General features: G+C 43.7%; 1 protein-coding gene across 3 annotated transcripts; it reads right to left on the bottom strand.

Moving 5' to 3' along the window:
- Window positions 1–43093: 43093 nt before the first annotated feature.
- On the bottom strand, window positions 43094–71032 carry ets1 (v-ets avian erythroblastosis virus E26 oncogene homolog 1). Of its 3 annotated transcripts, none has more exons than XM_071917402.2 (8): window positions 70688–71032; window positions 57655–57774; window positions 56385–56585; window positions 55891–55965; window positions 54970–55215; window positions 52917–53177; window positions 46966–47084; window positions 43094–46534 (listed from the first exon to the last, which is right to left on the bottom strand). In XM_071917402.2, exons 1-8 carry the CDS (start codon window positions 70752–70754, stop codon window positions 46319–46321), a joined length of 1305 nt encoding a protein of 434 aa, XP_071773503.1. In that variant the 5' UTR covers window positions 70755–71032; the 3' UTR covers window positions 43094–46318. The 3 variants fall into 3 exon arrangements, with proteins under 3 accessions (XP_071773503.1, XP_071773502.1, XP_071773504.1); XM_071917401.2 differs by having other exon boundaries at window positions 55891–55968; window positions 70688–71029; XM_071917403.2 differs by lacking the exon at window positions 55891–55965.
- Window positions 71033–72089: the final 1057 nt, after the last annotated feature.

Genomic DNA, 72089 nt, shown 5'->3' with positions numbered 1-72089 from the left:
TTCTTAGGCACAAATTAAGTGTTAATGATCAAATCAAAGCCAAAGCTGTGATAAGAACTTAATCCTGATATCAAAATCTGCGGTTTGAAGTTTAATTTAAATGTGCATTAACATTCTGTAATGCTCTGTGTGAAATCAAACCCTGAAAGCAATTTATGTCATTACTCAAGGCATGCATGCCAGAGATATGAATTTAATTTGCTCTTTATCATAGTCTCCAAATGGTACAAAATCCAGGAAAACGTTTGTCTTCGAATATGCAGGGCCAAAACAGCGGATTTCTGCAGACGAATAATGAATTGAGGGAGAGTCTCCTCTTATCGACCGACCTGGTTCGACTGTGGTTGTCAGAGGTTCTGTTCTCAGATAAAAAGCATCAATCAAATTTTGACAAAACAATGTTTCCTTATCAGGCAGGATGGATTGGAGATCAGATAGTAGTTGGTGTAGAAGGGGGTCACTGCTGCCTCTCTCTCTCTCTCTCTCTTTCTGTGTCTGATCCGTCCTTCCTTCCTTCCATCCTTCCTTCCTTCCTTCCTTCCTTTCACACTCTCTCTCACCCCTCCGCTCTCCCTCAGTGGGACCTCGTGCAAACTCTGCCCAAACACTGCTCTCTTGTTTAGGGCTGGGCGAGCTCTCTGCCTGACCACTCCCTGGGCCTAATCGCCGCAGAGTTCTTTCCAAATTGCAATTTCTGATAAACACAATTGGCTGATGGGGACAAGTGATTGCGGAGGCCATGGCGGGCAATATCTGGCATCAGCCTAATTGTCACAAACAATCTGCCTCATTTCTTTGCCCTCACTACTACAGAGTGATTGCGCCGAGCACACTTGAGGGGCAAACCATTTGTGAGCATGCTCATTTGGGACCACTTTGAAGTGTGCTCCAGCATTTCTCAACCGATTTTTCCTGTCTTCATCAGTCTGCGTTTTGGGATTGTCTCTAAACAGTTGTTTTAGTCTGACTCTGGCGATAAACAGCCCCCATTTAGAGTTGTTTTGATTTGTCATCAGAGAGGGAGGGAAAGAATATTCTGTATGTATGGCACACAAAATGTAATGTTTGATGTTATTCTCCCAGGATGCTGTGAACAAATTCTTCTTTCGATTTTTGATGCCTCCCCATCTACTTTCTGTGTTTTTCTAGCAACCATCATTTGTACAACATTTTCTACATCTAAGGAAGATTTTAGCAACACACTGCTCCGCATTCTGCCAAGAAACCACAGCCTTCTGCTCTTGGCCACTGAGGATCAGTTAAGTGCCTTGCTCAATGGCACATTAACAGTAGCTGTTGACAGAGGTGAGAGGAAAGGTTGGCATTACTCAGGCATTCTTCCCAGCCATATTCTCCCAGGCGAAACCAGCAACCTTCCTGTCACAGGCCCGCATCTCAACCCTTCATACCGCCAGCCCCTATTTAGAGTTATATGAGTCCCACAGTTTCACAAGGCTTCATTCTGCCCAGATGTGAAGGTAGGGAAATATGCTACATGGGACATATATGTGGTTTTCCAAGTCATGTCACTACTGGTACACAGATGCTTGGGCTGACGAGGAGAAAGAAAAAAAAACACAGCGGTTTGTTCTTTTTTCCGTATGTGAAGTGAAAGGGAGAGGGACCGATGTATGTGTGTGTCTGTGTGTCTGAGTGTGTGGGTGGGGTTGTATTGTAATGAAAGAGAGAATGAGAAAGGGAGAGAGAGAGAGAGAGAGAGAGAGAGAGAGAGAGAGAGGTAGGTTGAAGGTGATGAGAGGGAGGAAATCATGGCCTAGTCCGCTCCTCATCCCCGCTTTTCTTCAGCCTCAGAGAAGCCTAAGCTCTTGCCCCTCCTAAAGCAGAAGGAAAGAGGAAATGACCCAACTCAAACAGGAAGTGCTGCAAGGTGACCAGTAGCGGTCAATTAGGGAGGGAAGGGGGGAGGGTGTATGCACGTATGGATATGTGCCTGTGTGTGTGTGTGTGTGTGTGTGTGAGTTTGTGCACGTGTGTGTGCAGGAGCGAGGGTTTGGTTTATGTTGGCCTAGCCCTGGCCCTGCTGCACCACTGTTTCAGCAGTTTGGGGCAGGAAACAGCTGTGGAGAGGGAGGCAGGGGCAGGAGTCTGCAGACAGCCGTTGAGGGTTACAACAGTTCGCTGCTAGCCAATATCAATCAAGTCGAATGAAGCTGAGCTTTTACTGTGCTAGAAAACCACACCATGTTAGCACATTCTCACAGGCACGGGCTCCAACACACTGTCAGTCTCCCTGGAAAATACGTGGCCACCCCGATGAAGGTGAAACTCATGGAATTTCTAGTAGAATCAATCATGGAGTCTCAAGGTATTTTCTCAAGTCTGTTTTTACTTCCCAACTCAATATGTGTGAGAGTTTGGCAACTTTGCAAGTTTGCAAAATGACTGTTTTATGAATTGATTTATGTCTGTTTTCAAGTTGAAAGTAGCCCGGACAGTAGTGCGACCAAAATATCAAGCAGATGAGGAGTTAAAGAGAAGATGAATGGAGATGGATGAAGCTAATGTGAACTGAGGATAGAGTCATTGGAGTCCTTGTGAGCTTTACAGCTGGTCGTGAGGACGTGTCACTTTCTGAGTGTATCAGCCACACCCCTCACCCAGCCGGCCACATCACCACAGCCGGGCCCCGTGGCTGGGTGGCTTCTCTGTGGCTTTTTAACATGTCCTCCACTAATGAAAACCATAGCCCTGCAAACTGATGGATTACAATGTGTGAGACTGTGTGTGTGTGTGTGTGTGTGTGTGTGCGTGTGTGTGTGTGTGTGTGCGTGCGTTCATCTGTATGCTGGCAGCACTGATATTTATAAAGAAAATAGACACAACCTCTGTCATTCATTCCTAAAGCGCAGCCTGAAGCGAATCTCATTACTATTCCCATGTTCTCAGCGCCATTCTACCTGTAGCTTGTTCCTGCCAAATCAGTGGCATTTTGGGTGTGCGAGTCCCAAGAGCCTGTTGTCAGCTCTGCCAGTCAGAAGTAATGTGACACTTGTGTCAAGCCTGTAGGCAGCTCCAGTATTCAGAGGTGATGTATTAACAAAAGAATCAATCCTGGCTCATGGTGGCTTGGTCCAAGATGGCAGCGCATCAGGGAAAAAACAGTGAATCATGGTCCACTGCCTATATTGAGACATTAGATAATTTACTTCAGACAAAATAAAAAGACATAAAACCCCAAATAGGAGTAAATCTACTATTAGACCCAATTTTTAAATATCCTAACCAAGGTGATTAACTGTCTTTTTTCACTTAATTTGCACTTCATTTGGTATTATATTTACATCAATGTATGTTGGGTCTGGATACACAATATATATTTTTCCTCTTTGATTCAAAGACACATTCCTTTCCTGGGCCCGCTGGTTGGAAAGGAGAGGCGTTCGTATACTTGTTTGCATGTTAAGTGTTCAGGATCCCTGCGCCTGATGTGTGAAGGTAAGAAAGATGGACAGAAAGTGTGAGAGCAAGAGCAGAAAAGGTGAAATTCCAAACCTCTCCATGTTATGTTGAACCCCTGGTGTGGGGGGGGGGGGCTGCTGGTCCAGAGGGGAGGCTGGGAGACTGGGAGGCGTTAGCAGGTAACAGGAGAAGGCCCTCTGGGACGACGAGAGGGAGCCAATGGGTAGACCAGTGAAAGATGCTGTCAGCTCCCACATCCATGACCTCAGCATATTATTCCTTGTAAAACTCCACATAAACTAACGCAACAAGAAAGACTCCACAAAAACAAAAGCCGTGTCCCGGGGGAGCCCATCGAGTCGGCCGGGCAAAATACCTCATAATCCATTTCTTGTCGGATCGGTTTAAAGCGCTCATACGTTACCTCAGACCTTTCTTTGTCACCCCGTGCCCCCCGGCTCTCGCTGTTAATGACTCAGGTTTGTCCAGAGAAAGGTTAGTGATTACTCAACGGCCGATAAGAAACGGTTAATCTGTGGCACTTTTTAATAATCATCTGATATTAACTGGAAGCAGCTGGTAGCGGTATTTATAGAATGATCTGAAATTTCATTGTATCTGTTATCCAGCTGCCGAGAGCGCATCTGGCAAGCAGCCTGCTATACCTTGGAAGCAGCGCCATTTCTCCCTCTCTCTCTCTCTCTCTCTCTCTCTCTCTTTCTCTTTCTCGCTTGCTCTCTTCATCTCTCACTGACTTTTGTTGTTAAAAAAAAAAAAGAAATGATTGAACATAAAATGGCAAGGTTCCACCACTTGGCTTTCCAGGAAACAAGGTGAGGTTTGGCAAGGATTGCACCGGTTGTTGCTGCAATTTTTGTTCTGCACTTGTAAACCTGGATAAAGTGGCTTAATGGAAATTAACAGTAGTACAATTTGACAATACTTCAACCACTACAGCAAGGAATTTAACTACTGTCATACTACTACAGTACTACCACTACTTTACATATTGCACTAGATTCTTCAATGTAACTACTGATGTTGTTGCTGTGTATCTGTTGCAATCACATGTAAATACAAATGTAAACCTTCTAGATGTGAATGTTATTCTGTTAAGCGTCTCACAGGCCGTAATTTTCTCCAGGAACAACATGTTACATACATTCAGATCCTCGTCTATGTCCTGTCATAACAGCAGACACCCTAAAGAACTATTTATGTCCCAGCTGTAAATTCTACTGCCAGTTCCAGGGTTTACTTGGAGGCTCTCTCATGGCTCTCTGTCACAGTTTTATAGGATAGACTACCTTAAAGCGAAAATCCATGCAAAAACAGAATTCACACGTGTTATAGCTATGGTGGGCAGTTCAGCCTGGGACAGTAAACATGAAAAGGTCTCTCTCAGACCTAGAGACAAAATAGCTGAGACTCTTATCTATTTTCTTGTTATGAACTGTAAGCACCAGCTTAAAATGTGGTTTATTTGGGTGTAAAAGCTCAAACAAACATGCAGTGTCTATGGATTCAGTCTCTATTGTTGATCACACAGTTTATTGAAGACATCACAGACTGCAGTCTAGACTCTCTGGTTTCTCTTTCTTTGGGAGAAAGTTTTTATATGGATTGGACGGTCCAGGATCGTGGATTTAACTCTGTGAATTCTGGGTTAGGGTGGATTTTCCCAGAGCTTTGATTGAACTTGATTTCCCAGAGGCTATAAACAAGGAGGATGTAAGACAAACATAAAAGCTTTCTAGGGGGTTGTGTATCTTACACACATGTATCTGACACACACACACACACACACACACACCTACACACACACACACACCTACACACACACACAATTTAGTTTGGAGTCCACAAATGTAAATAACTGAACCTGTTTCGCATAATGTCACTTTTCCCAGTCATGTGCTATTCTCTCCAACAGACACCCACTCACACACGCACACACACGTACACACACAAGGATGCAAACACGCCATACTGAAATGGGTCTAATATTTACAGACTGTCTGTCTGGTGAATCTGGCCAAGGAGATTTGTTTGAATCCCCCCAGAGTCACGCTACGCCCAGATCTGTGGGATGCCACTCCCTTCTCTGTTATGTCTCTGCCTGGATGAGGCTATTAGAGATGACCTGACCATACCGAATACAGAGACACATAAAGTAGCAGCACTCTCAGAAACATTTGTGCCTTAGTGGTGCAGATTAGTTCTAAAGGTACAAATGACATGAATGTACCTGTAAAGTCCATCAGAGGTCATTAAGGTACTAATATGTAGCTTTTTAGTAGAGACAACACAGTACAAATAAGCATACCTTTATAGAGTACTGCCCCAGTGACAAAAGATAAAAACTTTTGCACTACATATGCATATCTAATATGCATTTTTCATTTCTCTGTAGTTTGACTGTATGATTTGCTGCCAACTGTACCTCATACACTTACAGATACATTGGCTGCCCAATTGCAAATTGCCCAGTTGATGAAAAACTATTAGCAAATACTAATCTTGATTTGTTTCACAGTATTTATGAGTGATTTGGGTGGGATTTGCCATCTAGGAAAATACAATGAGTGTCAGAAATGAATGTCAGTAATTTAGCATACTTTTCTGTGACTGACAATTTACCTGAAGCTATTTGAATTGAAGTCCCATCTATCTGGCCATGTGGGTTGAAACAAAGAGTTATTAGTCAATACCGTTTTTTGTATCTATGCACATATCTGACATGTAGAATTCTATTAAAAATATTTATGTGTATATGTTGTTGGATATGCTCTGGATATTTCAATATACTGTAGATTCACTCAACAACAATCCTCTTTTGTGTGGTTCTTTGATTCAGTGTGCTTTCTTATAGCAAAGAATGGCTTAAAAATATTTGCTATCATAATGAATTGTCAAAATATTTGTGTTAATTCAAAAAGTGTTTTGTCCTACAGCCATGATTCACTGTAGATTCATCTGCAGAGGGCTGTGACAGAGCTTCTGAAGAATGTGTGTTAAGTTTCGGAACACGTGGCCCTGTCTGACTTGGTTTGGTGTCACTGAGGCACGTTCCACTGAGGTGCACGTTAGGACCTGGCTGGAGCACAGTCTGTTTCTGTTGGAGCGCTGGGCCACATATTTGAGCCACATGTGTGTTTGAGACAGAGGGCCCAAATGAAACACACATTGGGACAGAGAAGTGCTGCGTCTGCAGCTGCATTCCTGGAAGCAGACTCACAGGCTGACAAAGGAGGCTTGACTGTCACGCTTGACCGTGAAATGGTATTCCGGGAATTATTTGGTGCACATCTCATCGTTATATTAGAGTTTTATTTCTTTTGGAATGATTTGGAAGCTTAGCTACTGTGTCTGTCTTTCAAGTCTCGCTGCAGTGACTGTAATTCTTTGACAGAGGGCAGCAGTAAGCTGCTAAAAAAGGGGAACGTGCTCAGTTTTGGTCTCAAACCAGAGCCACATGCCAAAGACAAGCCATGAACTTGAGTTGATCACACTCTTCCTAATTTGTCCAATTTAGGCTTGTTTGATTCATCGGTTTAAGAGCATCTCTCACAGAGGAGCCAAACCACCATTTGCTCCATCTCCAAGCATATTTGACTGTCTGCCAGCCATATTTGGGGTTGCATGCACATGACTGTAATGAAACAATATGTCAGTTTGGAACACAACTTAATTTGAGCAATAAGCAAATATGTTGGATAAGCCATCTCAATATTGTGCAACAGCCCCGATGTTGACAAGGGGAGTAGCAGGGGTTAAAAGATACAATCAATCTTTTTATTTTATTTTTTTTTTCATAACATTTTTGTCCTCAGAAATCGTTAGGATTGTTGTGTTGGCCTCTCGAGGCCTTTTTTTATTACCACAGCCTTCCATATAACAGAGACTTACAGTCTTTATGCGTCCACAGAGCCACCTGTAGAGTTTACATCACCCCATAGACACGAGCTGTGAAAGGTGATCCTCTCTATGACAGGTAGTAAAGACCGAGTCGTTCACAGTGCTCCGTTTTTATATCATTGTCCTTAGCCTGGAGCACCAGAATATTGAACGCAGCTCGAGCTGAACTTCAATTCACTAGTGGTGTAGATTCAAGACACTATAGTATTGCTGCTGTCAGTTGAAAACCTGGCTACTACAACTTGACTAATTTTCACCTTTTTACTAGAAATGGAGGCTTACACTGACATGTGATGGCTTGTACATGAAACATATCTGAACCCCGTTGGATATTGTCATGCATGGGTGTCAATTGTTTTGATTTTCTGAATTCCTGAGAAGCTGACTTGTTGAAGATACAAGGTTTTAGAGGCCTTATACACTGACACATAACTGTAGCACTCTTATATTTGTACCTTAGTATTGCAATTTAGATATAAAGGTAAAAGTTATACATCTATCGTACAGTATGACTATACAGTATGTGTATGTCCATCGTATCATATCTGTTAAGGACTGTCCATACCAGTGTAAAACAACTACTTCAAGCAAATTATTTAGCGGTAACAATAGACAATGGGACCCCACCATGATATGTGCCATGACATCTCTGCTGTATCCATCATTTTTTATAGAGCTTCATGGAAAAACTGTCATCTATCAACATAGCTATTTGAGCGATCCACGGCCATCACTAGCATCCCCTCTGACCTGGTATGTAGGTCATTATGGTTCTGGCCAAGTTTTTTGAGAAGGCCTTGCCTCCTTTATCCTCACCTCCCTTCTGTGACAGGGAGCGGGGGGCTTCTTAACAGAGTAAGATGGATGCTGTGGTGCCTGTATACCAAAATGGGTAGGAGAGGAGAGAGGGAGGGCAGGACATTAAAATAGTCAGGGAACTGTCTGTTCTCGTTGGCGTCCCCCAAGGCTCTGTAGAGGGCCCACTCGTACTTGTCCTCATAAACAGAGGTTACTTGGGTGCAAAGGGGGGTTCATTCCAGCAAGGGTTCATGTACTTGAGCTTGGCATTTTTCATATTTACATTGCCTGATAGTCTCAGTAGATCTGTTTATGATATTTTCCCCCTCGCTGTTTGTTTGTAGTTCTTTCTTCTCAACTAATGCTTTCTCTCCCCCCTCTCTCCCTCTCTCAGTCTCTCTCTCTCTCTCTCTCTCTCTCCCAGTCTCTCTCTCCCTCTCTCTCTCTCTCTCTCTCTCTCTCTCTACATCTCATTGAAGAGAGAGAGAGCTCTCTCTTCAATGAGATGTACTGCACTCAATCTCAAAAAGACAACAGAAACACTCATTTATTTTTGTTGATTTTCCTTTCCTGTTGAATTGTATCGCATCCAATATGTGCTTCTACATTTCTGTGATTGCAATTAAATATGATGATGGGCCACTTGTTTTGACAGCACTTCAAACATTTGACAAAAACATAGCTGGCTGTTCTGACTGTGCAGTGAACAGAGACAGAAACCAGACTGTGTGAGATTGCAGCAGCAAATCTGTTCCCCTGGCAAACCTGTAAAAAAGAAGAAAAAAAAAGAAAAAAGAAAAAATAGGCCACGTAATTTAGAAGCAGATCCATTTCCACTGCACTCAGTTTACTTTTAACTGTTTCAGCCCGTCTGCCCCACACCTGGTCGTTGAGCGTGGCACTGAACAGAGCACGCTCTGTTCTGCGCCCAGACAAATCTGCCGAGCCATACGGAAAATAAATCAGCTCCACATTCATTAAACAAAAAAGCTGTGGGCAGATTTATTTCATTATTGGGTCTCTCTCATTTTTAGTGTCCACTTAGCTTTTTGCCTCTACCTTCTACTTTTTCCTCACGTACAGTAAGTTCACTCTAATCTTCCATCTCGCTCCCGTCGGCTCCCTGCGGAGTCGAAGGGCCTCAGCCATGCTTCTCCGGTGGATCCTCTTCAAAGGGGAGCAGTGTATTGGTTTTGTGTCTCCACCTCTATGCTATCTCTTGTGCTGCGGTTTCTGAGGTGCTGTGAAACTTGCTGGCCCAGCCACCCAAATTGCTGCATAATGACCCTGTGAAATGTCCCCTACCAGGAGCGCCTGGGCCCTCTGAAACAACACAGACAAACCTGCACAAATATGCCTCTCTGTTTATGGAGAAGCAAAGCCCTCATGGAAATAATCGGCCTATTAAGGTCAGATATTTCAAAGTGCGCTATCTGTTTTTCCTCTTTACCCTCATTTATCGTCTTTGATACAGTTCCCATACTCTCTAGTCCCCCAGTGGCTGTGATTCTGTATGATAAAACACATCCCTCACTAATTCTCTCTCTCAGTTTCTCTCTCTCTCTCTCTCTCTGGTACTTGGTGCAATGATAAAAGTGTTGATTTGTTATCGCCCTGACTTAGTGATGCTGGTGCAGAGCTGAGGTCACAGAGCAGAGCAACTGTGAAACCACATCGCTCGGATCTGACATCGTTGTGAAAATAAACATGGAGGCATGCCAGTTTCATTAAAAATCTTGAGAGGTTGTTTCGATTCTGATTTTCACTCTCGTTCCTGTTTAAAACTGTATTCCAGAACATTCAGATAATGGTAATAAGTCATGAACAGACCTAAATAAACGGTGGTAATAGTGTTGTTTATTATTGTTACTGGCACATGACAAAGGGCTTCTAAAAGTCTCACCCGCGCAATACAAATCCCACACACAACACGGAGTTACGGCCTTGTGTGTCGCATCTACCTCCCCAGCTGCTGTCAGCTACAACTTAACTCCGAGCCGCTATCAGCTCCATCCTCCTAGCATCCTCTTAGGAAGGAAGCGGGGCAGGCTGCATTAGTGCCCCGCAAGCTTTACACCGCCATCTCCTGCAGGGACAGCGGTTATTTTTGGAGCGAGGGCGGATCGCGTTACGACTACGAGAAGACCCCTCAGACAGGAAATCACCCAGCGCGCCACCCAGCAGCTCCGGCGTTCTTGGCCCTCGGCCTGACTGACTGACTGACTGATCGCCGGTTGGTGATTCAGCCCCCATGCAGGCTCCGATCAGAGAGAGGAAAGCCCAGCAGAACAAGGGAGCCATCTTCGTTTCAACTCCGGATGACCTCTTCCCCCTCCACTGTAATCTCCACACTCAAACCCACAGCCCTGTGTGACATGAGCACATGACCACACCCCTGAGCTCAGGCACACTGTACGATACGATGTGTGTATGCTGGAGTAGAGATCGGTGTTGATCGGAATCAGAATCAGGCTTTATTGGCCAAGTATGCAACTTATACAAGGAATACATGTTTCTTACATTCATACACACCTACCCCATACATATACTTCCATACCATGCTAAGACATACATACATTCATATACAGTATATGCACATACAACAATGACAATCATACATACATTTGGCTAGATGAGCATAAGGCCTCTTGATGCCCCACTGTATGCTCTACAATCACAAACTGTGATTTTTATGTACACTAAGTAAAGCCTTTTCTTTAGCCAATTTTGTTAAAAGTGCTCTGAATATTACATTTAGTTTGACTCTTAGGTACTCACAGAGAGAAAGGAGCTAAGTAGGAAAAAAACATGACATTGTGGTACATATTTTCCCCTGCTCATAGATTCCTATCCGAACCATGTATTTTTAAATCTGTGAATCAAATCTATTTTAGATTTCTGTTTTCTATGTTGTATTTTCGCTAGACTGTTTGGCTCACCACACATACAGAGACAGGTGGAAATAGTAGCTATGCATAACCCCACAATGTCTGGCTAGGCCACATGCATACATCTGACTCTATAACATACAGGACTCTATAACATAAGCTTATTTTACAGTTTCTCCTTATGAGACCTTATGACTTATGGCCTAACGCTTGTACAAACTATGGTTCCACTCTGCAACGGTCTAAGGAGTTGAAATTAAGATTAAATCAAGCCTCTAGATGACTGAGATATTTCCTGGATCATTACAGTACGGCGGCAAGACACTGCATAATACAGTCACGTGTTGTGCTATTTGTTTGGTATGAACATTCCTGGGGTTAGCTTGAAAACCACATAGTTACTATGTGGGAAATATCAAAGGCTGAGCGGCCACCAGGGCTGAAGTGGAGAGCGTGGGAGGTTTGTGACAAACCCCCAATTCCTCTCCATCTGCCCACCGAAAACATGCATCTGTGTGTGTGTGTGTGCACGGGCATGTCGCTTGTGTGCATGTCGTGGCTGAGAGAGGGGAGCCATTCTGCCCCTAAGGGGGTGGTTTAGTTGTTTTGCAGTGGACTTCCACCTAGTTTCAGTGACGCATCATCACACCCCAGCTAGACACTTCCCAGAGGAAATCCTCAGCCTGGCCCGACGAAACACGCACAGTACAGTAATAATCAAAATGTGCAATATGTCCCTGCTGTTTTTGCACTATTTAAAAAAAAAAAAAAAAAACCTGACACCTCCTCTTGAAACATGATTGATAGCACAAAATGAAAACAAATTCTGGCAATGAGGATAGTGGGTAAGACTGTGAAAAAATCACACCAGATATGAATATAAATCTTGTAAATTAGAGATATTATAGAATGAACTTCAGGTATTCCCTCCCCCCCCCCCCCCCCCAAAAAAAAAATGGTTAAATAGTAAACAGTGTTTTGGAGATTAACTCATCAGACAGATTGATTTTTAGGGGTTTTGATCATAGGAAGTGTGCTTTTGTTTGTCTGTGCCTCTGTGTGTGTGAGAACACGCATGTGTGCCAGTGCTGCTGCAGGCCTGGTTTATTGGCGTTCACATCAGTCTGACCTCGGGGTGTAAAAGGGCTGTTTCTCCACCGTTACTTCACCAGCTCGGGTTACATCAACACCCGTCCCCCCTCAGAGAGAGCAGGACGGAGGCGGCCGGCGTGTGGAACAGTCCTGCAAATAAAGAAATACTCCAAATCTCCACAACACAATGCAGCATTTGGCATCCATCATGGATTGTTATGTATAAGCACATAAAAATGTATATCAATCCCAACCGCACTGTTCACCCAAGACACCCCTACTCCCAACCCCCTCCACACACACACACACTCAAAATTGAAACCCCCCAGGGCCAAAATGGCAGCTAGATGTCACTATACAGGGGCCATTTGGGTAGGGTGAGGTGACACTCAGGATCAGCTGGCTTTTTGAAATGTATAATGGGAGAATAATACACACGGTGACCTTAGAGACAGAGATCTGGAACTGATCTTCTAACAACTGCTAACATCGACGCCTCACCATTGACTCCTGCCTAAGTGGACTTGAAAACACAATAAGACTGTTTATGAAAATACATCTTTTTTGTGTTAAGATCAAATGTCACCACTTATTGGTTAAGACGGAGGGATACTTGACGCTATAATAAATGCCATAAATGTGTATGTCCTTGTGAGTGTGTGTGCAGCCCCAAAAAAGCCCAGAGTTCAGTTGTCAGAAAGGTATCCTGTGGTGTGGGGTTTCAGCTCAACAATGAAAACTCTTTTTCAAGGTCTGTGAATGTTACTGACACCTATATTACTTAGTATTTATAGGCCTGGCTTGTGACCCTCGCTATGACACACTTCTTCTCCCCTAAAGATTCACACAGGCCATTCAGGTGCATGGGACACAGCTCACTCATTAGCAATACTACCAGCTAGATGGGAGTCTGTGTGCAGAGGATAAGTGTTTACCCCGATAGTGTTGCTTTTTGCTGCTTTTCCTCACTTAGCCCTGCATCTCTGTTTCTGTCTCTAGTTATGTATGATCTTATATATGATATCCTGTTCAAAGGACAGCAATTGGGGAAACTGGATAACAGTACAGAAGCTACACTGCAAAAAATGGAAAGCTGTCGAGCGTTTTTATCTTGTTTCCAGACCTATCAAGCTTGTTGTGTGATATTTTTAGTCAAATGATCTCACTGCACTGGCAACTTTCACTTGACACATGCCAGTGTGACCTCTTTCAAGAAATCATCATAAAACAATGAAGAAATCTTGAAACAAGGAACTTTCTCCAACACAATTTAACTTTTTAGCAAGTAAATATCCTGAAAAAAGTTATTATCTGCCAGTCCATTAAGATGATTACACACAAAAAAAAATCCTAAAATCAGCTTAGTAATACAAGATAAAATAATTGAACAATTTTGTCATTTTTTGCAGTGTAGGAAAATAAATGGATTAAAGGTGAACGTATCGCCCATGGAAGCGTAGGTACAATCACTGGTTGGAAGGTAGAGAGTGAGGAAGAGGGAGTCAACCCTCTCCTCACCCCTTTCATCATTTCCCCACCCTCGCCCCACTGCTGCCCCAGAACCCACCTTCATTAAAACTCACCAGAGGGTTATGAATGGGCCTGTCTGGCCCGCTGCACGGCCTTGAAAGCCCAGCTGGTTCCTATTACAGACTCTCAGCGTGTGTGTGTGTGTGTGTGTGTGTGTGTGTGAGTAAGAGAGAGAGAGAGTCTGGGTATGTGTGAGTGTATATGTGTGTGGGTGTAAAAGAGAGAGAGAGAGAGAGAGAGAGAGAGCAAGTTCAGTCATCTGACGCTGAGAGGGAACAGGTCCTGGTTAATCCCATGGCAGGTAGTTCTGATGAGACCCAGAATTCAGGTGCTGCCAGGGAGGGAACGAGGGACGACGGGATGGAAGGACAGAAGAGAGATGCAACCCTCATTTCCGGCCCTTTAGGGTGTCCATCTCAACCTCCAAGACCTCCGTCTCCCTCTCTCTCCTCCTCCTCCTCCTTGTCCTCCACCTCCCTCTCCTCATTCTCATCTTCCTCCTGCTTCCACTCCACCCAGCCGTTCTCCTCCTCCTCCCCCCCCCCCCCCCCCCCCCCCCTCAATTCACATCACTCACCTCTTTCATTGCCTTTCCGCTCTTCTTCTTTCACCTGCCTGGCCTTTTCGTAATTTATAGTAATAAATGAAAAGTGTTGTCTTTTCTTGGTAGACATTATTTTCCTGGCGAAGGTCCAAACACGAAGATGGGAAATTGGGCCCCAAGCCAGACATTTTGGGCCCATTTTTATGAAAGTGTATAAATCTGAGCGAGCCACAGAGGGGAGGTATATATGCTAAGTCCCGTGGCCTTTTGTTCTCATGTTGGTCCCTTATTGCTCCGGCGGGGGGGGTTGAGAACTGAAATAAAACTGTTAGAAATGAAGAGCCCATTGTACAGTAGCCTCATGTATCATCCAAATAAGGAAGGATAGACCGATTTCATGCATGTCTGAGTCTTAGCGGTAGATTTGTTAGGGAGAATAATAGGAGTTACAAGATTACTATCATTATGAAACATAATTACAGCATAAATCCATGTTATCCCATCATCTTTGAATTATATTCCTTCACAGCCTTTAATACTGTACATGAAGAGAGCCATAAATGTACATTGCCACCAATAACTTAAATGAAAACCATGGCGGCCACTAAAAAAAAAAAAAAAAAGGAAAACACAAAAAACATGACTGGTGAAGAGGCCATTATAGGCCATGTTCGGGCCATCTGTGTGTGTTTACGAGTGTCAGGCTGCTGACTGACGGACGCTGGATAGCAGTACATCACTGTGGTCATGGTGAAGGGAGAGAGAGAGGGAGAGGGAGAGCGAGAGAGACAGATCATGTCTTTATTTATGGTCTGATGTTAGCGTATTGTTTATTGGACAATATGGTTTCCATTGAGTCCACTCACACACGCCATCCCCCTCCCGCATTCCCAGGGCCGAGTAAATCGCTTGACTTACGTAGAGGTTTACGTTCTCATGCCCTCCCAGCCACCAGACCCCCCCAACCCCCAACCCCCCACCCCTCACCCCCACTACCCCACCTCGCGCCCCCCACCCCGACAGATTTTTTTTTCCTCTCTTCTCTTTCTTTCTCTCATCACTAACACCCTCATTCACAATAGCAACCTCCACCCCCCCCCCCACGCACACTCCCACCCCACCCCCCCCACCCAAACTGCTGCACAGTGCAACACATGTGCTTCCAATTAGGTTTTCATTTGTGAAGACGTGAGGCTCCTCCGACCACCGCCTCCTTCTTCTGCGTTCACACACCCCCACGTTAGTTCACATGCACACAGTGTGTGTACAAAACATTACGAACACCTTCCTAATATTGAGTTGTGTCTCCTTTGACACACTTCACGTCTCAATTGTCTCAAGGCATAAATATCCTCTTAATGTTGGAAGTGGATTTAATGGATGAAATTAATGAGCAATCATAGCGTTTGTGTGGAATTACCTTGTCAGTCTATTTCATGGAAAAAGCTAATGTCCCTAATTTGTATCAGTGTAAAATCATATTTGACATATGCTCACATACAAATGTAGATGAGGAAATGCAGAAGTGTACGACGCCACACACACACACACACACACACACACACACACACAGGCAATTACCTTCTTGCTTAACGTATGCACACCAGTGACCCATCCATATGAACTCTGTTGCTCATAAACAAAGTTGTGTCTTTTAACATCTTTAACTGTATAAGCTGCTTTCCTTGTAATTACAGGTGTCATCTTTATGAATTCATTATATGTATAATTGTTTTTTGATTTCAGATTCTTTCATTTGGATGCTGTGATTGAACAGCAGCCCACTTAGAGGTATAGTTTTGAGAGCCTCACTAACTTTATGCAGTTCCGATTGTGGCCACTAGAGGAGCCCCTACCTCACCAGAAGACCGCAGCCTGTTCGATGACAGACAGAAACACAGACGCACAGGGCATAGGAAACAGAAGTCTAGCAGGGAGCCTTTTCATTTGTCACATTTCCACTTCAGTGAAATCCTTGCAATCAACTTTGCAATCATCTCCCACCCACTAATGGTTAATGTGGTCTGTGCCCTCTAACCCTCAAACAACCAGGGAGTAAAAACTTTTGCTTAACTGCCTTGGAGGTCTTCCATCACACTTTATTTTCAGTATTAGATTGTAAATCAACTTTCATAAAGGAGGAGAATATAAGCATGCACACACACACACACACACACACACACACGTTAGTTTATTGTTTACTGGTGACTCACATAGCAGTATTGCTTAAGTGGAGTCGTTTTCTAGGCCGCGGATGCGACTGGTGATTGAAATTACTGTTGCCAGGGAAACGTTCTAATTTGGCTTCATAGTAGACATTGTGGTTTGAGCAACAGGTGCCTGTTATTTTTGGTTGCTTTGTTGCAAGGTGCTGTGTGTTTAAGTACATTTGTGTGTATGTGTGTGTGTGTGTGTGTGTGTGTGTGTGTGTGTGTGTGTGCATGCATGCGTGCACGCATGCAAAGGTGTATGCACACAAGTCTGTGTGCTGGTGTGTGTCCTACCGTGCTACCTTTGCATCTTCAGAGGGACAGAAATACACACCCGCAAGCTGAGACAAGAAGGAGCAAATAAGGCTCTGCGGTTCGCCGAGCTCCGCACCCAAGGGATCCACAGCATTTGTTTACCAGCTCCCCTTGAAGGTGTGAGATTTAAAAAAAAAAAAATGTTCTTAAAACCTCTCTTCAGCTCACACGAGCACATCAAGCACGAAAAAAACCCAGGTTACCAATGTTGTTATGTGCTGTGAATCAACCGCCACTCAACTTGACCTTTCAATGTTTCCATTGCTCTGTTTAACTAACTTCATGCATGGGAGTATGTCTAGAGAGCTAGGTATGGCATTAGAATTCACACATATAACCATTCAGCTGTGAAATGAAATTTAGTGCACTCTTTGTTTAAAGTTTAAAACACATTACAGACCTTAAAATACATAATTGAGAAATTAACCTCTTGCTGTGAAATAACACAATCATTTGGCCTTGAACTTGTGGTCTACTAATATATATGTTTGCTGCTGCAGACTGTATTTACACACAGCTTGCAGACATAATTTTCATCAACTGGGTCAGCTGGCAAGACTTGAGAGTAGGTGTGCTGATGATTCTGTTGCAGAAATAGCTGCAGTTCATCAGTTTTCCAGTGAATCAACCACTGATAACAGGTTATTCAGAGACCATTACAATCCAGAGACTAAATGTATATTGTGGATAGGCCCAGTCTAAAGCTAACATTTACAGTTCATGTTCCCTGCTCTGAACACTCTGTTGCGATGCCGATGTGTGACACTCTGTTGCATGTTGTTTTTCAGACTTTCAGCATAGAATAATGCCACAGCCAAACTTCTGCTTAGAGCTGCTAACTAAAAAAGAGATACCTAGTGGACAGCAGGTATGAGGGAGCATCTTGGGTATGAGACCCATCAATATTTAGCCTACTGTGTGCTGCTCTGCCTATGAGACCATGTGTGTCGTCCACCTTTTAACCCCTGGTGTCCTCCTCAAGGCTTGACATGATCTTGGGGCTGTAGCTCTCATAGACGTAGACATAGACGCAAACACACTCTCACACACATGCAGATACACCTCACTGTTGCCGGTCCCCTCGCACATTCAAGACATCCACTGATAAATGTCTCGCACGCAGGGAACTCCTTTGACCCTAGCCACCGCGTCCACCCACCACACACCCCAGGGAGCCCACCTCCCCATGACCTCCTCCCTGGCTCATCTATGCTTTAGAGAGAGAGAGAGAGAGAGAGAGAGAGAGAGAGAGAGGGAGAGGGAGAAAGGGAAAACTGCTCTCTTCCCTGTGACCTCTCCCCAGGCCGGGCAGGGAGCAGGGTTGGGTCCGCTCCACATGAGGCTCCGCTGGTGATTCCCTGCTCTGTTATTCCAACTCTCTGGTTACGGTCCTAAACCCAAGGGGGTCTTTAATGGGGGCCTTGGGATCACGACCCCGACTGTTAACAGCTCCAAGGTGAAAGGCCTCGGACGCTGCCCTAAGCCCTCCATGTTACAGACTCACTCCTCTGGCTTAGTCAACTCCTTGGAGATCTAGACTGGTCCTTTGGGTTCTCTTCTTGGTGCGTATTGTCTAGTTTGTACTTCAGCGCAATCCATGGTGTTAGTGTTGTAGGGGAATAACGCCATCCCATTCTACAGTCCCCTTGGTATCATTCTACTGTCTGGGTAACTCTGCACACCATAAGACAAGACATCTACCAGTTTTTTTTACAAGATACTTGGCACACGCATTTTTGGACACATTTAAAAACACTAAGCACAACAATGTCAGCCGTACACTAAAGCTTTTGCAGTAATTTAGGTTTGCTGCTGAGCATTCATGGGAGATTCTGATATTGCATTTTGGAAGGCGAGGATAATTCCAAATCATTATGTTAGTAGTGATTAGCATTGTCCTTTACTCTGAGGGAAGTGTTTACTTGATTTTGACCATACCCTGTAAAAAAAAAACATACTCTGATTTTGATCATACCCCAATATGGTTTCCCCTCAAAAGATGATGGATTACAGAAGAGAAAGTGAACATTTAATCATTCAAATGTATGCATGGTTGTCAACTAAATATTCAGCTTTTGTTTCAACCCCTTTCCTGACCTGACCATTTATCTTTTTGACAGTGCGCCAGTGTTCAACTCAGTGAAATTTTCCATTATCTCTCAAACCATTATCTTCTTATGTACCATATTTAAACTTGTCAGAGTCAATTGAAATGTGATAATTGATGCGTGATCCGTCGCAGGCCTAAAGACCTTCTGCTCTTTTTGTCAAAATTACACCTGTCATTTCCTATCTGAGGACATGCCTCTCAAGATAATAACTGTGTTTTTTCCACAGGTGTGTTTTGTCTTTCCTGTCATTTCCATATGACTCTTGAGTTCCTCTCTCTCTCTCTGTTAATCACAGGAGTTTTTACAATGTAAGCCATATATTCAGAAAATCTCTGGTTGGAGAACTACTAGTTTTTAAGATTTAAAACAATGGAAATACATAATATCATGAATCAAGACAGATCACTAAGTGAAGCTCCTCTGTGAAAATCCCCTGTTCATTGAACAATATCAAAACTGCTCAAGTCTGCTCTACTGCTAAAACAAAAATGAGCTTGAACCTTGTAAATGCATCTGAGTGGAATCAGACTGACCATGTTTACACATAAAGCAAGTCAAGAAACCAGTCACTGTGACCATGGTCACCTTGGCTTGTCAGCGACGAAAAGTTGGCCAGAGCTAAATTTTTGGGTGACGATGCCTGTAATCAGCGAATCCCACACTTGTGCTGTTTCATGTCACCATTTAGGTCACCATTGCTGCTACAACTAACAATAAGCTTGCTGGAATCAGCTGACAGATAGTAGCACAGTGATGTGGTTAGTAGTACTCTGTATGCAGAGTAACAGCGGCTCTTGATCAGCAACTTATAAATGCACACATACACACATGCGCAAAAGCATAAACACATACATTCCTTTTGTTTTCAAAATGCACTCCCTTAATGCACTGTCTCAATGTGTGTAAATCAGTGATGGTAGGTGGTACATTGTGATTAAAACTACAGTGTATAATATGTTGTGTCTGGCCCGGCTGAGGATTTCCTCTGGGAAGTGTCTGGCTGGGGTTGTGATGATGCTTCACTGAAACTGGGCGGAGGTCCACTGCTAAACGTCTAAACAGGCCCCTTAGGTGAAGAGCAGTATCACCCCACACACACACAGACACACAGGTGGGCGTGCACACACACACACACACACACACACACACACACACACACACACACACACACACATATACACAGAGCAAGGAGACAGTTGGATGATTGATGCCTCACGTGTGCAACTTCTCTCTAACATACAGACACATATAATGCGCATTTAATGTGGACACTTTAACCGTTTTTCTAACTTGTCTTATTGATTTCAGGGCTAAACTCTTCATTGTGATCAATCTGCTCTGTAACTCAAATTATATTTTTTCATATATGATAAGGCCTATTTGCCACTGATTGTGATTAAAAAACAGGCACATTCCTCCTAATACAACAGTGTTTTGTTGAGTTATTTGATAAAGCATTTTGCTCTGAACAAACCTTTTTCACAGTCACTCTCCTTATCGAGTGTTTGTTCCCTACATGTAAAAAGGCACTCCTGCATCATCATGCGCTTCACTCTTGTCGTATGATTCCTTGCCTGTGTCTCCCATGACCCTTGGCGTTCTACTATCTCTCTCACGCAGACGCATCACGCCAACACAGGCCAGCCAGCGGCCTTGCTCCCCTATTGTCTCCCGTCCCTCCAGCCGTGACCCCGCACACCGCACTGCGGGGGTCTGTTCCTATTTATAATGGGGGGTTTCCTCCTCTTGTATTGTCACCGCTCTCCTCTCTCCACGTCCAGCGCTTCCTCTCGTCATTCATTGTCCTTTTCTCTACTTCCTGTTTGCGTGGCGGGCCGGTGGTCATCTCAGGGGTAGTTTGGTCAAACCTCTTAATTATCCAGGGTAAAATGAGGGTGTGGTTGAGGCGGCACGGAGTGAAGGAAGACTGAGTCATGTCTGGATCCACTGCAGTGCGTCCCAGCGTGGACACACATCTTCCTGTTGGAGCAAACTGAAGTAGTAAGATAAGAATAGAACATGATGGGCACTGGGTGCTTTATGCCATCATAGCAATAACAGAGTCAATTTCACGTTTGACGGCATCGTTATTTAAGAATGCTGCTGAAAACATTGATTGTTTTTGAGAAGTTGCCAACGTTGTTTGTGGAACAAGTAGGTGGAACTATTCTAACTAGTGTGAAGTTAGAAGTTACATGACAAATTCATCATCTGTCACCCTCTCGGATGATAGAGTCAGATAAATATAGTAATCGCAGTTACTTATGGTAAATAGTATAATTGTGTGTGGGGTTTTTTTTTGCGGGATTTTTTTTTAAATGACATTGTTTGGACCATCCATATGGCTATATATCTATTTACATTCTTACTCTTCAGAAGCATGTTCAAAATAAAACTTAATAACTTTTCTGTAACTTTTCCATGCCACCGAGGGCCCATTATTTATCAATTTATGAAGATTCGGGCTAGCGGTGTGTAGTCGTCTCTGATTACAGAACAATCTGTGAGTTCCACTTCAGATCTCATGTCCCAAGAGAGACCTTTTTATAGTTTAACAGGAACCAACCCTCCCCTGTGGGTTCTATCTCATCTGTGCGGATGACATAGTTTTTCTTCATAATTCATCTCTGTTATTTTCTCCACTGTTTCAAGCTCCTCATGCGAAGTAATCAGCAGTCATATGGGAGAAATGAGGAAATATTTTGTTGTGGCGATGGGGAGGCGAAGGGTTAAGAAGTGGAATTGCTTTAACTCCAAATTACGGTCACAAGCAAACAGGGGATGCCAGTCTTGTGTTTTTCACAAACTATGGTCACAAGTGTTTAGATGACCAATTGAAAATAAACAATGCAAAGTTGACACTGCAATTCAATACCAAACAGCCTCCAACACAACAATGAGTTGAATAATGGGCAATATGCGTGAATGGCTGACCATTGATGCATACTTCACTTTGTTGCCCTGCCGACGCTAAAACTATAGCAGGAAATGATGTAAATGGTGACCTGGAGAGGCAAAAACATTGTATTAAAGGAGTCTCATGAGAGTCTGGCTGACAATGGATCAAAATCAGACCAGGGACAATGGAAACACAAGTTATTGACAACATTCACAGCCTCGACCAGATGCTAGTGTGAGAAAAAAATATGCGTGGTTTGATTATTTGGACCTTTGAGCTGTTGGAGCCAAGGCTACAGCCCACCTGGATGTTAAAAAAGCCCCATCACACAGTGATGGGAGGCTGAACTCTAACTCTGGGCTCTTATCTCATTCCGACATCTGTTTGCGCCGGGTCTCCCAGATGTTTCCTGCTTGGCTTCTGCTAATTCCTAGCTGGGCCCAGAGCCTGCACACTTGCCTGTCCTCCCAGCCCAGTGCGAGCGCTAGACCTTTGGGTCCCATCAAATGTGTTTACCTAAGGCCCCACGCTGATAGTAACTTGGCGACATGGCTAAATAAAATTCCAAATGTCATCATCTGTTAGTGGGAGAGGCAAGTTATTTTTGATACAGGGCAAGCGTTAAGGCCTCCAAGAGGTGCAAACAGGAGGAGCACCATTTTTCACTGGGATGCTTTCTTATCCAAAGGACATTATGTAATTGTACTCTTTGTATCTGCTATACTAGGGTTCAATCAAATGTGATAATCTGGCAAGTGCAGCCCAGCCATGAAAGCCTACGTGACTCCATACACTGTTCATTACTTAATAATGCCTTTTGTTTTGTTTTAGAGATATATATTGGATGACAGCCAAAGTCACCTTTCTACTAAGTACATTACCAGCCTGAAATATGAATAATAACTCTATCATTACCTGTATATCTGATACAAACTAAGACTAACATTCTTGTGTCTGGTTTATTATACAGAGTCTAGACACGTACACGGCCTCATGAGCATGAGTCATTGGAGAATCATGTCTTTTGGTAGCTAACGTGAGGCGAGATGTGTGTGGACAGAAGCCTGTGGACAGAAACCCATTCATTTAAGAGCAGCAAGCAGCAGGTCATCTTGTGAGTAGCAGGTTAGGGGTTCAATTCCCACATGGGCCCCCATATGAAAAATGTAAGCACACATCGTACTGATAAAAGCATCCACCGAATCGTATGTTATGTTGCCATGCAGTAAGACAGTATTTACTTCAAGTTCTAGCTTCATGGGGATTTCCTGGTGGCTCAGTTGGCTAGAAAACATAGCCTGCCACAGTGACATCCTGGGTTCGAATCCAGCCTCTTTCTCACATCTTTCACATATCTTCCCTATTTCTCTCTACTGTGCATTATCTAATAAATCAGAAATGCCATAAACTAAAGGTCTAGTTTAATAATATTTGTACTGTTAGGAGACCAGCATAACTTTAACCCCTACATCTACATTCACTCATCATTAGTTCCTCTGGTATTACATAACAAGTTTCTTGTGTCATCACTCTTCATGTGAATTCTCAATCACCATTGATGGTAAACCAGTTAATGCGTCGTGAGTACACATGGATTGGCCATGGCTTTGAACTCCTGGGGCTGCCTCTGAACAGGGAAGGGATCAGTGTTTTACTGCAGTTTGATGATAGCGGCAGACAGGCTCTTAGGAGACGCCGAGTCACTCTATCATCTCTGACAGCGGTGGAGCCTGCTCGCCTATCTCCTGTCTCGTCCTCCTTCTCCTGCTATTCCTCTTCTCCCGACTCTCCTCCTTGCTGTATCACCCTCCGCCTCCTCCTCACCCTCTTCCTCCTGTTCCTACTTCTTCCTTTCATCCCTCCGCTCTTTCTCTTCACCCGCATTCTCATCCTCCTCCTGCTCTTAGCTCGGCTGAGCCTGCAGTGGGGCGGTGGGGGCTGGGGCGGGACCGTCTGTAATGGGACCATGCCTCTTTATTCTCTCATGGCTAGAACTATACAGTATCATGTCTTACACAGAGAGACATAAATATACACATGCAAGCACACACACAAACATACAGTACATTCATACTGCACAAGTAAACACCCTACTTACTCTGGCTGACTCAAATTGGCTGCCCACCAGGCTAGTTGCACCATCATGAGGACGATTTACTGATGAAATGGAGCGCCACAGTTTGCATACTCTATAAACACAAACAGCCTTTTAGTACAGTTTAGTTGGGTTGCCCCATAGAACAAACCCATATTGCTCCCTTTGCTAATTTCTACAGCCATGCCACGTTTGTTTGCATGTAAAACACCATGCACTTAGCTTGTTCTAGGATTGGAAAATAACATCTGGTGGAATGCACAGCACAAGGTGGCTGTCACGCTAGGCTGCAGCGCTGCAAGGCAAGGCAAAGTCTGAAGACACGGAGCCATAACACACATCACATCGTGAAATGGGTCTCTGAAGCCTGCAAACAGATAGCAGAGACATTGTTTGATGGTTTGGTGAATGTGCAAGCACCACTTCTCCTCGCCCACACACACAACAACAAACCCAGAGCTCCACACACCCCAAAGAGACAGTGGTTCGTGGTGATTTTTTTTCCCTTCTGTAGATCAGAGCAACTTTTAGAAGAGTGACTGTTATGAGTGTGACAAGGAGGTTGTTGCCCTAATACAACATTGGCAGGTATCCATGATAGGCAGAGATGTGGTTGTTCACTCTAAATGTTTAAGTGCTATAATTTTCCCATGGGGTTAAGGTTTTGCAATGCTTTGCTGTATGTGGTTTTTCATAATTTTTTTTGTGTCACTGTAGAGCTTCAATTACATCATTTGTCCTGTTTTTCTTTTCTTTTTTTTTCTTCATTTGAAAACATTTCCTGGTAAAAGATGATTATAACAACAAAGCTGTATCACATGGAAATGTACTGACAAATACCGTACGCTGCCGACCTACATGAGTGGTTGACAGTGCGGTGACTGATTTGCGACAAAGATGCGAGTGAATGCTTTGAGTTGTCGATCACAAGTTTCTCTTGGCCAGTCACGCCGTATAGTTTTCCCTTGTGGCAAAGGAAATAGTGGTCCTTCTAAAGAACCTCCATATAAATCTGTGATGGATTTTGAGTTATTTCTAGTAAGCGTCTATTCCTGGTGAGTTACTGTACTTACACCACTGGCACTGATATGCATTGGCTTTCAGGCAATGGGATCTATTTAATATCCTCCTACGTTTCATTTGAATTATAAGGATCAGAGCATATTTATAGGCTGTACCGCCAAGATGTGTGATTCTTTCCAGACCGTTTGGCACAAGGCTTTGCAGAGTGCCCTGCAGATGGTTCTTTTATTCACCTTATCTGTCTTTTTTTCTCATTTTTCTTTCATAAAATGCTTCAGCTCAGTCTTTTTTGGAGAGGGAAAGAGGAAATCCATCAGATCTGCAGTGGTACACCGTACCTCTGGGCTCATAAATTGTAGATGCCTCAAAGTAGCAGGAAGCACAGGCCTAATAGGGTGTATCCTCCAGGTTTCCTGTTAGGCTAACCCAGTGGGCCTGGGGTATTCTACCCTGCCGTTGGATCATAAGACATGACCCTCCTAGCCCCGACACTTACACTGAATGGGCCCATACTGCGGTGAAGCTGCAAAGTCACCACTGAACAGGTCTCAAAGGTTGTAGCTGTTGTATTTTGCTTTTTCCAGTAATGCAAGCCACCAAAACTTCAGCTATTTTAATCCTGTGATCAGTACTGCTGCTAGTGCTTGAGAAGAGTCGACCTGTGAGGTGGATCTGATTCCAGGTGGGTCACGGTGTCACTGTTAATGTCTTGTGTTGCGCGTTAAAGAAGGATTGAGAAAAGGCACCGGTCAGACACTTATTGGATTTCCATATCATAAAAGGAATCACACACACTCAGATAGACAGACACTTCTCTTCTTCCACTCCTTGATTCAATTCCCGCCACTTTCCTCAGTCCCCAGGGGCTGCGGTGTGGCCGGCAGTGAAAGGGTTATGTCTGAAAGCAGGAGGCTCCACCCCCGAGCAGAGCAGAGCAGAGAAAGAGAGGGGTGATCAGGTGCCCCATCTGGATCCAATCCCACCTGGGCCCAGATAAAAATAGAGGCAGGGTGATGGGCCGTAGCTAAGGCACACCAGCCCTTCTTCTTCAAAGCCCCCCAGAGGGAGGAGGATGAGGCCGGAGGGTGGTGGGGAGCTTGGGTTGCAGGAGGTCGGGGGGTGGAGTGGTGTGTGTGTCCACGGTTGTCCTTGCTGCTGACCCACACTTTCCTCTATATTTTAGATAGAGAAATAAAGGGGGGTGGGACTGTTTTACCTCCGTACCTCCCTGCATCGCTTCCCATGCCCTTCTCTTCCTGCTTGTGTAGGATGAGCTGCAGGAGAGAGGAGTGTTGCACCACACTTCCACACTCATCCCAGCTGTGGTGGCTGGTGAGGAGTCTGCCACGGTCTCATCACTGAATTGAGTTGGGGCCTTTGAACCACGGGGGTCACCCCCCTCGTGCCCCTTTCACAGATAAAATGCTCAGATAGGACATGTTGAAAGGATATGTTTCCAATTTGACTCGTGCCACCCTTATCCCCCCCCTCAAACCCCCCCCCCCCCATCATCTTTCTTCCTATCTCCCTCCCTCTGTCTGCCTCCCTGTCTGCCTGGGTGCATGTGTCAGACAGCTGATTAATTCCCCAGAGGAGAGGGAGAGAGAGAGGGAATGAGGGAGAGCGGGGAAGACAAGAGGCGCAACGATAAATCATCTCTTTATTCATCCACAGGTAAATAAAAAAACATGGCCGTGCTTAAAAATACATGGATCTACCGCCTGACACCCCACAGATGCTCCGCATTAATGTCTTCCTGGCCTCGGAGTAGCACTGTAATTTATAAACTGCTTCTACATGCAGACCCCAGGGATGGGCCTTATCTCTACTGCACTCTTTGTGTATGTGTGTGCGTGCGTCTGTTTAGATGTGGGTGTACTGTATGTGTGCGTGTGTGTGTGTGTGTGTGTGTGTGTGTGTGTGTCTGTTTGTGTGTGTGTGGACCAGTCATTTGTGTTAGAATATCATCTAACTCAGACCCGCTATTATAGATAATGGGATTTTAAACAGTTCGGTGAATGAAATAATTGTATACAAACTGCTGGCAATAAAGAGCTCCAGCCAGACCTGGGTCAAATAGTATTTGGAAAAAAACAACCAACGTAGGAGACCAGAAAGGTAGAGTTTACCAGATCAGACAATTTGCAAATCACAGAGGAGTATATTCAATTGTCTTTCAAATGCATACCTAAAAAACTGTGGAAAAAAAAAAAAAAGTGTCTGCAGTAACTGTTGTATTAGCTTAAAGCCCACATGTCTGGCATCTAAGTGTGATTAAAAACAAACTGTTAAAAATATTTGCTATGTCTCACAGGTCTGGGTCCAGCTGTACAACTTGTTTAGAGCATCGCACCCTGTGTCTTCTCTCCTCGACACCAAATCCCCTATTTTAACTGCTATCAACGTAGTGATTATTATTCATCACTCTTTTGTAAACATTAACTCTCGGCAGTAATGAATGCATTTACGTGCGGATTTCTTCCTGTAAAGCTTGTCCTAATTATATTTAACAAGGTACGAAATATGCAGCAATGTGAGAACTGTGTTATGTCAGTTCATTGGAAAGCCCAAGCGGGTTTTGAATTTTTCTTCAGAGCAATGTTCACTTTTTATTCCCACCACCTGCGCTCTCTCTCTCTCTCTCTCTCTCTCTCTCTCTCTCTCTCTCACACACACACACACACAGAGACACACACACATACTCTCATATAGGCAATTTCACCTAAGCAGGGCATACTGGCCTGACAGAACGAGCTGGTGTTTTAGCCGTGTCTACAATCATAATGAAAGTCATCAGTAACAGTAAGTTAATGAATGCACTCTGTAGTGTCACTGCAGCTCCTTAAGCTCAAGAGCTTGCTTTCAAAGCAGCTGCCATTATTACCGTTGAGGGACCCGTTGCTATAAACCAACCTCTTTTGGGAGGGAAGGGAAGATTGGGTAGGGACATCGTGTTTACAGAAGCAGTGTACCATGCTATTGAACTTGCAGCTAATGAATATGCAGCTGTTTGGATTTTTAGAATGTGGAGAAAGAATTATTTTGAAAGCCTAATTCATGCAGAGAAGGATACCATCGCTTCTTCAGTTAAAGATCGGACCAACACCAAATTGTCCCAAAATGAAAGTCAAAAAAAATAAAAAATGCTCCCTGCTTTTTCAAAGGATTGCTGACGCCTATATGGGGTTTTGAAATGAACCACTCCATTTGTTCAGTCATAAAACTATTAGTGATAGTGAGTTTGTTAGTAGTCACATGAGGTTCAGTCAAATGAAAAGTTGTGTTTTTCTGCTGAACAAGTGTTGAGAGGAGCATTGTGGGACAAGTCCCACACAGCGCTGCTGTTTTAGTTCAAACTGCTTGATAGCGCTCAGCTTTGCGGGTGCAGCAAAAAATGACTTCTGGGGTAGAGTTCCTGATAAAGGTGGTTTCCTGTATTTGCTCTACTTGTGAGTGAGAGTGTGCGTGAGAGAGAGGGAGAGAGAGAGAGAGAGAGAGAGAGAGAGATTGGGGGGAGCAATCACAGCTAAAACGGAAAGTGCAGAGGATTGTCAAATCAGCAGAGTATATCCTCTTGGTCATCCCCGTGTCTGAATGTGTGTGTGTATGTGTGTGTGTGTGTGTGTGTGTGTGTGTGTGTGCCATGCGTCCCTGAATGTATGTGCCTGTGCCTGTGCCTGTGCCTGTGCCTGTGCCTGTGCCTGTGCGTGTGCGTGTGTGTGTGTGTGTGTGTGTGTGTGTATGTGCGAGCGTGTGTGTGTGTGGGTGTGTGTGTGTGTGCGAGCGTGTGTGTGTGTGGGTGTGTGCGTGTGACCACTCCACTCCTAATGCACTGTGTTTACAACTCTAAAGTAAGTTGCTAATGGTTGCCTGGTCAATGACCCCAAAAGCAGAGCCAGCCCTCCTCCCCTCCCATCTCCTCCTGCTCACCCGGGCCTTATCTCTGCTGCCACTGCCGCCCACTCGCTCTCATCTGCAGAGAGGGAGGGGTGACGGAGTGTGCAGAATTGGAAAAGTAAATAGCTAACACTGCTTTAGTTACTGCACTTATGTCGATTTTTAGTGCAAGGATTTCTAGAGTGACTCTGTACTTCTACTTACTGTACTTACTTACTGAGTTTTTTTACCACTTCTTTTCCCCGGGTTTTAGTTTTAGCCCTGAGAAGTGAATATAATGGAATCTGGCAGTTAGAGTAGGACCGTTGTAGTGGTGCTGATACCATTGTTTGTTGATTTGAGTTTAAGGGAATCTATTGCCAAACTATGGGCTGAAAATGACCCATAAAATTATATGCAAGGTTCACGCCAAAATGGGTTTTGGGGGGGTGATTTTGAAACACACACACCCAGTCTTGTTTTTCACACCAAAGTGCTTAAGTATTTTTCCAGTGAGATACTGGAATAACTTTCCAGACAAGTACGCTTGCTCTGACTTGAGCAAGACTAACGGACTCTTTCTGCATCTGTGAAAATGGGAATACTTTATATTTTAGGTATTTAGTGGGCGCTCTTATCCAAAATTCATGGATGTCACAAGCACAGCACTGCATGCAGCCAATAATGAGGACTGTAAGGGTGAAAAAACAGCACCCACACAGTAGAATAAGTTAAACAATCAAATGCTGTCATACATTCTTAAAAAATCACTTGGCATTGGACACAGAAAGCAAGGATGGCATGCAGAATGTAAGCATGATGTAGAGCTAACAAACAGCATGTGTAGGCACAGGCATGCTGTTTGTTAACTGTTCGCTCTTTTCTGTTTTGCAGTTGTCTGATGATTTATTTGAAAGTGATTACTACAGTTTCGCTTTGGGGATGGGAATAAACACATAGGTTATACAACACATGAATGAATTTAATTTAGTTGCTATCTCTCCAAGCTCATGAGAAACCAAATTCAAGTCCGCTGACAGTTACCAATCACTCAGCTCTGCTTTGTATCCATCCATTATCATCTGACACTGAGTCCCCTCACATCATGCATCAGCTCTGACTCAATACACAGGACACTGAGCGCTGAGCCCTAACCACACATCTGCCTTGGGTATCTCTCTCTCTCTCTCTCCTCTCTCTCTCTCTCTCTCTCTCTCTCTCTCTCACTCTCTCTCTCTCTCTCCACTGGGTTAGTAACTACAGGGGGAGATGGTGAGAACAGTGGGCCCTAGCCTTTCCCAGCCGCAGCCCAGAAGATTGCTGCGGAGCACGGAGCCCACCTCTCTCTTGCCTCAGCCCCCGGCCCCCCAATGATGTGGGAAAAGCCTGGGAGGGTGTCCCACTGAGCGCGCTCAGGCAGCCGTCCCAGCCTCAAAACCTATATCACTACACCCCCGGTCGCAGCCCCAATCAGCCCAGGCCGGGCTTGTTAAAGATAGCTTGCCTCATGAGTGTTTTCTTTGCCGTGTTGTTTCGCCTTGCCTCAGACCAAACACAAAGTGCCACACAAGTTGCAGCGAGAGTCACCGAGGTTGAATCGCGCCAGTGAGTCGTGACCTCTTTGTTACCACTTAAAAAGATCTGTGTAAACATCTGTTTGGGTTGTGCCAGAAACGGTCAGGAGAGGGCTATTGATTGACATCGCTTAGACGGTTGCTTTCCAGCCTCGACTCTTTGGTTTCTGCTTTTTGTCTTTTTTCGACCTGTCACCATTGTTTCTTTTTGCCTCTTAATAACCCCTACAGCTTTTACAACAAACAACTGTCAGAATTATTACTTCCATGACAATCCACTTTTACAGTGTTATGATTCTTATCCAACTGCTTGGCTATAGTAAGTAAGCATTATGGATTACACAACCGTTGTGTGAAAGGAGAGGGACTGTGTGGTGGCTTGGTGAGTAATCTCTGGCTAAGTCCCCCCGTGTTACACTGATAAAAAGCAGGAGGATCTGCATAGTGTCAGACCTTATAACAAGCCACATACACACACATGCACACACACACCCACACACAAATGCTTGCGCACAACTACACAGGAACAAGCGCACAAACATGTACACACCTCCCTCCTTTGCACCCTTGGGAGAACGACAGTAACTTGGGTGCCAAACTATGAGGAAAGAGAGCGAGAGAGAGAGAGAGAGAGAGAGAGAGAGACAGAGAGAGAGAGAGAGAGAGAGAGAGAGATGGAGAAAGACAGAAAGAGACAGAGAAATAAAGAGAGATCATTGACCTTCATCTAGGCTTAGGGAGTATTTATTATAACTTTTAGATCCTCGCATGTCTCCAGCAGAACTCCTCACCATGGGAATTGGGATTGTTCCATAGCTTACACCTCCTCTGTCACAAAGCTGCCATGCAAAGAAGAGCTCAACTCTAAGTAGAGCAAAACCGCTCTGGAGTGCCAAGTACAATGCACACACACACACATAAACCACGAATGCTCGCGTATTCACACGCACAAGTCCGCCCTTCTCCGAACTGAGAGTTTAATACTCTTCCAGCCAGTGTATGACACTAAGTCAATGTCCATATGCGAGGGAGCGGATCTTTGTATGGGAAACTCTGTGACCTGAGGTGAGCTGGTCTCCTACGCAGCGTGTGAACATCCACTCTCCGCCCTCCCTTTCCCCACGCTCCCCCCCTCGACCACTTCTGACGCTAAACGTGGCGTTGTATTTTTCTCGTCATCTTTAGGTTTCATTGACTCAGTGAGGTGGTGCCCAACTGGCACCAGACCACCCTGTATCTGCTTTATATTAGCTCTGAGTCACCAGGAGAGCCCTGTTTATACTGCCTAAGACAAGCATGCTTGGGAAGACAGCCAGGAGAAACTCGTTCTCCTTTTTTATTTTTTTTTCCGAGTTTCTTTTCGGATCTTGTGAGATACACGCTATGTTAGTGTCTGGGGGGAGGCAGCGTAAGCACAAGGATTGCCACAGTTGGGTCATGAGTGTGTGTGTGTGTGTGTGTGTGTGGGGGTGGTTAATGTGAGCAAGTCCTTCTTGGCATATCATCATATGACTTTATTCTTTCTCACACGGTGAGAGCGAGGCGATGTGAACATGTAGAGAATTTTTTATTGTGGAAAAATATTACTGTGGCAGAGTCACAGTAAACATGATTACATAGCAACCACAGCGAATTTTTTTGGGGGGAGTTTATGTAAATATAGGTGAGGTGCCATTGACTTGGGGTTTGTAGGATAGTTGCCGTTCATTTAAAAATAAAGTGATGATTTTGTAGTGCGGTTATGATTTAGGGAAACATATTCTGCTGATGTGCTAGATGAGGGTCAGAGAAGGCAGAAGAATCCATTCATTACATATCCTTAGGTTTGTAGGAACTTCTTTTCCAAAATTAGACTACTGACCTTTGCACTTAGAAGCCAGCGAGTTTCACTGATTCTGTCAAACCAAAACCAATTTTCCGTTACCTCCCACCCACACATTCACATTATCAAATAGATAATCAGAAGACATAAGGAATGTTAAAGTAAACATACAGACAGATTGGTCCTTCAGAGCTTCCTTACACAAGCTCTAGCACTTAGCAGGACATTCTTGGTGCCTGCCTGTCATGATGCATAATTATGTGAGGCCAAACCTGTTAAGGACCACACAGGCAACTTCCATACCAACCCGGCCTCATAAAGTTTCATGAAATGAGCACAAACTCTAAAACCCAGATTACGTGTTGTGGACACAAATTATGTGAACATTATGTTCCTCCACCACAAATTGAATCATGTTACAATAACACTATTATGTGACTTTGTTTTGCTTGTTTTTCATGTGAAAATGTTCGCTAACGGTTGAGTTTATGCAACTTAAACAACTTTGGGTTAGGGTTAGGCAACTAAAACTCTTTGGTCATGGCTAAATAAGAAACACTTAAGACTTAATTCAGTAGAAAACTCTGCATGAGTTGGGAATTGAAACTGGGTATTCAAAGTTGAAGGTACATGTACTCGCCCATCCACCACTGTGCCATTACTTCCATTCCACCACACTAGTTCAATGTCAGCCTACTACCTATTTCTATACGAATGTCTCTGTCACATAATCCTTTTGTGGTGGCAAAATGTATTAATAATCTATTGGTAAGGCATTGTGCTCATTATGAAATTTCAGGAGACAAGGTTGTTGATTCAATGAAATTTACAGGCTCTTTATTGCCGGCATACTTAACGATAACAACCAAACAAAAATGTTCTTGCAGTCCAAGTCCAACAGAAATATTCAACCTTTTCCACATAAAAATAAATTCACCTCAAGAAACTCAAAATCTTTTCCTGCCCGGGGAGCTTGATTGCCAGGGGCGGCCTACTTTTTATAGAGTCACAGGCTGTCTACTTTTTGCTCCAGGCCTCTTTGGTCCCCCTCACCTGTCAAACCCAAAGTCTCCGAGACACAATTCAGGAAAAAAAACAAAGGAGGAATCCACCTTGTCCCTCTTCAGCCTCCTGGCTTGAAGGGTTGGGGCTGATGATGCTGATGCAGCTCAGGCACTCAGGTAGTGTGACTCTGGATTACTAGTAGTTGGGTCTGGTGTGCATGGTGGGATGGAGCAGAGCGGAGCTGGCCATGGTGCTGGACAGGTGAGCCTGGTGCTGAAGCCACACAGCCCTCTTATCCACATAAAGGTGGCCACACTTGGGTCTCTCGGCACCACACTGTTCCATCCTACAGCGTGGCTCCTAGCTAGAAGTGGATACAGTATTTAAATATTTTACTCAAGCAGAAGTCTCAAACTCACTGTCACAGCATTTGTCTGGAAAAAGTATTCAATTAAAAACTCCTCGAGGAGTCCTCAAGAAATTCTTAAGTGCTTCTCAAGTTATGTTTGAGAGAAAATGATCATGATTTTTTGATTGTTCCAAATCCTCCCCTGAAAACTGAAAAGGTAATTTGCTGCACCTGCTTTGGCATGGTACTTGCAAATAATTTGATGGGGCCATTATCAGCTTGCAGAAAGTTTTCTTTTTTTTTTCAGCTCACACCAACAAAGTCCAGAACAACTTAAATATCTCTGTTCTCATTAATATAACTACACTTATGTCTATAAAAAAAAGCTTACCCTAGAAAAAGTAGGAGACAATTACCTGAAGTACACTCAACAAACTCAAAAATGTTGTTTTACTCTTAACCTCTACTCAAGTACAGTAACTAGAGCAGATGTAACAACTTACTTTACTACTCACCTCTGCTGGTAGTCGTCTGTCAAGCTGCCCTCTTCTGACTTGGCCACTTCTCTGAGGACCGCTCCGGTCACAGTGGCCTTCTCCCTGAGTGCCAGGGGAGCTGCCCTTCTCACTGGCAAGGCCAGCAGCCACCAGGCCGATAGTAGGGGAATGTTTACTTCTAGTTTGTGCTGTTATGGCTCATGGCTCAAGGTTGACGGAGGATATTTACTGTGTTATTGCAAAATGAGTTCATTCATGTCGTATACATGTGCATTCACACAAACCCTGGGTGTTTCTGTCCTTTCCCACAAAACTTTAACCTCTGAAATGCCAAAGGTTGTAACAGCTCACTTCACTCACAGCGGTCTTTGGAGAAGGGGACGGGCTTAAATTCCTCATGGGGACAAAATATTTGGTAGCTCTCTAGTGTTTCTAATCAGAAGGAGCTTCGTTGGACTTTTTTTCTAGACCACTCAAGGACTTTTGACTCTCACCCAAATTGTTATTCCTGTATATCTGGCCTTTCATGAGAAACTCCATGCCTTACGTACAACGATGTATACCATGTCCCTGTACATTGTAAACAACACACAATAAAAACCAAAGTCTCAAGTTGAGCTAATCTGTATGGAGTGCTTGCTAAGTCATCTGCTATACAAGGTAAGAGAGGGAAAAAAAGAGTCAAGAGTGTGCAACATGTCATGAAGCAAACCACCCATTCCCAGTGACTCACTGCAAACAGTGGGACAGCAGGTGCTGAGCTCTTGTTTTTCACAGCCTCCTCCTCAGTCAACCATATTTGCACTGACCATTATTTTATGTTTTTTCTGTGCTTTGTTTGCTGTGCAGGGCCCAGTGACATATCACAGAGAAGTAACAGAGGTATATAGGTTTAAGCAAGTCATACTAGTGCAAAGCAGTGGACAGCCAGCCTACAGCAAACTGCACTACCCACAGACTGCTGATGTGAGTGGTGGGGAAAGCAGTGGTAAGAGTACCAAAATATCCTACTCAAGTAGAGGTTATCTTACACTGTTGAATTTTTACTTAAGTAAGTGGAAGTAAAATTACTGGTGTAAAATCTACTCAAGTAAAAGTATAAAGGGAGCTCATATAAAATGTTCTCAGTGTAAAAGATACTTGGTTACTCAAAAAAAAAAAAAAAAAAAAAAAACAGTCATTGTTACATATGATCTTTCCCATGCAATGCAAAAAGGACAACGGGCAGAGCTAAAAATTTTAATTAAAAAAAATCGAAACAGGTTAAGGCCATGGGTGAGGACTGGGCCACAGATTTGGATTTGATGACATTCACTGACTTTCCCAAGCCCATTCATCTTTTCCCTCACTCACCATCTCCCTGTTTCCTTTACCCGTTTGTACTTTTCCATTCACTTTCCCTCCCTCATCAACCCCCTCAATCTTTCCTCATTCACTCAAAAAAGGTTGGCGTGGGCAAAGTTAATTTCAAGTGTGTAGTAGCCCACATAAAATGCAGGCTGAAGACAGAATAACAAATATAGAGAGCCCAGGTGAAAATGTGTAATTGGCATGATAATTACTAGTATTATGGAGAGTCAGTTGAAGCATGAATATCTCCGCCCACAGCTGTTATCAACTTTGATTGGTGTTTATTCTCTGTAAATCCATTGTTGATTTTGCACATATTTTAAAGATTATGTTGAACATTCTAAAAATAGGACTCTGAAATTCACGTCATTATGCAATCTGTGAAAGAAAAGAAAATGCCCTACCCCATTATTCAATAACGTAATAATGTCAATAAAGCTACAATCATGGATAAATATGAACATTTAATGACATGGATAACATTGCCTCTACATGTTTGTGCAGGTTTGATGCAGATGCAATTTCCAATTGGCCAGTTTCTGATATATTGCTACAAAATGTGTCCTCTCTAATAGATGTGATTTAAAATGTAGAATGTCAAAACATTCTCAAGATTACTGACTGAAAAAATATTGTAAATGCACAAAAAGCTACTTAATTACATTATGACAGATGAATGTAAATCAGTACTTCCACCCTTGGGAAAGGGAACTTAAGAAAAAAAGCATGACAAGAAACAAATTCACTCTTGTTGAAAAGAAAGAGATAGTTTTTTATGAATGCCTTCATCCTCTGAGACTTCTTCCTTTAGTCAGCTTGTAAAATTCCAATCGAAAAACTATTCTTTCTGAAACCTCTCGGAGACACTTCAGGTCAGTTTGACCCTCTCCTGGAGTGGCACACTATAGATTTATTAGCCTGGTCTGACCCAGGATTACTCCAGAAGGCTGGTCAGCACTACTGTGCTGTAAATCAGGCCTTGCCCAGCAGGAGCAGGACCAGAAAACCAACTGTGTTAAAGGTTAAAGGTCAATGGGGCGGAAGCTCAAAATCAGGCAGCCACTATCAGCATCTTTATCTACTCTGGAAGTCACTGTTCTTCCATTAGCTACAGGGTTACTATCTGGTTTTGACACTCCTGAATATTCAGTACTAGAATATATGGTAAATAGTATTGTGCAATTCACAATATGCTGGAAGCTGAGTAATGTTAGATCTTGCTTATTATGCTATAAAGCAAAGCATTACAGTTAGCCCCTTTTTTTTCACTTATTGTGGCCTGTGATAAATATTTAGATATGCTGGGGACTAGCCTCTGGTCCAGGTGTTGGACAGTAATGCTGGTAATGTGTCCTGAATTTCCCTTGACCAACCTCACACTCCAAAGTTATTTCTCCCACGACTGTTTAACTGCGGGGGCCCCAAACCTTAAAGCGGTTTGCTGGCAGAAACAACACCGTCAGCCTTACTGATAATAGCATGCTGTTGCTAAGAATTGGAGTAACTGCTGCTTACTTTGTGTGTTTCTCTTTGCCTACAGTGATTCACTATGCTTATTTCTGAATATCTGTGGAAAGTACCTGCTATAATAAGCAGGGTTTCTGCTGTTTGTTGACTTGCTGTAGTTGAAAGTCACGCAAGAGGGGCAATGGTGATGGCCACACAGGAGGGCAAAGCTTTGTAATCTAGAATGGAGGAGCAAACGATGGGATAACAATGAGTAAGAAAGAAAGAAAGAAAGAAAGAAAGAAAGAAAGAAAGAAAGAGGGAGAATAGCAGAAACTGAGGGGTTGTGGTGGAGAAAGTTGACCCTTAGTCCTATTTTCTCAGGGAAAGGGTGGGATGGAGTGCTGAGGGCAGCAGTTACATGGACTTTCTGTGTGTGTGTGTGTGTGTGTGTGTGTGTGTGTGTGTGTGTGTGTGTGTGTGCGTGCGTGCGTGTGTGTGTGTGTGTGTGTGTGTGAACACTTTTCTCTCTACCTTAATCAACCTTATTCTTCTCTCCCTCTCTCTTTATCCACCCACATGCCTCCCATTCAGTTCAGTCAAAGGAAAGCAGATCTAGCATATCTGCTGCGTTTCTCACTGTTGACGGAAGATAAAATGTATTTCAATCTTTTCAGTCAAATGTTTATGGTTACATGCATGTAAATTATGCTATCTATCATAAAAAAATATCTTATAAAAGCGCTATTTCAAAAAGCAGTAAAATAAACTTGGAGAGTTATGTGTGAGATAATGGACGTACTGCATGTTAAAGGTGCCTCACCATGTAAAATCTTCCCTTGAATGTAATGTAAGGAGAAGAAAGGACAAGAAAGTTACAAGAAGAAAGCTATAGGAAAAAGGTGGCCTGGTGTGTGTTTGTGTGTGTGCATGTGTGTGAGTGTGTGTGTGTGGGTGTGTGTAACCCAGACAGCAAGGAGAAGGAGAAGGGGTCTGTTCACTAACGTTGATTGGAAGCAGATGTTGGCGAAAGCCAAGACAGAGAAGAAAATGTTTCGGAAAATTCTCAGGCCTCTGCCTTCCCTTTCTGGGCCCTGGCCCAGGCAGCCAATCACTGCGCAGCACCCACTGGTCTGAGGGATGATTGAAGCGTTCCTATTGGTTGAAGATTCAAACGTGGGCGTCGGGAGTAGATGTCCTGGGAAAGTTGCTGAATCCCAGTCGACTCACAGTAAAAGAGAAGTGAAAACATTTGCTTGTTCAACTGGACAGTGACCAAAACCTGTTTTAATCCAGCTGAACTCTCTCTCTCTCTCTCTCTCTCTCTCTTTCTCTCTCTCTCTCTCTCTCTCGTTCTGCTTGTACAAACACAAGAACACATGCATGGTTCTGAATGCCACAACTGTGCATATAGACCTATAAATTTCAAATGGAATGTCTTTTAACTGTTAAGTCATGCAGTTGCCTCACAAGGAGAGAACCTGAAAATAATCTTTCGTGAGAAAAGGAAGTTGACTTAAATACCCCCTCTCCTTTCTCCAGTCTTTGTTCGCCTAGTCTGGAGAAGACATTTGAAAAGAATGTAGCCGAGTGCCTCCACACCTTTGCCACCCCCCCACCATTCATCCCCCCATCCCTCCACACCTCTCTGCCCTTCGTTTCTCCTTTGCTCCTTTTCACCTCCTAACTCCCCCCCCCCATATTCAACCTTCCATTCCATCTCTCCTCGTCTCCATCCCCCAAAACCCCTCTCCTCTCACCTCTTCTCGCTCCCCACCCTGATTCAGTCACAGTCTAGTTCACATGCAGCCTCACCTGCACACAAAGCCCCATCTCACTCTTTATTGTGGCAGTCTATTGCCTATTCACAGCAGCACCACGGCACAAATCAATCATCTTTCCTAATGGAAAGTCCACATTAACATGAGAGGACACCCCATTTCCGTCCCAGAATGCCAGGTCGACTGGTACCTGAGCTTCAGCCAATGCAGATCCGGCGGCCAGCAGGCACTCTCATTTCGGGTGGGATAGCAAGGTGATGCCGTCAGGTCCAGGGGTGCCTCTGGGAGTCAATGGTGTATTAACTGGAGATGCGACAACGGCAATAAAAATGCAAATTACGAGCCACAGCAGGGGATGGCCTGTATCTGCCCTTCATAAGCCAAGATAATACAGTCGCCGCACCTGCCAAGACATGTGGTTCAACACATCTCAACCACAACAATACGATGAATGAGAGGAAAGGAGGAACAGGAGAGGTAAGATTAAGTGGGTGGCAAACCTTGAGACTGTGGGTGGTGTAAGAAATTTGCCTTCTGTCTGTGACAGACATGTTTGTTTCGTTTGCTCAGTGTTAAATAGCCTACATGAAGTTTGGTTGGTGTAAAGTTAAAATATGTCCTTGAACAAAACTGGATCATACCCACCATTTGTCATTTTTTTAAAAAGCTTAAATACAAAAATTACATTTAGGTAGAAGCAAGGCATGAAAGTAAGTCCAGAAAAGAGATTGAGTTGGAGATTGGTCAGCAGATTCTAAATCCCATGCATGAATCTACACCAACATATTGGTCTATATAGGAATTTAATGTTTCATATGCTTCTGTCAAGCCGCTGCCTAACAGACAGGCAGCTCTTTAGCTCAACGACAGAAGTAGCTAGCTAATGTAAACAAAACGAACAGCAGAATTATGAACAAACCTCATCCAAAAACAAAATGTATCAATTTCTTGCAAATGTACCACCGCCGTCAGCACCTCCGGAAAAGGAACCGTTCTCCAAAACTGACCAAGAAAAGAGAGTAAGGGTGTTTGTGGAGAGCTGGAACACCGGTAGGGACTGGCTACATACAGAGAAACTCACTATGTGGTTTTCAGCCTGCCGATATAATTGTAATATAATGTATACAATTTGAAGCTTGAATTACCCATTAAGCTTGAATATTCCATTATACTGGGCTAGTAATAATTTGTCCAGGCTAGTACTAACTAGAATTCTCTCTCTCTCTCTCTCTCTCTCTCTCTCTCTCTCTCTCTCTCTCTCTCTCTCTGTGTCTCACTGCAGGATCCATGAGAAGGGGCAGATGTGAGTAGACACTGTGAATGCAAAGTGTTTATACTCCCTAGACACTATTGCCTGGAGTCCATACTGACCCAGCCAGACTCAACCGTAAAGAACAATAAGACAAGAATAGATCCCCAGGCAATTGTGTCTCATGTTGGGCCATCAAGGACCTCAGGGACGTGTTGGTCATATTTCACGACTTCTCTGCGTAATGGAATCACTGAGTTGGACTCTTGTGCGTCAGAGGGATTCTCTGTCTGTGAAGAGGGGGCTGATTTGAGGCAGCGAGTGGGGATGTAGTGGAGGGTAAACCCACTTAGAATCAGTTTACCTACTTTTAGTGAAATACAGTTCAAGATAAGATAAGAGAAAATGAAGCTTAAAGGATCCCCGTCTGGAAATTGGGCTGTCGCATCAGCAAATATTAACAAGATACAGCAAAATAGAATATGAATAAGAATGTAGCAATGTCATCTGTACCTTTATGCCACAAATATAGCAAAGTAACTGAAAGTAATCAGAATATATTAGTGAGTTACTGCACAGCCTGGCACCATCACAGAGGTCCAGTGCACAGTTGGCTGTGTGCAAATGAGGGCAATATAGTCTACAGTATAGCCTATAAACCCCACGCAAGAAAAAAAAGGAAATTTAGGTTACTGTGACACAGAAAACTGTCTTGTCTTTAGCTCCAGCCCCTCTCGTCCTACTCACTACTCCAATGCACTAGTTGTAGCTTAAGAAGAGTTAGCAAAGCCTTTTTTGCCAGTTAGCTAACTATCCAACAGCTAATTCAGTAAAGCAACCAATGTTAACATGTGACTACTTACTACTACTAACAATAGCTACTAGATACGTTATAGTATATAAATCACATGTGTTAACAACAGGACCGTGATAGTTAGCTAACCAGATACTAGATAGCTACAATAGCCTACCTTTTTGTTTACCACTACAGGCATGCAAGACTTGATGGACCAGTCATGGCTGGATGTTGTTGGGGTTGAATGACTGCATAGAGCAACATAATGCAAAGCCTATTTTGTATCTAAGCCAATTAGGGGAGGATTCAAATAAATTATTTAAGTGGACAAGAAGATAGCTCTTCTCTCTTCAGCCCTTTCTGCCATGAGGACACAGATACATGAATTTCCTTTTAATATCAAACCTGAGTACTGTTGTTATTATTCCCTAACCACTAATGCACACAACATTTTCCACTGATTGTACAAAAACACACATTTTTCCATGAAATAGACTGATAGGATGAATCCAGGTGGACGTTGATTTCACCTAATAAATCCACTTCAGAGGTCCAACTCAATATTGGAATGGTGTTCCTAATATGTTACACCCTGAGTATATCCCAGCCTCACAGCCACACCAGTCCATCCTCCAGTCTTCCCTGTCTCTCTCAGTCATGTTAAGACTACATGCAGGAGACAGATGTAGCTTGGTAAGACCCTTTAGATAAATATTTAGGTTTGAAATCTGACAAACGAGCCTCACTCCAGTGTCGAGAGAGCTGTAAGCTGCTGACGACAGGAGGTTATACTTTTTGTCAGGAGAGGCAGACATCTTCTGACATCTTTCTATGACTGCCAGGTGTGACAGTTCTCACTTTCTGCGCAGACTTTCTCTTTCCTTCATCTCTCTCACCTCTCTCTCTCTTTTAAACAGTGCTTAAAAGCAGTGGACTTTTCTTTGAATGAGACACAAAGAAAAAAAAAAAAAAAACCCCGAGCAAAATCCCTGTCTGTGTGTGCCAGCTTTGTGTCTGCGTTTGGATGTGAAATAAGCGGGTATGAGTGGTATCATAATCGTTTGGATTTTGTTCCAGGTTTGTTGGAACTCGGAGCGTCCAGTCAAGTATTTAAAAACTCTGTTGCCTAGCGATCACGTCTGGTCTGGATCATCGACCCAGTCAGGGGGAGGGAGGTGGGACGGGAGAAGAACCACCTGGGTAACCTCAGTCTGCCCTCTGCCAAGAACACCACCACCAAGTCCAACAGCACAATATGAGCCTGATTTTGACTGAAGACAGCTCTGTCCAGTTGGCTGTGCTGATACATGTGTGTAGGTGTGTGTGTATTCGCTGGTATGTTTTGAAATACTCTTGAGACACGTTCTATTAATGGAAAAATGCAAAGTGAAGCACGTTTCAACTCATATAAACCGCACTGAAATACAGGGGGATCTATTCCTTCACTAGACTGCCTTAACTGATCTTACTCAATGCCTTTTGATTTTACATTTCTTAAGACTGCCTTGTACATGGATACAATGTCATGTGATAAACAATTATACTTATACTGCAGTCTTTTCTGTTACTATACATTCCTAAAATAGTGCCATATCCTTGACATGTTCAATGTCCATATACACCTGTACTATGCATTGTGATTCATTTACATATTCAAGCAATGCTGCCAGTTTCTGAAATTGAAAGCAATGAGAGGAATCGGTGGTCTATATTGGACCTATGTTTTGGCCTTATTTCCAGACTGCTGCACCGGGGCCAAACAGCTGTGCTGTTGAGGGCAGCGGGCCACGGCCCTGTATGTTTTCTATCTACACTGGAATTTATATGAGCCTGGGGTTACAAGCACATGAATGGGCCCCAGTGTGCCGGTTCTGTTTTGACGTCACCCCATCAGTGCGCAAGGGACACGCTCGTTAAACAGGGACACACCATGTCCCAGCATGCATTTCAAAGGGGACCTTGGCCGCCTTTGAAGCACCAGGCTTGACCAATCCTTTGCTGCTGGTGACACTATGAATTAGGGGCTATTACAGCACCAATCATCAATGAATTAACCAGTCTATTATAATTTACTATCTGTTATCATGTCTAATTGCTGTAATAGATTTTAGGTGTATCTGGGTGAGTTTGAAGCATTAGCAAAGGTGTGAAACAAGGGGGAGGCTGAGGCCTGAAAAGCAATCAAAGTCAGAAGCAAAGGTTTGTGAAAATTCTATTTATGATATACTGTAGCTGTTCAGAGGTGTTCACCGATTTAATATTATACTACATGTTCTGTAGACGGCTTTCATGTGCTGCATCACAAACAGCCACTTCTCTGTAGGCACATTGAGAGCTAGAGCCAACATCACATCTTGGACCAAATGATTCCCTTATGCTATAGGAGTAAAACAGTATTCTGTTGAACTGTATAATAACAAAGATGACAATAATAATAAAAATAATAATAATAATAATAATAATAATAGTAGTACTGCTAAACAATGACACAACACACACAAAAGATTATGAAATCTTTTTTCACATATATTTTTATAACATAACATTTTGAAGTACGTTAAGTACATTTTAGAAATAGAAGCTACAGTTTATAAAACTTTCCAGCAGAAATCATTGATGGGCCAGCATCAGCCTTTTTTCTCTCTAGCAGACAGGTCTATTTTTTATATATAAAAAAGAACAAAAAAAAAAAAATCGCTACATTTATTTTGTCCTGCACTACCTTTTTAATTCCCATGAAAGCACCAGCTGTCTGCATCTCTTGTCTTTTATAAAATATAAATTATTGAAAAATATTCAAATGTTTGTGAACTAAATACATTAAAAATGATCTCATTAACAAAAATACAGAGACACTATAAAATATACAAAAACAAAACAAAAAAAAAACAAAAAAACATCCAAAACGATAAGGTTTTCCTACTGAATCCATTCTGAGATATGCATATGTCACAAACTATTGGTATGTATATACTTGCCCAAGTAAGGTTCACTAGTAAGACCTGCAATACACTGTAATCTATGACATTTATCAATAGTCTTTTTTCCTGACAAAACTGAGTTTCAAATTCTTAACAGTTTAGGTTACAGAATGTTTCACTTTTAAGACATTGAGCCAACAATACTAACATTGACCTTGTATTAAAAAAAAAAAAAGAAAGAAAAAAAAGAAAACTGGCTTCCAGGGCATTGTCGACAACAATTATGAATATGTTTGAATATCTTTGAAGCCTTCTCTAGCATAAAACATTCTTGGACATTACATAAAAAACATAACCTGAACATTACAAAAACAGTGTTTTGAATCCTTGCCTTCAATATGCATATAAGAATGGAAGTACAGAGAATGACTAATTGATTTGCTGGAGATCCTTCAGTTCTCTATGTAGGATGACCAGCATGAGTGAAAGTTTGAGTCAGTACTAAATGATGATGAACAGAACAATCTCCTTACCAATTAAACATCATGAACATAGTATACAATATCTCTTTTCTGCAATCAGTGGGAAACTTAGACCAGCAAAGGCATTTTTCTTTGTCCTAAAGCTGTGTGCTTTCCAACATATTAACAAAAGATGAAAGTAAAGTCAACACTTTCCAAAAAATGTGAGAGAATTCTGGTCCCTGTCTTCCAGCACTGTGGACGGTACCCAAAGCACCATGGCCGAAGACCTCACATGGGTTTTGGTTATTATTCCTGCTTTGTCTCTTGCTTATTTGTTTAATCTGGGTCTCAATAAAGCATTATGAAATAGAATCTGTACAAATAGACATTTCAAAAGCTATTCTCATCCATATGGGTAACATTCAGCCACTGTAAACAATAACATTTGTATTCTAAGATGATATTTCTTGACTTTGGCTTTTCCCATAAGGCCAGTGTACAGCCACTGTTCCCACTGTTAACTTGGGAGGAAATTGTTGCCATTTTGCTCAAAATGTAACCAGTGAATCTATATCTATGTATTTTGAGCAAGCTGCACAAATATGAGTAGAATCATACAAAAGACTTTGCGTTACTCATGACACTCGATGAACCGAGTCTATAGATAAGTAACGCACAAACTTAGAAAGTAAATACAGATGTCTACCACTAGTCCTGTATGTCTTATCATTTGTGATAATGTTGCAGGTGAATGCTGTCGGCATCCTTGATTGCAGTGACAAATAATACCCTCAATATACAACCCACGTAATGCAAACCTCCAAGCAGTGCCAACCCACACCAATTACAATTGCATCATTTCTGTCAATCGTTCTCCATCAGACCTCACAAGTGATCGTTTACCTGCACTATCCTCACATTCCTTTCATTTAACTCCATCTCTCCCATTCAGCTTCTGTTTCCCTCTAAATTCAACCTCTTTCTATTCTTTGTCCCTTTTTCCTAACCTGTACCTTTACTCTTTACTGCAGTTACCTTCCTCCGATCAAAATGTACTGCATAACAAACGAAAAAAAATCTCTGACAACATTCTTGTGCTCTCGTAAAATCAGTCCCTCAGCTACTTTGCGTGTGATTTTTATTGTGTGGACAACAGACAGAACGCTATTCAAACACGTCTAAAGCGACACTAAAGTGGACCGGTTGGGAAATATTTCAAGCGGTAAATTGTACTTATTGATCTGCACATCAGACAAATACTCCTGAAATTCCCTACATAGATTGTCTACAGTTTGCTAATACTGGTGGTAAGTAATGTATGCAAAAATGCATAAGTTTCACTCAGAATATATTTCTCTAACAAGGTGGCAAATATGTATGCAAAGGTCAAAGCGGCAGTTTCAAAAGCAACGGCTACTTTCAGTTGTCTGTCTCTCAGACACTCTTGGTATGAGTAAGTAACAGGTCCTCAAACCCTACAAGCACATGGCCAGTGTCTATAGTGTTGTTTGATAACCAAATCAGCACATTTCAGTTATAGGTCTCTAAAGAGAGGATAAACTTAAAGCATCTTACGTTTGGTTTCACTGCAATACCTTCATGGATAACAAAACAAAAATACCAAAGTTGAACTTTCCAAAATATACGCCTGGTAGGTTTACCTTGGGAGTTCTCAACAACGATAATATAATACTGGCACAAGCATATGCTTCTCAAATAATAGATAAAAAAACACAACACTTTTTGGTCCAAGCTGAGAACTCTACCCTTGCTTAATGTGTGCAGCGAGGCAGAGAAACAGTGAGCATGTAAATATGACATTATATCCTCCTTAGTTCAATTTTTAATTTTGGCAACAGTTTTTATAGCGGGAACTTTCCGCCCATTCTCTGTTCACCCAACAATGAATCGTTCTATTTTGCTCTTTCTCCCTCACCGTCCGTCTCGGCCCTCTCCCCTCCCCCCCCCGTGCTACTTAGGCAGAATGGAACCTGTACTCTACCACATAGCGCTCTGTCTGCCTTGAGCTGCTAAGTAATACCTGTATATAACACACAAACACACGCACACACTCACATACTCACATACACACACACACACACACACACACACACACGTCTCCAATGCAACAGAGTATGAATACGCACTTTTGGCATGTGCCTCCTTTTAAAACACGGTCTGACAGACAAGAGCTCAAAAATGACAAAGACCACAGTTAGTCATTAAAAACGTTTTGGTCCCCAAAAAACGGTTACCCACTCTACCAAACAGTTAAGACCACTTTACGAGCCCTAGTCCACACGGCTCCTTAACTTTCGTCTTCACCTTCTTTCTCATCTCTGGTTTCACTCGTCCGTATCGGGTTTAACGTCCAACATTGCATGCAGCTCCTCAGGAGTGTACCCCAGCAGGCTTTTCAAGTCACAGACAAAGCGGTAGACGTAGCGTTTCCCCGATGTCTTATGGATGATGTTCTTGTCATAGTAGTAGCGCAGGCCACGGCTCAGCTTCTCATAGTTCATCTTGGGCTTGTTTTTCCTCTTGCCCCACCTCCGAGCAACCTAATAAAAAAACATATGGAAACGGCTCCTGGTCATGCTGTGCCATAAACATTAGAATAATGATGAATGAATAATGAGTAGGTGTGCAACAAAGGAAAAGCTCAATTTCAAATTCAGATGCCATTTAAAAATGAGGACACCTAAATGAATAGGCCTCATAAGACCCCTGCTGGCAAAATGGCACCATCTGAGAGAATGTAATCATCTACATTTTTGAAATATTGAGCAATAAACATCAGGTAACAGCACTTTGGCACATACTGACACTTCAATTATACTATGGTATTTTGAAATGAAATTCCACAAATGTGTAACAAACACAGTCAACCCCCACCCCCCCATGCAAAGGTTTTGACAAGGTAAGAAGACATCTAGCTCATCTGGCTAACTACTTAGGACCTCCCAGCACATGTGGGGTCGTGACCTCTCACCTCATCTGGGTCAGAAAGCTTGAACTCCCAACCGTCGCCTGTCCAGCTGATGAAGGACTGGCAGGACTTGTCAGTCAGGAGCTCCAGAAGGAACTGCCACAGCTGGATGGGACCGCTGCCTATAGAACAGATGGAAGAGAGAGAGAACATCTGCATATTAAGCAAAGCGATTTACGATGAGTGAGCAGGTAGGGTTTCAGCGTTTTGCTCGAGGCCGCTTCAACAAGACACATGATTGTAGATGGAGGCTGTTGTGGGGAAGGAACCTGTGACCGGTAATGCTTTAAACTCTAATGCATCCATAATACTACAATACATGATCCAGAGATGAGGGAAAAAATGTAACCCGAGAGGTTGAGTGAGTGATGAGACACATTCCTACATAACAGAGGGAGATATAGAAGAGTTATGAGGTATTAGAAGAGTTTATAGTGAGACACATTAGAAGCATGTCAAATCTACATACAGTTAATGCACTGCAAGGATAAGAGGACAGAGAGGATGTTACTGTATACAAGTGAAAGGAGAACAGTTCAGGTCAAACAGAGGAATACATGGCAAGAGTGTATACTTTTACTATGTATTAAGACTTTAAATCTTCATGCCAGTTATTCACTTAGGTCTGAAGAGAGACAAAGTAAACCTTCTAATCTGGGTCAGACTGAAGTACAGCAGTGGAACCAAATGTCCCCCTAAATACAACAGTCCCATTCATCATGTATTCCCTTGTCTGCCAGTTGCCCTGTGCAGTATGTGAATCTAGAGTCTACAGAGTCTGTGTCTGTATGAGTTCCACACTGATGAAATCACTGGTTAAAAATAAGAGGGGCTGCCTTCAGACTTCAGCAACAGATCTGTGGGACTCGAATACAGACTGTGTGTGTGTGTGTGTGTGTGTGCGTATGTACTAGTGTGCTTGCAACTCATCCACAGGCAAACAATCCAAAATTTTAATTGTAGCAGTTTCTAAGTCATCTATAATGTTCTGAAATGGATTTAAATGTAAATAAAGAGTCATATGTTGACCTGGCAACTGAATTTATTTTGCAGACTAAGAAAACAGGCTAACTGCAGTTAAACTGATCTTCAATGTTATTACACTGCATGAACATGTTTCTTACATTTAGTGGAAAAAGGAGGGAAAGCAGAACAAAGAGAAAAAAAAAGGTTGGTTTTGTCTGAACTAGATTCACTGCGGTACACTTTGATCTTGTGGCTTTGAGTATATACACAAACCCACCCAGTTTTTAGGCTTGCACGTTGAAATCACACCTGCCTATGCAGCGCGCCGCCTTAGCAAAACTGAAGCTAAGCAAAAGTCACCTCCTCTCAAATACCTCAGAAAACGTAACCTATTCTTATACAACACAAACAAAAGCTTTCAGGGAAATGGATGTGTAGGTTGTACACTTGAAAGGAAGAATGGCATTTCTGAGCCCTCTTCTTCACTCATGTTAACAGGATAGGAGAAGGTGTATGACAACAGCCGCCGCGACTTCGGCAAATAGCAAGTGGCTATGCAACACTGAGTCTCTTTCAGACGGAAAGCTTTGACTCGCATTCCAAAAAGTCTGCTACTGTAACAGTGAGCCCACATAAGGGCGATACAGTGCCCGTTTACCGGCTCCCCCGCCCCCCCGAGCTCTCACGCCAGAATGTAGGCGACCCTTCCACAAAAAAAAAAGTTTCCAAAAATATGTTAAGAGCCTCCATGCACAATGGGCCTCATTGAAAAAGCGTACAGTGTGGCAAAAGGGCGGGGGGTGGGGGGGGGGCTTGCATTCATAGTAGCGTTAAAAATCTGCCCCGTGGCTTGCTAAATAAGTCTTAAGCATATGTAGCTATAGCATGAAACAGGGGTGGTGAGAAATGTGGATGAAAATAATGCATCTCTGTGTGTATCTGGAGAGAGAGGGAGACAGAGAGAGAGACAGAGAGAGAGAGAGAGAGAGAGAGAGAGAGAGAGAGAGAGAGAGAAGACAAAGCAAGAGATTGGGAGTAGGGCTGAACGATTTTGAAAAAATATCTAATTGCGATTATTTTGACTGATATTGCAATTGTGATATGATTTGCGATATTAGAGGGAATGGTCGTTTTTACATCATTATTCTCATTTTCATTGAAAAACATCAATGAAAATGATGATCTGTACCAAACGAAGATATTTTTTTAAGTCTGTAGAATATGATGTGTAGGCCAGGACATCTCTGCAGCACAACAATATTTAATTTAAAATGGCATTTTGACACACATTTCGCCTTTAACAAATATTGCGCCTCCTACGATTGTAAAATTGCAGTAGGCCATATTGCGATTTCGAGAAAATTTCGATTAATTGTTCAGCCCTAATTGGGAGACAGATGGAGAGAGAAGGGCTAACAAATAGAGTAAGCCGTGTTGTGAGGCCGCCTGCTGCTACTCCGGATAGAGGTGTGGATGGCGGATGGTTACGAGAAAAACCTCGCAGATGACAACTGGAGCCTCACTTATCTCTCAGCAGCCTTATCAGGCTCCTGTCCTCGCTACAAGTGTCGGCCTGTCACCCTGCGACTGGGACAGGAAACCAAGCAGAGCGGGCTGTCAACCTGTCATAAACATCGATTCGGGACGTTACATAAACCTGTTTATCCTCTATTTTGAGGTTCTACTTTTAGGTTGAGGTTTTCTCTCTTTTGCTCTCTCTCTTTTTTTCCTCCATCCTTTGCCGCTCTGCATATGCATATTCTGTGTCAAGTGTGTGTGAAACACACACTTGACACAGAATATGCATCCATCTTTTTCTGCCGCACAACACTCACAATAACAGCTAAGACCAATGGTAGCCAGCGAGACATTTTTCTCTTTCAGGAAAATTGAGGTCTTTAAGTCCTTTCTTCCCCTTTCCCATTGTGTAAAAGCTCAGAGAAAGCACGTTCTCTCCAGTGAGAATACATTACTATGCATTAGGCTGCAAACACTCACCAGGCTTTCACACATGAGCTCTCTTTGGAGTCATCTATCCTGTCATGATAATTGATGCATGTCAGACTTCAGATTCAAGCGGTGCGTGGAGCGAGCCCCATCAGAATGTTAGAACTGGTCTGTACTGTATCTGTACTGTTTGCCAGGCTACAGATTCGCAAAGGCGATGGAGGTTAACTTCCACACACTTAGATCGATGGAATTTCCAATTTAATGCTGAGATTTCAGGCTAAGGGAACTTCTTGAGAGCATGCTTCATCGTAGCTGGATCTCAGTGGGTGGAAGTATCTCTTCTATTTATAATTCATGGAGAATATCTACATAAATCTATGTGCGTAGAAGTCTTGATTTGCATCCGATGATATCAATTCAAGTTCCCTACAAATGACTTTGATATACGATTCTTTACTTTCTGCCTACATTCTTTTCGATATTTGATTACATGTATATTACGATAGAGCAACAACGACTTTACAAATGAATGACCAAGTGTTCCGCAGGCATCTTTTGAACTGATAACCTTGCAGATGAGTAATTAAGTTGTGCGTGCCAACTCTGGGACACGGTGTAATGAGATCTGACGTACGCATTCTTTGTGACGTCGAGAAATTTGCTTGGAATTCCCCTTTCCCCATGCTGACAATCTTGCAGCCTTGTGACTGCAATTTAAACGAGGGTAAAAAAAAAAGTCCCACAGACTTCAGTGTTTAGAGACAATACAATGTCTACGCTATTGCTGTTCATTTCTCTTCAGTGTCCAATTTTGAAAAGGCAATGTATGTAATCAAAAGTCCCTCTCACCTGCAGCACATGACCACAAAGTGATCAGTCCCATTACATACTGTATAGTGGTATTCTGCCTGGTAAGTTGTTGATATCAGTTTCATAGGTTCATAGGTTTATAGACGCATCACTTAAGGATTAATGTCAACATAACTTTACCAAACCTGGTAAACTGTCAAAAGTACAAACAGTGTTTTTTTCATGCACCTTTCTCAAACCAAAAACCATGACAGATGCTAAAATAGTGCACTTGTTTTAGGAGGCTTTGTAAATGTCTTCACATCTTATTGAACACAGAGAACATACACACGCCGGCTCTTTCAGCCCGTACGAGCATAAAGAGGCCTCACGAGATGAAGAGATAATTCTACTCTGGTGTTATGTGCAGGGGCAGGCATAATTTCTGTGTTGCACCAGCGTTGCTAAGACGACCTGGAAAAAATAGGCTGAGATGCGGGCTGCAGATAACAAGGGGGTAGATGAGAAATGAAGACGGAACAAAGGAGGAGAGAAAAGAAGCTACGAGCAAAATCTATTTTGTTTCCTGTAATGTGCATGACTCGGGCCGCCTGGGTAAAAGGTGTTCATTTTTTTTTTTTTGTCGAGTCTAAAAGCATTGCATTACAGCACCACCACAACTGGGGCTTCTGCAGAGCATCGCTAACGTGTGTTACAGCTGCATTGTGTAATATTCCTTATGGAACTGGTGCTACAAGCAAAATCCTGCATCCAGTGTGAGAATATTTCACATTTGAGAGTGAATACACAGATATTCTGAGGATGTCATGTTATTTACTAGTTAACTAACTTATTTTTCAGAACTTCTGTTTATTTATCTGTGTGGCATATAGGAATACATCTAAAAGGATGGGGATGGATATTTTCACAAATTAAATAGTGACAAGAATATTATTGTCATTGTTTTTCATTTGTAGTCACATCCATGTCTTGCAACATGAGCAAGTTCAATGCTCCCCATCACAGGTTCATCTGAATTAGGCAACAGCTAATGGCTTAAGATCTTGATAAAAGTTATATCAACAGGCCTGATCAGGACACCAGTGTCATTTAGAGTTGAAGCCCATTTACTGTTGTCTACATCTAGCTGACATTTCCCCCAGTCATTCTGCAACGCATGCTGTACGTAATTGGATTTTTTTAACATTTACATTTAGAATTAGGTATTATCTTTTAAAAGAACCCCCTACTATGCTTGAGCCTAGCTCTTGTAAAGGAAAAACAAGCATATCCTGGGGCAAGCTGTGTATGTGGAGTCTGTTAACCACTTACGCCGTGATAGAGGTGGCAGGAATGGCAGTGTTTAGCAGGGACACTAAGGACTCTATCTTCACGAATCAATGGCGCATGGCGCAAAGCGCAGTCAAAGGCGAACGTCACGAACGCACAGGGCGTGGCGACAGATTTTTGGTAATTTCATGGCCAGAGGCGCGCGACGCAGTCCGGAGAGGTTCCGCTTCTCCCAAGAGGAAACTGATGTCCTTGTGCGGGAGGTGCAGAATCACCACGGGCGAATATATGGCACCTTAAATAATCCGCCGAGGGCAGATGATGTTAAGTTAGCTTGGGAAGAGATAATACATTTTTTGGTTACTGCGTTGCTCTGGTCCTAGGAGAACCGCTCCAAAATGTAGGGAATGGTTCAAAGATATTAGGCGAACAGCCAAACAGAAGCTGGCGGTGAACCTCAGGGACAGTTTGGCTACAGGAGGGATGCATCCACCAGCCAGTTCCTGACATCTATAGAGGATGCAGCCGTCTCCATAATCCCCACTCCGTGCATCTTGGCACATACTGACACTTCTATGTAGGATAACAATCATTCAACCACAGCCACATGTGTCTATAGTTAGAATGAAAAATGTTGTATCTTATGTTTTTCCTGCTTGAGGGAAATATAGCAGTCAAATTGCCAAATGGTTTTCCTTCCTCTGCCACCTTTGGAGTGGCTTCAGATTGGGAGGGATGTGTATAGTTTAAGTAAATTTCTATCTTGTTTGTATTGTTCTGCAGGAATTTGATTTTTAATTGACTGAAGCGTATGACTACTCATGCAAATCCCTAGTATATATTTAGGTATTTAGATAATTGTATGTATCGATATATTTCTACTTAGATGCAGTTGTGCAGACAAAATGTTTATTCATGAGTGCTAACCTACATTTTCTACATACTGCTAGACAGCTCACCTGTGTATCCTGCGAGTGCGGCAGCTGGAATGACGGGTTTGTCCTTGCTGAGGTCTGAGCGCTCCCTCACATAGTCTTTGAAGGTGCCCTTGGGCTTGTGGCCATGCAGGGCGCTGGGGTAGTCCTCCGAGTCGAAGCTGTCATAGGAGGGCACCCGCTGTAGGCTGCTGAACGAAGACTGGCTGCTCCACGACTGGGTCAATCGGTCGCAGCTCTCGAAGCTCTCGATGCTCTCAAAGGAGTCCTGGCCGCCCAGCTTACCTGGGAGGGGGGAGGGAGAGAGGGAAGGGAACATGGATGGATGGAGATAGAAAGAGAGGAAGAGACAGAGAGAGAGAGAGAGAGGAGGGGAGAGAGAGAGAAAACTGTTAGAATGACTTTAAGTGTAATTTGAAAGAGCTAAGGCAATTAATAAAAGCTCTTTAATAAAGCCGGGCACATTAAGTATGACCTCCTTAAGATGTTTTTCCTGAGAGAAACATGTTCATTTCTAAGAATGTAGCGATTTCTCACTGTAATGGTAATAGAAAAATAGGAAAATAATTCTGCACACTGCAAATAAAAAGGCTAGGACAAAAAAGTCTAGTTCAAAAAAACAAGTGCCCAACTTAAAGGTGCAAATGAAAAATACATATATATATATATATATATATATATATACAAAAGAACTACGGAGCAAAGTTTCAGCTACATGCTTTCATCAGTGCTTTCTAGTTTACAATAAGTTTATTCTTACAACCAATTATTTTGAGTCTGTAAAGAGACTTGAATGTATGAGAATGTAAACTGTTTTAAGCTTTCTTTAGCCTTTGACAATGGAACACTATTTATGACTGTAACATATACAAACCATTAACTGTATATAATGTTCCCTCTCACTAAGCTTTATTGTGTTGTATGGTGCAACATCTCTCTCCATTTCATAGTTCGTTTCACTTGCACAACTGCCATTTGGATTTGGCTCTAAATGGAAGACAATCACACAAATCGTCTTGCTATTTTTGGCCTTGGGAAAGATAAGAGGAGTCTTTCAATTGAGAGCCATTAACGAATGACAGATAATGCAGCCCCTCGATTGATGCTGAAATCTTCAATTGCTGAAATTGAAGCCACATGTGGATATCGGCGGTGCCACAAATACTTTCCCACGTTGGGAGAGCACAATGCAACGCTCCGGAGCTTGGAATTTATGATGCACGAGGATTGGACCTCATACCTAGCGGGCAAATGCTCGAGGCACTGGAAGGAGGCCTGTACAGTGCAACCTCATGGTACACACTATTCATTTGTACAGCTGGGAGTTTGTGAGAAGAAAATCCAAGCTTTATGGCTATATAACGTAAACCATGCTGCTAATTCCTCTCTAAACTATCGCGGGGGAAGAAAACAACCTTGTGCAAACGGTTTCATGAGAAAGCCCCACGCTAGTCGACTGGGGTTGACACCTCTATGTTCTTACCCAGAACCTCGAGACTGAGTCGAGGAAAAGAGGCTGAGAGACAGAAAAAAAAAAACACAGGCTTGTTCTTGAAGGTTACACCACTTGAGCTGTTTTACATAGAGGACAGATGGCTAGAAGAGAATACGCTGTGGCTTTGTTCGTGTTTCACTCTGACAAAAACAATTGAGTTTTCTTTTTTTCCCAACCCAATCTAGAGAGCATGAGGCGGGTTTGCTTGAACCACAAACCGACCAGAGGGCCTGCTTTTCTTCTCTCCTAATACACTCACACTGATGTGGCATGACAAGATTTTGGTAGCATCAGCACAATCACACACACACACACACACACACACACACACACACACACACACGCACACAAACACACACACACTCATGTCGACACACACACAAACGCATGCACACAAACACATGCATGCACACACACACACAGACAAGTTGAATGCTGTTGAACATTTCTGTTGAATGCAAGAGAAATATGGTCCATCTACCTAACAGCACTGCTTCTCTAAACAATGCCCATTCTGTAAATTCTGACTGATGTCCACTCATTTAAAATGAACCCAATATCGAGCGTTGTGTGCCTCCTCACCTCTGCTGATGCGTCCCACACACATGTTGTCGGGGGACACTACCTCCTGCTTGACAGTGAAGTAGTCCACCTGCAGGGGGTTGAGGGGCGTGTCCCGCAGGATGACATTAGGGTATTCGCTCTCGTACTTGAGCGTCAGCAGGTCCTCTGAGCTGATGGGGTGAAGCGTCTGGTACGACTCTGTGATGAAGCCAGGCTCTGAGTATTCAGACGGAGGGACACACTGAGCATGCTCGATGCCATAGCCTGGAGAAACAAAGGGGAAGCAGAGAGAGAAAGCGGAAAGGGAAAGCAAGGAACAAAACAGAGGAAGAAATAAAACAGAACTTTAGAAGACGGAGGGAATGGAATGTTGCAATGTGTTGCCACTCCATAAGATCAAACAATCTCATGAGAACTTGTTTATCCATCTTGTGCTGAACTGCTACCCAGTGTATGAATAGCTCATAACATATCACAGCCTTGAATGCATTGGATGAATCTTTATTTCAAGCAATGTTAGTAATTAAAATAGACATTTATACCCAACTTACGCAAACCTTTCTATGATGCCGTGTTGATACCGGGCTAATAATCACCTAGCAGTACATTTGACAGGTGTTAACATGAATAAATGGGCATAAATTCATCACTGCATAACTTAAGTGGATGTTGTTACACTGGCTGCTCTGTGCTGTGCTGCTCTGTTTTGTTGGCTTTCACTGAGGAACCACATCAAAGAAAATGTTCTGTCCAATGCAATGAGAAAGACAATCATTTTTTATGACTCTAAATCTGAACACTCTTTTATTCACAACGCTGACCCACTCCTCTCATGACAACTCCTCTCATAATAACAACTTTGCACTGACAATTATATTTGAGGTATTTAGCTGATGCTCTTATGCAGAGCAACTTGCAACGAGTGTAATGAGTACTTACTGACAAAGTAGTCTGAGGTATAACGGGATTCCTGGAAGTTGGAGGTCAGTCCATTGACGGGGTAATGCTTTGTATCTTCTTCATGAAAAATAGATAGGAATGAGCGTCGGTGACCTCGTCATTGATTTCATGTATCATGTAACTGCATCCAGCATTATCAAAAATTAATGACCTGAGCTAAATTGTGTCTTCCTGTTTGGCTCCTGTTACTATAGCAAATGCCAGCAGCGTTCTAAATTGGCCCACGCAGTGAGATTACACTGCATGGTGAAGTGTTTCTGTAGAATCACCATGGAGTGTGGTGGTGGCTCAGCGAGCTAAGGTGCATTCCACATACTGGTGATATTGCGTGTTCGAATGCAGATTAGATCTCTCTCTCTTCCTCTCTCTCTCTACTGTACACTATCTTATAAAACCCAGAAATGCCATAAACAATTATCAGGAAAAGCAACACATACGCTTGCATCACTGCCACTAGACCAATGTAGCCTTACCTTTCTGAAGCATCTCTAAATGTTCCCAAAGGATGTCGCCCACAAAGTCAGGTGCCAAGTCCAGGAAGCGCTCCTTCCCCAGCGCGCACAGACTGGCCCCGTTCATACGGAACTTGTGGAAGTCCACGTTCTTCAGACTGAACTCGTTCACTGTCCACGTTAGCCACTCGGCCACATGGCTTTCCGTCCACTGTCTGGGATCTGAACGAGATCAGAATTAGAGATTATTATATTCAGTGTTTATATACAGTATTTATGCCATTTGGTGGATGATTTTGTCTAAGGTGCCCTACATTAAAGTGCATTTATTTGTATCATGCATGGCTCCAGTGGGAATCAAACCCCAAACCCAGGCAATCTCAATGGGGTTCTCTACATGCTGAGGTGCATATATGTATTCATTGGGTCACATGATTTTTAAGTGTTGCTTTTGCAAATTAACATGCAATCTGTCTACATGCTTTGTCTGTTTTTAGTTACACAACTTTCTTATGTGTGTTGCTGACTAAAGACAATCCCCCTGTCTTGTTTACAGACTGTTTAGTAGTACCAAGAAACATTCCTCCCAACCTGTGACTGACATGCCAATAAAGTTTGAATCTTCAATATTCAGGTTACTGTTCTAGAACTATGAACTTCAGAACACATTATGCTCTATTTTGACTATGGGAAAACCCAAATCTTCAGTTATGCAGCCAACCTTAACACTCGCATGCACATTCACACTGTCTCTGTGGTCAGTGTATCTGCCCATAAAAAAACTATCAAAAGGCAAAGCAGGGAGCAAGTGGTGGATGTAAACATAGTAGTGGTACAGACAAGCTAAAAGCAGGGTTTTCACATATAATGCTACTACATACACAAATAGTGGAAGCCCTGCTATTTCCATGCAGCCCATGGAGGCTCTGTGGTAAGCCTCGATTTAGGAGCGCAACTCATTATTTTCACTGTCTGTCTCTGCGTCTAGATTCTCTGGATCCTGCAGTCAGTCAGTCTGCCTGGACTAAAATGTATGTAATGTAAGGCCGTTCCTGAAATAAGTGGGTGTCTCCTGGTTTTCAATGAATCCTCCCTGAGAGACGCCTTCACTGAACATTATACAGCAGGCTATAATGTGAAATGATCTCATGAATGTGCATGTGTAATGTGACAGCTTGCTCTGAAGGCTCATGCTTTACAACAGGGGAAAACTGGGATAAGAAGTGACTTTCCCAACTAAAGAGCTGATGGGAATGATGGGGATACTTAAACGAGCAGCTAACAGTCTTACCTTTGGGAATACCCAGCCGCTGCTGTTCCTTTGTGAAGCCACTGAAGGTGGCCTTCAAGGCCTGGGACATCATCTCTTTACTTCCTGGAGTGAGCAGTGGCACGTCGCCACACTCCAGATCTGTCAATCACAAATGAGAGAGAAGGAAAGAAAGAGCCTTTATTATTTCCTTTTGTATATTTAATAATGTTACCCTTATTATTATTATATTCTGTTTTATCAGGTATTATATTACTTACATACCATTATTATATATCACTGCTATTATTATTGACAACCAAACCTTTGGCAATATATCCTGCATTGCATTTCATGCCGATAATGCTTACTGAATGGAAAATTTAATTGAGAGACAGAGACAGAGAGACGGAGAGACGGAGAGACGGACAGACGGACACCAAGAGTAAGAGCGAGACCTGTTAATGTTTGTGGTGTAGCTGCACGCGCACACACATACAAACACAATCAACACAGTTGTATCCGACCGTGATCAACAACTTGGCTCAACAATTACATCCTGTCTAGACAGACATCGTCTCGGAATCAGATCCAATCTATCTAAACAGCAGCTGTCGCACTGTCGGATCCAATCTTTTAAATGCAATGGTCACATTGCAAATGCACTGTTTTCTCACAAGGATACACATGCACACGCCTCCTTGGGTTATATCGTGGGGTTTGCTGCATCAGGACAGTTCAGAAAGTGTGAGGTAAGCTGTCAATTTAACAGTCAAATACTTTCTCATGATTGTCTAAACTTCCTGATATCTCCAGCATTGTCCTATGTGGCAAATCCCACTCATCTGGTACTCCAACCAGGTTAAAAGCAAACACAAAGAATTATTTGCAAATACTTTCTGACCCTGGTCTGGAACTCAACCTCCTCCCCCTCCCCAAACACACACACACACACACACACACACACATCCTGGGTGGGAGAGTAGTGCCTGGTGCCCATCAGTGACACATTGACCCCTACCAGCCCTCCTACCATGCCGCCCCTACACAGTGGGCCCACTGTCACCAGACCCAGTGTGGGGTCAAACACTCTGGGGGTCAAGGGTCAAGGGATGAGGTGATGATGTCACCGGGGCTGTTGGCGGGTGGTTTGGCGAGTCGGGGGTGGCCTGTCTCAAGGGTCCCGAACACACAGAGGGCTCACTGTTCTCCGCTCACAGCCAGTGGGCACCCAGTGGGAAACAGAGCTCCCTTTGATGACTTTAAACAGTGCCTGATGACTTGCGCTCATCTAATTAGATTGACCAGGCTACTGAAGGGTGGGATAAGGGGGTGAAGCAGTGGGGCTGATGAGGGGGAGGAGGGGGAAAAAAAAAAACCCGTCCCCCCCCCCCCGGGGCCACTAACACTAGAATAGATTCCTAAAAACTACTCCGTGCAAGACTCAGAAAATGACATGTAAATAGAAAAAAAGAGGGGCCTATAGAGTCCCAATTAACTGTCGCTCCTTTGTCACTGAATTTGCACAGTGGCTACACTGATTTACAAAACAAAGACAGACATAAATCAAAAGCTATTAGAGTCCCCGATATGACATGGTGACATAATCGGCTTGGTGCACAAAGCGTGCGGGCTAAAACTTCGACAGACCACAACAGGGCATCTTGGGGGCTCGGCGTGCTAAGGCGCATGCCATGTATTCATACAGCCATGGGTTCAAATCAGACTTAAGATCTTTGCTGCATGTCTTCCCCTCTCTCTCGTCTTTCCTGTCATTCTCCACTGCACATTAATTAAAGCAGAACTATCATTAAAAAACAGATCACAAGAGGCCTGGCCTGGAGGCAAACTGGTGATGAGGAAAAGTTGTGTCACTCGCAGCTCCACTCGTTGAACCCAGATGTTCTGGCATCTCCACAGGCTGGTGGTTTGATCTGCCAGCAGTACAGTGGGGCAACATACAGTTCATGCCTGTTTTCACCGCTCACTGACGTCTCGACCCCGTCTGGAATGTGCAGCAGCTGTCCCTCCTTCGCCCATGTAACCGATGTCTGTCTGGCTGTTTGCAAAATTAGGTCTCTCAGTTTCTTTTTTTCTGTCTTCCACTCTTTTTTTCCCTTCCTCTCCCTAAAAAGAGAGGGACCAGGCAAGAGACCAGGGAGAGACAAGAAACAAGGGCAGACAAGAACTCTTTGCTTCTCCGTGTGATTCAATTAGGCCTATAATAATCTCTCTCTCTCTCTGTCTCTCTCTGTCACTCTCTCTGTCTGTCTCTCTCTCTCTCTCTCTCTCTCTCTCTCTCTGTCTCTATCTCTCATAGTATAGATTGTCTTGACTGTACATAAATGCATCACTATTATTTTAAAGGTTTGATCATTTTGAAGAGCCTTACTGGGTCTCAAACAGCGATTCAATTATGTCAGGCAGTTCTAGTAAAAAAGTCTGTGCTGTTCATATTATAGTCAACAAACAACAATTCATTAATTCTGCTCAATACTGAAAGCGAGATAGAGGAGCTTAGAATAAACACTTTTTTTTACAGTCTCACATAAGACCTCAGTAAAACTATTGTCAGACACTATTGTCAGACAGTGCTCTTATAGTACACATCAAAATAAACCCTGCAGTTTCATAGTGGAAATAAGACCTGAGCAAGCTGTCTTTGTGTACACTTTGCCCCCGACAGCAGGGTTGTCTCGGTCTCTGCTGAGCTCATTTGTCTTTTAAGTAGTGTTCGATAGTGCAAAACCTTAAGTGTTGCAAACGGTTGCAAACTGAGATGGGGCTCAGACAGTCTGGCCTTTGATGTGAAGGCAAAGGCGAAATGTGGCGGTTTATTTAAGATGGATCGGGTGGAGTTTGTCTGCACTTTCAAACCGTTTGCGCCTCTCCCTCCCCATCGCTTTCATCAACCCTGCCCCAGCCTGTACTTGCCCACACAGACTTGAACCTGCTTTAGCACTAAATCCCCCATCAAAGACACTCAACACCCCATGGCCTGCAAACTTGCATAGCACACTCCAAAAACTAGAAGGAGCGATATGTGAGCCCCGCTTATACAGTGAACTAAATTGCAATTTCTTTGATTTCTCTTTCCATTTAAATTGTTTGTTTTCCTTGTTTTAAGTGTCAGAATCAGTTGTGTACTTTTGTTTGCTCTGTAAAGCAATTTGTGACAAAAAGCAAGAAAAATGTCTTGTAATTTTGGACAATTAGATGGTAGTGCCATTTCCATCTCTACAAAAACAAATTGCAATCTCAACCAAACATTGTAGTCTACTTTCTTGATAGTTTTATGTTATTTATGCATGTGTGCTGATTTGTTATGTGTCTTCGGACACTGAATTCAATAATAATAATAAATAATACTTTAATTTAAAAGCATGTAGAATCAATGACACTACTGTGTAAAATAACCACCACCAGACCTAATGATGATACTAGCTGTAGTGCACAGAGTAGTCATATCTCCATGGCGAATGATCCATATGAAAGTTATCTGCGGGAGAGCTAATGTACAGTGTGCATCCATTAGTGAGAGAGGCTAGCTTGGATCTAGACAATCTCTAGTAAATGATGAAGTCCTGATAGGATTTCAATGCCTGCGAGTCCCATTAGCTACAGCACAGTCAGTATGTACTGAGAGTTAGAGCATCCGCAAGTCATCGCCTTCCACATTAGACAGTGTGGGCCCGTCCGCAAAATGAGTCCCATCCATTTAGCCCAGAAAGAGTGGGAGTGGGTGTAAATCACAAGGAAGATTATGGCATTCGTATTTCACTAACAAGGCTTAGAGCAAAAAGAATGTCTGCAGTGAAAAGCATGAAAATGAAACCAATTGCTTCTAATGATGTATAGTGGGAATAATCAATCTATCTATTCTAAGAATCACTGATGAAGTGAGACTGATGTGTCGTCTAGATGTAGACAGTAAAAGGTATTGATCAGCCACTCCCCTTGCTATCATATGAGTAATGGACATGAGTGGTGTGCTGAGTGCGACGATGATATTTTCCCCCTGGGATACTCACTGAGAGACTGTGTGCATCTTCACTGCCCTCCCGTTGCAACCATCCCCCCACCCAACCTTAGACGAAGGTTCAGCTCTGCACCTTGGGCATCCGGGTAGGGGTGGGGGTGGGGGGTCGTTAAACTGACAAACACACACGCACACACATACACACACGAACCAAATTAGCAGGCTCTTCTTCGCCTGTGCGCCAGAGCGAGGGCGTGAAATTGGGATTTTTGAGGTCCGTAGGAACGGCGGGGCCGGGACAGGCAGGGCTGGGCAGGGCAGCGCAGGGCCGGGTTAAGTTAGCAAGGGAGCATCTAGTGTGGGTGAGGGGTGACTGAGTAGGGGGATGAGTCATCGGCCTGTAATATGAGCCCATCACAGGACAAGAGAAGGTGGGTGGGGGTGGGGGGTGGCGTAGAAACAGAGAGAGAGAGGGAGAGAGAGAGAGATACAAATGAATGGGAGGTCTCATAAAGCTCCCTCTCTTCTCGCCGTCTCTGGAGTGACATCACGGTGGGATCAGTGCCATCTCCCAGCCTCTGGCAGAGACTCGCTTCATTCATAAAGCCTGAACTGCTGCCTCCGCTCAGAATGATGCAATGATACAAGCAGAGCAGGCAACCAGACCCAACAAATAGGATACAATATGCTTTCTATCAGGCGATCCAGCTATAAATAGTCCTATGGAGTTTCGCCTGTGTGCGGGTGTCAGGGAAAGTGGGTGGGTTTTTGATTAAAATGAGGACGGCATCTAAGGGGCTATTCAAAGCCGGAGGTCTTGAAAAGTTAAATACTTTCGGGTCATAAGTGCTGATGTATTTATCTGAATGCCAACACATCTGGCAATTCATGTCTCTCTCTCTACCTCTCTGCAGCAGAGTGCATGGGAGGGCTTTATTTATCAATGCAAGAGTCCATTTCCTGTGGCTAAGTTGCCACTTCCTGCGGGGAAGTGAGGTGAGTTGTGGGTTGAGGTAAGGGTCAGACATTTCATATCCACCGCTGAGGCATCGTACTCTCACTGAATATTCCTACATGCATAGGTACATATCCGTGGGGTCACAACAAGGTGTGTGGAGAAGGGGAGGGGGGTCTTGGCTAGTTTCCAGGGAGTTATAATTGGCCCTTTAAGCCAGAGCAGTCTACCCACTACGAACCAGAGGTGACGGTGGTATCTGAGAGAGCCTTTGATGGAGATCCCTATCTGGCCCCCCTGGTCTGAGAACGCAGGGTCATAAACCCTACCAACATGAAGGGGAACCATTCAGCGCCACAGGGTGATAAAGTGGTGGCTGGGGGCTGCAGTGAAGGAGGAGGAGGAGGAGGAGGAGGAGGGGGCAGCAGTCTGGTCTTGAGAGGGCTGCTTGTTCAGCCAGCCGCTTCGCTGTTTAGATTTCCATCTCAATGCCAAGGACCAGGAATAGAAGCGGCGGCCGTGTTCAAACCAGACTGAATAAGCCAGGCCAGACTAGACCAAGACCAGAACCGGGCCTGCTCCAAACCGAGAGAGTGTTAAACGGAAGACAGTGCAATGCACAGGCCAGGCCTAGCCCACCGTCCTGTACGACAGTGCTGAAACACTCGCTTTATTCTTAGGCCTCCACCGCTGTCTTTTGGCCGCCCTCTCGAAGCGCAAGCCTGTGGTGGTGTAAGTGGCTGTATGGGGCAAGGCCACTACTGCTGACAACTGTCTTTGGCCATGAAACCAAAGAGTTCTCCAGGATCATCACCACCACAGACACACAGGCTACTGAAGTAGACAGTAAGTGAGACTAATGCCCCATAGATGCCTTTTCGCCTTCTTTCTGCCACTCTCTCCATCTCTGAAATTATATTAGCTTATGATGTGAAAGTGCATTAACTCTTCTATATTGTTTATGCCAAAGTCTCGGCTCTTGATATGACATTACCTCTAAGTTTGAACTGATCCCCAGCCGTGCCATCACGAACAGACGCTAAATGCATTTTTGCTAAAAGCTTGGTGGAAATTCCCTCCTTTCTAGAGGAACGAGGGAAAATAGAGACAAAGCGCTTTCAGAAGAATTTGGCTCTTTATTGCCGACTGAAACGCCTACGAGCTTTGTTGCTCTGTGATCTTTAACAGTGCACAGAGTGAAAAGGCTTGTTTTTAGGTATGCTTCAACTAAAAAAGATTGAGCAATAGTAATGTACTTTTGACAACTGCCCATTACGCAACATGCTAGTTCTCTACCACTTCAAATCGGCAGATAAAGAAAGCAGACCAAGAATAGGGGAAAGTGAACCAAGCGTACACTAAAACACCACGTTAGACAAACCTCACACAACTTTAAGGTTTTCCATGAAATCTTTACATTTTAAGTATTTATAATGGGGGCACCCAGTCTAAAAGGCTTTAAATGCCTTGTTATGTCCGTCAGTGCTAGGCATGTGTCTCTAACACTGTGGAATTGACTGGTGAGTACTATATCGGAGAGTGCAGGTGGTGCTAGCTTAGCCGTGTGTATGCTAGCTGCCCTCCCAGGCTCCATCCCTGTTGTATACAGATAGGGGATGCTCTGGCGGAACTGTTTAGGCGTTAAACCAAACACACGACATATCTGACAAACAGTTTACTCTCTCTCTTGCATTTTTTCCACAAAACATGGTGCCTGCCTCATCTTTCAGTCCAAACTGCTGCATTCCACAACCAGCAGGTTCTAGAAATAAGTGTGAATTATGTGGGATAGAACAGAGCCAAGGATTCACACACATTGATGGGATATTTATTCACGCACCCTGTCTTTTTTTTTTGCGATACTCTAAGCATGTAAGTCTTGTAATCCCTGGATCTAATTATACATCATGCGTCTAAACGCTCGCTGCTTGTTTGAAGGCAAGCTATGGGCGACAGATGGATACTCGATAAATAAATTCCCTCCAGACCACAGTGTTTTCATGTTGCGTGCCTCACATTCCACCTCTGTTTTACAATCGCTAATGTGCTTCTCACAGCTTTCTTGTTTTCCTCTAATGTGACCAAAAATGACTTGTGGTCCAAGTGGCGAAATGGTTTCAGCTCGAGATGATGAATTACCCCTCTATTTTAAGCTCAGTGTACTCCATTTGTAGGCTTGATGCTTCATGGCTGATAGCATAAAGCATCAAACATCTGGCTACATCTCTCTGCCTTTCTCTTATCTCGATCTCAAGATATGTGTGTGATTTTTCTTAACGAAGAGTAACACCTCAGTTTTGGTTGAATGTGCTGATCAAAAGATGCAGCCTAGTGCTGGATTGATAACTGTGGAAAAATACAACTCAGCTATTTTGCAATAAGAGATGGAGGCGATGTCCCAAACGTGCATGTGTGCACTCTCTCACTCCCTCTCTCACTCCCTCTCTCTCACACACAAACACACACACTCACTCTCACACACACACACAGATTGGCTGTGACTCACTTCATCAAGGAATGACTGGACTTCAGGGGATATGCAGTGCTCCATTTGACATGTGACTGTTCATGATGAAAGCAATGACCCTATCTTGAAAAATTCCTGCTCATTTACTCAACATTTGTCATTCGCCTTGTTGGTTCCCATAAAACAAACATGGGTCTGAGGCACAGCCTCTCTAATGGGCATTTATATGAAGCCAAAGGATAATACCCCCCAGCAGTATGCCGTTTCTGTAAGGGAATGGTGTCCAAGTCAAGTTCTCATTATGTGCTGGGTCCTTGGGCCTACTGCAGATGCCTCAAGTAACTGTAGTCAGCAAAAGGCAACTCATTCCAAGTTGGAAAAAATGCAGATACTGGGGAGGCCAGGCTAGGCAGGCAAAGCTAAGGAATCCAGCTGCTCTCACTCTCATAGCTCCAACACCCTTAACTCTTAGACCCATTCCTCAACCTCCCCTATGGCAGCCAGCGCACATGTGCCTCCCATTTGACTGTGCGTCACTGAGGCCCAGCTCATCATGAGCGCCACAGAGTCGCACCTACAAAGTGGAGCCCGCCTCCCACGCAGACGCTGTTTCTTATTGTTATTTGCTTTGGTGGGCAAATCTGCCAAATCTGTCAATAACAACTCTGAAGCAGTAGGGTATACATAAATTCTGTGGCTGTGGGACATTTGTTCACCTGATTACAAAAGCAGCACGCAACGCACGCTGACTCGGAAAACAGGTGGTCTGCAGCAAACGCATACAAAAGGGAAAAAAAAAAAAAAAAGGGGAAGAAAATCTGGACCATGCACTGAGCGAAATGACTGACCTGGCCTCGTTCTGAGCGGCTGAACATCAGTGGCGAAACAACCCCGCAGTCTTTCAGGGCAGCAGACTGATTCTTAAAGCAGCCGTGTTTCTAAAGTAGCCCAGTTTCCGTTCCATTATAGGAAACACAGCTCCCAAATGTGGAACCGTAAAACACAAACGGCAATAGAGCAAGGGGACCAAAATAGTCGTAACGCGCACGGCACAACGTTAAGATGCGTGGGTGGGTGTGGAGCCATTTTGGGGCAGCGTCAAGCCCATTAGGGTTCACAGTCAGGCTGGTAATGCGGAGTAATAGGGGGAGTAGGGAGGCCTGTGGTAGCTGAAACCAGTTAGCTAGCCAACAACCAGTCATTCAGACACGCAGTCGGACAGCCAGTGGCGTGTGGTGCAGCAGGCGTCTGGTGCTATGACTCAGGGATTACAAGCAAGGAATGGCCGGGGATAAGACAGAGGGCACACACCAGGAAGACGCTACACGCCACATCAAGGACCAAGGTGACGTGAGAGAAACTCGTGCGGTGAACAGAAAAGATGGAAACAGAGGAAGAAAGGGAGAGAGGGGGGAGGAAAATAGGAATGGGGTGAGAGTGTGTGTGTGTGTGTCAAAATCAAGCTTGTTAATGCTTTATTTCCCAAGCCCTGGAACGTATTTTCCTTTGTTTTGGTTGCCGTCTTTCTGTGGAATGTGGGTAAAATGAGGCGCCATAGCAGACTGATTGCTGTGAATGGCACTCTAATCATTCTAATCTCTAATTATTTTTGCACATAGCTGGGACTATTCACCACCGTCATATGGGCCACACCTTGAAATTCTCTCTCTCTCTCTCTCTCTCTCTCTCTCGCTGTCTCTCCCTCCTCACCCTCTCTCCCTCTCTCTCACTCTGTCTCTCTCTTCACCTCTCCCTCCCTCTTTCTCTCTTTTCATCCCCCTCTCTAACTCTGTCCATATGCTTACTATTTAGCACACTGTTGTATCTGGGGCTAACACGCCTTGTTTTATGACTAAGCTTTATATGGCAGAATTAAGGCGTGTAGTCACCAGGGAAGCATCCAGATAGGACCCACGCAACATAATGGTTTTCTGTTTATACGGGCAACGCAGCACACGAGGGGATGAATGAAGGAAAAATGAATGAAACACTGGCTCAATGGGGGGATAACCCATTTGATGTAACACACTGACATCATTGAGCAGAGCGGGAAAGAAAGGCGAGTTCATTACGGAAACACACAGGCATCCACTTCACTAGTACCATCCTAGCCTGTTGGGAATTCTGTCCAGCATGGGGATGTGTGAGGCCCATTGATGACACTGCTATCCGTTTGTCCTCTGGGTACAACCACAGCCTGGCATGTAGACAGGTCCCAGTCAAACACCGCCTAATGACATATGGGCGATGCACTAAACCCCGGACAGACCGACAAGGGTTTGATCTGGCAAACCAGATCGTCCTCACTTTGACACAGTGCACATCGGATGAAAAACGGACCTGTTTGCTCCGTTTGGCCCGATGCGTTGACGGCCCACATCAGACGAGGCTGGATCGCCCAAATGGTGTTTGCACAGCTGCCAGGCAGCCATGCGCACTCAAACACTGGCATATATTACACAGCGCTACTGAAGGAGTGCTGACACCGACAAACCGAAGCAAAAACCTGAAGCTTATGTAACACTCTCTGTCCTGAGGGAAACTACACCTCACCTCGCCATACCAACGCGGGGGCACCTTGGGAGAGAAATGTGATCGAAGCGTTTTGGAATGGCCCGTGTTTGCATGAGCATGTGTGGCACGGGCGGTAAGAGGTGCCATATAAGGGCTCTGAGCCGCAGCATCAGGCATGCCAGTTATAACAAGCAACAGCGTTTTAATCAGATAAAAGTCAACCTCCCCCTCTGTCTCGCCTTCTCTCCTGCTCTGCCTCCATGCATCCCACCCAGCAGGGCTTGCTCACAAGCATTCCTGTCAGTCGCTGAACCCTGACCTTCAGGCCTGACGAATAGAGAGGGAGCCTAAAAGAGGGACAACTCACTCAAGACTGGAACAGACAGCTCCTTGTACTGTAAATGATTGACAACAAATTCTCTATGAACTCTTAAATCTATACCCTTGGCTAAACAGAAAACCCTGTTACTTGAATTTCAGTTAGTCAATATTATAATTTCAGTAATAGAGCAGAAAAAAACATGCGCTGTTTATACTTTCATCTGCCTTGAACCTGGCCATCATTTGGCAATCCAACACCTTCCATCTTGAGAAACCTTATCTCTTATCGTTGCAACTTCTCTCTGTTGAGCTGACAGTTTTGTTATGGCTACGTGATGCTTCGAATAATAAGCTACCATGGCCTGTGTTGTATTGAAGTACTACCAAGCGTGCTGTGTCAGAAGTTGACTACTGTAACACACTGAACAGAGGACCTAAAGCTTGGAATGTTAGAAGCCTTGTTTGGGTGCACCTCTGACCCTGGCGGTGTGTGGCGCTTTCAAAGGAATTACCTCCGTTGGAGAGAGAGAGAGTAGAGGCCTTGGGTAAGCTGACACTAACTTCCTTCACAAAGGAAAACAAACAATACAGTAAGGTGGGCTTCAGACCACTCCAGCCTCTTGTTGTTGTTGGTGTGTGTGTGTGTGTGTGTGTGTGTGTGTGTGTGTGTGTGTGTGTGTGTGTGTGCGCAGGAGAGAGGAGCGCATGCTAAACACAAAAATACCAGCATCTAATAGTTCCCACAATGCCAAAGCTCTGTGCTGTTGTTGAAAGCCGAGTAGCCATGTCCACTGGGACGGCTGCTACTTTCACAATCCACTGACTAGAAACCGTCAGCATTCTGGCTTTGTACAGAGTGCTTAACCCTCTCAGCAAGTGGTAGACAAATAGAACTGTCATGTTGCCTAATGCCTTGCATGCCTGGAACACTGAAGAACATCACTGTTGTTTCTCGTTGGGATCAAAAGGAGAAAAGGAGGCCTGGTTCATCGGCAGGACACTTATCTTGTAAGCACGGAACACCAAGGAGTGAATAGAGCAGGGTGTGCGTGTGTGTGTGTGTGTGTGTGTGTGTGTGTGTGAGTGAGACGGAGAAAAGGTGTGTTTGTGTGAAGTTGTGAACTGCTCCTTGGCAGCCTCAGCTTGACCCAAGTGCACACAGCAGTCAGTGTAAGCGGGAGCTAGCATTGCGAAATGGTTTTGCAAGATAGCGCTACGCTTTGGCAACTTAACTGCAGCGGTCAGCAGTTTTTTATGCGAGTTTGTGAGGTGTGTGTCTGTGTGTGTGTGTGTGTGTGTATGTGTCTTTCTGTCCTATGCAGGTATTGTCGGTGAGGAGAGGGTGGTTAAAGCGGTGAGTCAAACCCCTGTGTTAGTCTGCTTAGCGGGTCAACACTTACAGTTAGTATCATATTTCCATGACGTATCAGTGCCTCGCCACCTTGATAATTGGCTCAACAAACACCCGAGTTGCAAGCACAGGGGATGGCCTATACAATAATCAGAAAAGCTGCTAAATGCAAGTCAGCCAAACGCTCCACTGGGTTCAAAATCACTTTGTGTAAAAATAGGGTCGCAAAAAAGGGAAGTGAAACCACACGGGGGTTTAAACCCAGACACAAACACAGCTCATGTGGGCTTCCCTCTCCTTGCCCTGGACAACCCCTGCAGCAAGCCAAGTGTTCCAGGCAGCGGGGTCAGAGAGGCAAGCCTCAGGACTGCAGATTCATCACCTCAGCCTGCCTCGCTTTCCCTCTGGAAACTCAGTTTAAACCACCGAGGAGGAGGAGGAGGGGGGAGCTGGAGAGAGAAAGGAGGGAGGCAGAGAAGGAGTTGGGGTGGGTGGGGGTTGAGGGGGGGGGGGATGACTAGGCATCACTGCTGTCTCCCATGCCTGCTGGGCAGAATGCCCCGTCCCTCCCAATACGGGACGGACTATATGGGTCAGAGATGGGTGCTTAGATCTGGCAGGGAGAGGAGATGGTAATAGGTGCCCAGTGAGATCAAGGCAGGATGAAAGAGAGAGGGAGATCGTTTGTACAACACAACCACAAAGCCTATATACCCACTCGGTCCATTCCAATGACACACACATCAAAAACTAAATCATTCTTCCAGGTGACAAAAGTTAAATGACAACTGTTTTAAACATACATGTACATCCAAACATGCACATCTGACAGAGCAATGGCGCATAAGACAACATCTAATTTCTGTCAGTTGAGAACACAGTGTGGTTGACAGAGTGAGAATACATGTCAAAGGATTCAAGCGTGCAAATGTCACATTGTGTTTTGTTGTGAGCTAAACGTTTCCTTTAACAACTTGCAATGTCATTTAGCGTTTGCTACATGACATCATTAAGTATTTTGTCATGAACCCTATAGAGGTAGAAACTATAAAACTGGAGCCTAATAACTTTTCAATATATGCTGTGTATCCTAGCTTAGGCACATCGTCATATTCTAAATTATAAAGGAAAAAAGGCCAAGGCATGATTCATTCAGCAATAACACGCAACACACAGTGGTTTATAGCCGACTGTAGCCTCCAGCGTAATTGCATTTTTCTCAAGTGTCATGCGTGCTGTCCACTATTGAGCAACTAACATAATCTTCACACTGTAGTGCGTTCAAGACGTTTTGTCCCGCTCAGTGTGTATAATTGCTGGGAATGATCACCGGCGCACACAGAGCTTTCTGCTACGAACAAGTGGTTAAAATGATCAGCGAAATAAGCCAGTTTCACCGGCAAGTCATAACCGTACCAAGCATTAATGACTAGTAACGTTAGTCTCGTGTTAACTGTCAAGCTCTTACAGAATAGTTTCATTACTCACCGTCCATTTTTTCAGCCTTTATGATTGTTAATGTCGGTTTCATATCGACAGCTGCCGTCATGATCATCAGATCAGTGTGATTTAACAACGCCGCGTCCCTCTGTTTATTCTAACAGCTCCAAAAACAATTTATGGGTAAATCTTGTCTTCCTTTGGCGCCTCAATTAATTCAACTGGCTGTTTGTTACGTCTCCTCTCTCTCACTAAAAATCTTTCCTGTTTCTTTTACTACAAACTTGTCTTTCTCTCTCAGTCTCTCTCTCTCTCTCTCTCTCTCTCTCTCTCCCTCTCCGGCACATAGGCTACACACTCTCTCTTTTCCTCGTTCTTTCTTTCTCACTCACTCACTCCTTCCGTCCCTCTATCTTGGTTTGGGCGTTGCAAACCCCAAAGTGCGACGACAGCTGAAGGGGGCGGTGTTTAGGGCTGACTGAGAGTTGATTCACAATTCAATTACAATGTTGCCCCCCTCCCGCCCCCCGCCGCCCCCGTGTCTCTGTGAGAACCAAGACCCCCTTAACGTCAACAGACACAACGATTACTGGCATTTTACAGGGGTGAGAAACACTTTGGAAACGTTAGGACTGCCGATTACGCAAACGAATAAGACCTATAGTAATCCTAAAACACTATACAATATACTATACAAATACTATACAAAGAGTTAAAATATCATGAACTGTAGGTCAAAGATATCCTCTATAGTAATACATTAGAAAAATGCCATAAAGCACGATAAGTTCACTGTAAACTCACTATTGAGTACCACAGACAAAGGAATTATAGGAATATTATAGCGATACTATAGGGGATATAAAATACTATAAAGTCCATTAAGAGCGATATGGGGAATCTACAGCCGTTTTCTCAGTTTTCTCTGGTCATAAGGCTCCAATTTCAACAATAATTGCACATTTCTACTACATGGGTGACCTAGTTTTAATAAATCATCATATTCACAGCAGTGAAATAGGCCTTTAAGGTCGCTATAAACAGTGATTTGCACCACAGACCCATTATGAACCCCTATAGGAATATTATAGGAATGGTATAGTGATATTTCCTTAGGGTAATTAAGTAAATAAAGATAAGCAACTAAATAAATACCTAAATAAATATATAGCCTAAATAGTCTTTGGAGATACAAAAATATTGATACATACAAGTAGCTATACACCAGTACCTCAGATCCAGCTTATGTCTTAGGAACTGGTGACCATGAGCTTTAAGGGGACTGTCTGTGACTGTGTCCAATTCTGCAGGTCCAAGCGTCCTCATAACTTGTAACTTGCCCTCATAAACACCTCAGAGTATTTCCTGTTCACCTTGTACTGATCAATAAAAACCAACCATGTCTTTTTTTTTTTCTCCACAGCTGCTTCTCAGGCCTTTGAAACGAATG

Source organism: Centroberyx gerrardi, chromosome 6 (assembly GCF_048128805.1).
Source record: "Centroberyx gerrardi isolate f3 chromosome 6, fCenGer3.hap1.cur.20231027, whole genome shotgun sequence".
In the NCBI taxonomy this organism is placed as follows: domain Eukaryota; kingdom Metazoa; phylum Chordata; class Actinopteri; order Beryciformes; family Berycidae; genus Centroberyx; species Centroberyx gerrardi.
Note: the sequence above shows the minus strand (reverse complement) of the source record. Positions and strands in the feature narration are given on the sequence as shown.

What these genes read in the sequence shown, in the direction of transcription:
- ets1 (XM_071917401.2), bottom strand. Translation starts at nt 70,754, where the DNA reads ATGATCATGACGGCAGCTGTCGATATGAAACCGACATTAACAATCATA. An exon ending in AAAGGCTGAAAAAATGGACG is followed by an intron (nt 57,775 to 70,687) that starts GTGAGTAATGAA and finishes TGTGATTGACAG; the next exon opens with ATCTGGAGTGTGGCGACGTG. An exon ending in TACCTCAGACTACTTTGTCA is followed by an intron (nt 55,216 to 55,890) that starts GTAAGTACTCAT and finishes TTGTTTCTCCAG; the next exon opens with GCTATGGCATCGAGCATGCT.